A 71,912-nucleotide genomic window follows, 5' to 3' on the forward strand; every position below is an offset into this window, starting at 1 on the left:
AGCGGGGCGACTCGAAAATCCCGCCACGAAGACAGTAGGGGCGGAGGGAGGAGTCCCAGCTCGTCACGCGGGAGACGGTGCCCAGCCAGCAGCCGCCACGTCATCGGCGGAGGCGGGTCGCGGTGGCAGCCTATCAGGGGTTGAAACGTCACCACCAGCTGACGCCAGCACCGACCATACAGTACGGGGACGCGCTACGGATGCTGCAAGAGACGCTGCAAGAGGATCGGAGACGGAGCCGACATTCCAGCAACGCCTGCCGGCCCTGCAGGTATTTGTTGCAAGCGACGGCGATTGGGGGGGGTTCCAGCGCCGGTTCTTGGCCCACCAAGAGATGGCAGGCTGGTCGGACAACGAGGCGCTGTGTGCTCTCCCGGCGTTATTGGACGGCGACGCCCTGGGCACCCTCACTGCTGCACCCAAGTCGGCACGCTCCACCATTCAGTCGGCGCTGCAGCTGCTGGCCACCGTTTATGGGCCGCCCTCCGATTGTCGCCAGCTCTTCTATGAACGGCAGAAGGGTGATAAGGAATCGCCACTCGCTTATCGCACGGCCCTGCTGTCATTGGCGAAAGACGCTTTCCCGCGTATGGATGAAGAGGGGATCGATGCGATGGTGGCCGAGAAAATTTTGCTGCTGGCTGACGATCTGGACTTCACCATCTTAGCGCAGGACGATGCGGATATGTCATCACTGCGGGCTGCAAGGCACATTCACGCCAATCTCATCTCCCAGCGGAGGAAGGCGAACAAAGCTGCTGCACGACACACCGTGGCGGCAACCTCTTCTGGAATGGAGGGAGCCTTCGCTGCGGATCGTTCTGCAGGATGGCGATCTGCCGAGCGACCGGCTCGGGACGTTCCAAGCCACCGAGACCAGCCCAAGTCCTCTGGAACGCTCGTCGTCTGCTATAATTGTGGCCTCCGGGGCCACGTGGCGTCCGGATGCCGGGCTCCTCGACAGCGCGGTGCGAGACCTGGAGCTGCGGACGGCCCTCCTCACAAGCCTTCGCAACATCCTCGGGCAAGTCATGGCACCCCACATGTTCGGCCTGCACACACACCCACTTTCCTATCACATGGTCCGATACACAATTCTCGGGGGTTGGGTGCTGGTGCGTCGGGTCGCGGCATGTCGGGGAGGGCGCTCCAACCGGGCCAATGGTCCGAGTTGGCTCACCGAGTTGTGGCTGCATCAGCGGGGTCGTCCGTTGTCGCGGGGCATATTGACGGGGTGGAGGTACGGCTATTGGTCGATACGGGAGCTTCGGCAACTATCATTTCAGATTTGATTTATAATATCCTGCCCGTTCAGAGTCGCCCGTTGCTCCCTGTCGATATACCGTTTTACGCTGCGAATGGGGGCTCGTTGGGTATTATCGGTCAAATTCGAGCGCAAATTTCGATAGGGGACATTAAACTATCTGGCCCGGTGTTCGTCTCCTCCTCGCTGGCTATTCCGTGCCTGTTGGGGACAGACTTTTTGGCCAAATTGCCCATCAAAATTCTGATTGACCAGCAATGCATCGAGCTTCCATCGGGCCGACGTATGACGTTCCTACCTGCCACCCCTGCCGTGCGTGTTGCCTGTGCTACGGTACAGGCGCTTGTTGCTCGGACGGTGCGTGTACCCCCGGGGGCACAGATGTTGGTACCCCTGCGCTTGCGTCGACCGTTCGATAAAGGAGTCTCTGACCGGGGCGTTATTTTGGGACCATCTAGAGCCGGGGTGAGTGGGCCAGATCTGGTGACGGCCCAGACTATTGTTAAAGGGGATGGGGACCCGTTTATCGCGGTCCTCAATGTCGGGACACGGACGGCAGTGGTTTCGCAAGGTACCGTGTTCGCACATGCGGTTCCGGTACCTGCGGAAACGCCGATCATTGGCCAGGTGGCCACCGATTCTCAAACGCGATTAGCCTCAGACGCTGACGAGGTTTGGCTGGATGCGTTGTGTGCTGAGTCACCTGACCTGTCTGACGCACAACGTGCTAGATTACGCGCCTTATTGCGAGAATTTTCCGACGTCTTCAGTAAACACAAATACGATATCGGATGTACCAAATTGCTACGCCACCATATTGACACCGGTGACAACGCTCCTATCCGCCAAAATCCTTTTCGGTTAAGTCCCGCCGAAAAGGATCATGTCAAATCGGCTGTAGATGACATGTTGAAATCGGACATCATTTCTCCCTCGACCAGCCCTTGGGGTGCACCCATAGTGTTGGTCAAAAAGCACGACGGGTCCCTAAGGTTCTGCGTTGATTTCCGGCGATTAAATAAGATCTCGGTGGCCGATGCTTATCCGCTTCCTCGAATGGACGAATCGCTGGATGCCCTCGCGGGATCGCGATTCTTTTCCACTTTGGATTTGCTCTCAGGATTTTGGCAACTTCCCTTGGACGACGAATCCAGGCCCAAAACAGCTTTCCGAACGCCGCACGGCCTCTTCCAATTCAATCGCTTACCCATGGGATTACACTCTGCTCCCGCGACGTTCCAGCGCCTGATGGAATTGGTCCTCGCTGGCTTGCAATGGGAGGTGTGTTTGATTTACCTGGATGACGTTATCGTATTCAGTAAGACGTTCGAGGAACACCTTGATAGGCTTCGGGCCGTCTTTCTCAAAATGCGCGCTGCTAATTTGAAATTCAAGCCACAAAAGTGCCATTTGCTGCGCGAATCTGTTAAATATTTGGGTCACATTGTCGGCCGGTCAGGTATCTCAACCGATCCCGCCAAAACGCGTTGTGTCAGCTCCTGGCCTATTCCCACCTCGGTGGGGGAGGTTAGAAGCTTCATCGGCTTTGCTTCATATTACCGCCGGTTTGTTGCGGACTTTGCTTCCATCGCTAAGCCACTACATGCCTTGACGTCAAAAGGGGTCAAATTTCATTGGGGGCCGGTGGAGAACGCCGCTTTTGTCTCTCTTCGGGATGCCCTGGTGGGGGCCCCGCCGTTAAGCTACCCCGATTTTTCCATGCCGTTCGTGCTCGACACGGACGCAAGCAATACCGGGATTGGAGGCGTGCTGTCACAAATTGTGGGTGGCGTGGAGCGCGTTGTGGCTTATGGTAGTAGAGTACTGTCCCCGGCCGAGCAGCGGTACTGCGTCACCCGCCGCGAACTGTTGGCTATCGTGTTCTTTATCCAACAGTACCGGCCATATCTGTACGGCCGGCATTTCACCGTCCGTACAGATCATGCAGCGTTGCAGTATGCCCTACGAATTAACCAGCCATCGGGGCAGTTGTCCCGATGGCTCGAGATCATGCAGGATTTCGATTTTGAGACAACTTACCGGAAGGGGATTCGCCACACCAACGCCGATGCCCTATCACGCCTGCCGATCGCCCCGGATTGCACTTGTTTCTTGGGTTCGGGCCGTTGCAAATCGGCAAGTGACGGCCGGGATCGGGTTCTTGCGGCCGCAGTTGATACTCCTTCGGACGCTGGTCCTATTTCGGAGGGTGGGAGTGATTCCCTACTTGGCTTGTCAAGTACTGAGTGGGGTCGCCTCCAAATGGAGGATGCGACCCTCCTGGCGCTACGACGTCGCGCGGAAGGATCAGGTCAAGGGAAGTCGGGCGTTGACTCATGGGGGTGGTGCCAGGGCTTACTCATGCATTGGGACGGGACGATCCGCCGTCACAGGCTGGTGGTGCCTTCCACGTTGAGGGGTAGGGCTGTATGGGCTGCTCATGAACGGCTCCTGCACCTGGGTACCCTCAAAACACTTGCCATGCTCCAGCTTAATTACTTTTGGCCGGGCATGGCAAGAGACGTGGACGATCTGCTGCGGTCCTGTACCCAGTGTGCACAACGGAAGCCGCCGGCGAAGGGAGCCAGTCCACCGCTCCAGTCCATTTCGGTCACCCGGGTTAACGAGCTGGTCGCCCTTGATATTTTGGGACCGTTTCCTTCCACGCCGAGGGGTAATAAGTACCTGCTGGTTGGCGTGGAATATTTCACGCGATGGCCTATGGCTTGGCCCCTCGCCAACCAGTCCGCAGCGGCCGTTGCGGAGGCTTTTGTTCAGGGCTACGTCCTCGACAAAGGCGCTCCGGAACGGTTGTTGACCGATCAGGGAAAGAATTTCACTAGTACCCTTTTACACGAGGTATGTGGCCTTCTGGGTACAAAGAAAGTTCGTACCTCGCCTTACCATCCACAAACGGATGGGATGGTGGAACGCTTGCATAGGACTCTTACGTCCATGCTATCCCACCAGGTATCTGAGTCCCAAAACGATTGGGATCTACGGATCGGGGGAGTCCTGGCGGCATACAGGATGGCTCCTCACGCGGCGACCGGGTTCTCGCCATTTTTTTTGATGTATGGTCGCGAGGTTGACCCGCCTGTCGCGACTCAGCTGACGATTGCCGCGCCTCATGCTAAGTCGAAAATCGCCGACCATGTTAAATTTAACATCCTTCGCTTGGCGGAGGCACGGCAGGCGGCCATGCAAAACTCTGACTCTCGCCAGAAACAAAACGAGAGATTGCGGTCGCGCCGGACTCACACGCACGAATGGCACCCGGGCGACCGAGCATGGTTGCACTGCCCTCAGGTGCCATTGGCCACCTCGGCTAAGTTGTTGCGACCATGGAGGGGCCCCGTTGAAATTGTGCAGGTTGTGCGGCCTCAATGTGTGCGCATTAAGTGGGGGAAGCGTCGGTGGTTTGTGCACCCTTCACGGTTAAAGCCATTTTTTGCTCCGCACGCTTCCTCCCACGTAAATGGCCGAACATGTGGGGAGTCCTCTGACTCCGGGGGGGCGGGATCGATGCCAGCCTCTGATCCACTAATGACTGTCCCGTCTTCAGGAGCCCCAGGACTGAAGCCCTCTGGGCTGCCAGCCTCCCCCGTGGGGGGCGGCGCTGGCACGTCCGGGAAACCGGACGACCAGGCACCTGCTGATGCGACACCTGCCACTGACTCTACCAAGCCGGCCCCTTGTGACGGGCCCGCTGCACGGACTCGCGCCAAAACGCGCCGGTTGTTATGATTAGCTTTCCGCGCGTGTTCCGTTGCTGCGGAACCCGCTCATTGTATATATGTTTTTTTAATGGTTGTATGTGTGTGTAATAACGATGACCACGCTATCTGCTTGTTGCTTGCTGTCCATGTAAGTGTGTGCGTGTGTTGGGAATGGACGGAGAGTCTGCTGTGGTTGCTGAGTTTCAAAGGGAGTGTGTGCGCTGCTGCGTGGAGTTGTTATCTTGATGGTAAAGTTAATTATTAACGTGGGAGCGTCGGGTATCCTGTGCTGTACCATCTCGTGGGTCACCGTGCGCGATGGGCTTAATTGAAAAAAAAAAAATGTTTTTTTTGGGCTGTATTATGCTGCGAGGTGCTGTGTGCGATGCGGTCGTTGCATGAGAGGGAATAACTGTGTTGTGGTTGAAAAGTTACGACGGGATTGATGGTGTGTTGGTCGCCTGCAGATTTGCTTGCTATTGTGCTTCAATGTACGCGTGTGATCGCGATATGCTGATTGCATGTGCTGTTATACCGTTCTGTATATGTGTTGCGGTTCCGGGTGGGGGGTTTTTTTTTTTTTAGGGAACCATCGGTTGATGTTACGCTTGTTCTTGTTATTGTTACTGTTACGAGGCACACGTGTATTGACGGTGTTAATCTTTATTCTTGGGGGTTGAGGGATTGTTGCAGCCGGGACGGCTGCGAGCTGTACAGGGGGGGGTGATGTAGGGGTTATTACGGGAGAAACGGCGGACAACAAACACAGGGCTGTCGGCACTCACATACACGGGGGGTCACACCGACGTCCGCATCAGTTATTGCCCACGCCCCCAGCCCTCGGAGGCGATCCCTATAAAAGGTGGAACCCAAAGAGCTCGAGGCAGTTCGACACGAAGCTGACCAGTGAAGATCCAAGACTCGGAGATTAGGCCCTGGGACTCCCCGGTCTCGCCGTCCTTATAAGGGCCGAGCCGGGTAAGCCAGTGGCGCGGCCCAAGAGCTTCCAGACCGCTGCCCTTATCAGGGCAAGGCTGGTTAGCTGGTGCCGAGATCTGTGCTTGCCAGGGCCAGATCAGTCAGCCTCCCGTAGCCCAGTAGAGGAGGACTGGGGGACAGGACAGAGGGCTTAGTACTAGGGTGGGTTTCCCATAGTACGGGTGAAGGGGCCGATACCCCTTCAACTATTGTATCTGTCCCGGAGTTAATAAACAGTGTGTCTCAACTTCCTCATCGTCTCCTCATCAACTTACTACATATACTATATACCTACACACGAAGCGGGCAACAGCTCCCTGTACATGCTGGAAAGTACGTGCGGTTTGCGAGCACCTATTAATAAAAAAGGCACAGCGTGATAGCGTGGTCAGCATCCACGCCCGGTCCGTCTTCGTCTCCCCGACTGCTCGTGTTGTTGTTGTTGTTGCATATTCGAGCAAGTTATTATTTAAGGCCGAGTAGACTTAAGGGAAGGCTTCAAGTACCGCTTCGGATAATCGTCATTGAACTTTCGCCATCGCCAGGAATCGAACTCGGACTGTCGGGCTCGAAGCGCAGTGCGCTAACCACTGCGCCGCCGCTCCTGCCGCCGCCACCACCGCTCGCCGCAACCGCTCGCACGAAGAAGCTCATTTCAGGCCGCCTCGACAACGCGGTCGCGAAGCGCAATTTGTGACTAAACAGTGCCCTCTGCTGGCTCGTTGTGGCATCGCATCAATGCGCCAAGTTTGGAAAAACCAAAAGCTCCTCCCGGGTGTAGCCTTTAGACAATTCCTCGTCGGGGCAATTGCTCGTCGGGGCAATTGCTCGTCGGGGCAATTGCTCGTCGGGGCAATTGCTCGTCGGGGCAATTGCTCGTCGGGGCAATTGCTCGTCGGGGCAATTGCTCGTCGGGGCAATTGCTCGTCGGGGCAATTGCTCGCCGGGGCAATTGCTCGCCGGGGCAATTGCTCGCCGGGGCAATTGCTCGCCGGGGCAATTGCTCGTCGGGGCAATTGCTCGTCGGGGCAATTGCTCGTCGGGGCAATTGCTCGTCGGGGCAATTGCTCGTCGGGGCAATTGCTCATCGGGGCAATTGCTCTTCGGGGCAATTGCTCGTCGGGGCAATTGCTCGTCGGGGCAATTGCTCGTCGGGGCAATTGCTCGTCGGGGCAATTGCTCGTCGGGGCAATTGCTCGTCGGGGCAATTGCTCGTCGGGGCAATTGCTCGTCGGGGCAATTGCTCGTCGGGGCAATTGCTCGTCGGGGCAATTGCTCGTCGGGGCAATTGCTCGTCGGGGCAATTGCTCGTCGGGGCAATTGCTCGTCGGGGCAATTGCTCGTCGGGGCAATTGCTCGTCGGGGCAATTGCTCGTCGGGGCAATTGCTCGTCGGGGCAATTGCTCGTCGGGGCAATTGCTGCTCTTGAGCGCCCACTGATAAGGCACACGTGGTGACGTTCATATGGGCAACACGACGCACGGACGCCTTCATCTTCCCAGTGCTAGTTGAGGTGGCGGTTACGCAACATACCGCCCCAGACACTCGTTTCAGACGGAGTCGGCTTAGGATGAAACATCCAGGAGGACATTTCTGCTCGGATAAAACGTGCAAACCAATGGCCAATGTATAACACTGGTTAGCACGTTTTTTTTTAAATCGACGATGGCCGGGAACCCAGGCACGCACACAGAGACCCCCTTCATCGGCCACGATCTATCCACTGCTCTGCACGCGCGACTCCTCCGATCCCTCGTCGGTTCTCAGCGTCTCGCGATGCAACAATCCACGCAGCGGCGACCGGCGCGGGAGCCAACTCCATCGCTCCATCTCCGCGGCAGAGGTGCTTTTCGGCGTGCTGCGACACCGTTGAAGCAGGCGCTGTTAGCGAGCACCTATTAAGTCATGCGTGGCGCACGGGGGGGTCGGGGGGGTCAGCGCCACGCCCGGACCGCCTTTGCCCCCCCCCCCCCTCGGCCATACATTAGCACGAGGTGCTAATGTATGGCCGAGACCAACTAGAGGCGGTCCGTGACCGCCTCCGATCAAATATTCGTCACCAATGCGAGCCGTGGCTGGGAATCGAACTCTGGAAAGTCGGTTTCGTAACGCAGTGCCAACAAGGGTCACCGCATCGCCTTGAACAGATTATGGGGGCACAGGAGGAGGGGGTGGGTGGCTGCATTTGTCTCCCCAGTGCAGATGGTGACACACCGCACCAGCCACTTATTTAAGGCTGAGCCGACCTAGGGGCCGTCCATAAATGACGTCATGCACCTGGGGAGGGGGGGGATGTGTGACGAGGGGGGGGGGGGGTTGAGAAATGTGACGTCACATAAAAATGCGCAACTTTAAATAAATATAGACGACACGTTTTACTTAATTAAATAGACTTTTTAATAAATGTTTTCTCCTACAACATCAGAGTGCAGCGCCACATGACATACGCACTCCAATGACAATAGTTTAAGGCGATTTGAAGCATGTTTAATTTTATTTTGGGGGGGGGGGGGCAGAGCTTTGGGACGTCATATTTCGAGGGGGGGGGTCTGACTTTTTGTGACGTCGTGTGACGAAGGGGGCAGGGGGTCAAAAATCGTCCAAAATCGCGTGACGTCATTTATGGACGGCCCCTTATTTAAGGCTGAGTCGACCTAAGAGAGGCCGAGGATATTTATTCACCCCCGATATTTGGCTGCGGACGGTGAGTCGAACTCGTGGCGCTGGTTTAGGAGTATGGTGCTCACAAGGCCCGCCTGAGTTTCCCCTCCATTGCGTCAGCGCTCGGCTGCTGGCGCTGTTGATTTTCAATTGGCTATTACAATCAACTCTCAGTACACCACGTGGTGTTGATTAGAGGCGAGTTCACGAGGTTGTGTGTCGATGCGTGTTCGTGGTCCAGATGTCTTGTGACCCGCAAATAATTGACCCCTCACAAGTTTTTTCTTTGCAAATTAATACAACATAAATAAACCTTTACTTAAACAAATATTACTTGTTACATAATTAAATTGGTGGAGGGGGGGGGGGTCACAAGACATTTGGACCAGGCTGTAGGTGAAGCACAAAGAATAGCCTTTTTACACCTTGCATAATAACACAGGCGGCTTTACGACGTTCAAACACCCAAATAGGCACCCCCCATTGATAGGCATCACGTCCGCATTAACCACACATGCCTACGGCAAAACATGCAAACAAATACGCTTCGATAATGATTACATATGCATTGTGTTTGTAACTGAGTTGGCCTACATCAGAGACAGCCTCCCTTATGGTCTTGTTTCACCAGTGAAAACTGGTGCCATTGAAATACCTATTCACCCGGGGCTATCGATGCTCTGATACGTGAATTGCTTTTGTGCTGTTCGCCTTTTGGGGTTCTCTGGTCTGACACTGGTGGTGGTGAGACGAGGCAACAACAAAGGCGGCTGTCTCGGGTGGAGGCCGATCACTTTAAGGACAATGGGAACATTTGTATTACCAAATACACGTTAATGTGCATATTTGAGCACAAGCACGCGTAGACACGATGCATTGAAATAGGTGCGTCGATTTGGTGTTTGTCATCCTAACACCTCCTGTGTTATTGACGTCACGCACCTAGGAGGAGGGGGGGGGGTCAGACATTTGTGACGATGTGTGACGAGGGGGGGGAGGGTTTGAAAAATGTGACGTCACATCAAAATGCGTAAATTTAAATAAATATAAACAACACGTTCTACTTAATTAAATAGACGTTTTAATTAATGTTTTCTCCTACAACATCAGAGTGTAGCGCCACATTAAATACGCACTACAATGACAATAGTTTAAAGCGATATGAAGCATGTTTTATTTGGGGGGGGCAGTAGCTTTGTGACGTCATATTTGAGGGGGGGGTCTGACTTTTTGTGACGCAGTGTGACGAGGGGGAGGGGGGAGGGGGTCAAAAATCGTCCAAAATCGCGTGACGTCATTTATGGACGGCCCCTTATTTAAGGCTGAGTCGACCTAAGAGAGGCCGAGGAGGTCTAATTTGGTAAATAAATATCACAGCAACGGATGTATTGTATTCAATCCACGCAGTCACAGCCGGCTACACAAATTGATCATTGTAATCATAATAAGTGGATAACAGACACGAATTCTAACGAGCAGCACGCAATCGGACTCAGCTTGTTTGGGGGGGACAGATGATTACCGTGCAGGCGTGCGTGTACCCAGGGTCTCGATGCACGCGGTGCAAATCCATCTCATTAGGTGGTGGATGCGTGACTATAATTGTTAAATTGCATAGGCCCCCCTCTTCAAGGTCACATTTCTCTATAAATTAGTTGGGGTGCAGGAGAGGGGGGGGGGCTTTGACAGGTTTTTGTGGGTGGTCGGGTGTGTGGTGGATGTGGGGAGCGGTAGTGTAGCGGTTAGCGATTCCCGCTCACGGAAAACACCAGTGACGATTATTTGATCCGGTTCTGGGCTTCCCCTAGGTCGACTCAGCCTCAAATGAGTACCTCGTGCGGTGTAAAAATCGCCATTGGGGAGACAAAGGCGGCCGGGCGTGGTGTTGGCCACCCACCCCCTCGTGCCGTATTTACTAGGTGCTCGCTAACAACACTTGCCCCTACAGTCTGTTAAGGCTATACGGGTTTTTTTTTGTCTTTGGAGGATGTGTGTGGCACAGGTGCTGCATCGGCAAGTCATCTGTCAGTCGACCCATGGCACCTGCTGGGTCTGTCCCGTGACCTCCTGCCAGTGGGCGTTCGACACTTCATGTGAATGTGTGGTTGGACACTGCTTTGCTTCTTCTTGACATGTGAAAAAAATAGCTTTGTAGATCATAAAATTCCTCCAATATAAATATACTGATTCCGATGCTTTCTGATCAGGTCGGGAAAAAATGATCTTACAGGAAAACCCCCTGGAAGCCGGATTGATTGGTGCGGATAGCATTTTCGCTTATATTAATGTGCGGCGTACTATAATTAAATGTCTACGTTTATACGCACTATAACAATATGACAAATAACGAAATATCACTTATTGGTGACATGGCCTTATTGCAGAGGTCCGCGGTTGTAATCCAGCGACAAGCCCGGATTAATCTTATATAGAAATAGGCTGTCTATGTTACCCGCGAATTACAAAATTGGAATCCTGTGCAGAGCAAACATTGCCCCCCCTCCCGCCCTATTGTGAAATATTGGCAGGACACCTTAATATATGACACGAGATTCGACAAGACTTGTGGGAAAACAAGCGTGATAATTAGTCATTATTATCGGACATTATCAATCCACTGCTGGATGAAGGCTTCTCCAATCCACCGCCACCTCTCATGATTCTGTTGAAATTCTCTTGCACAGCAAATAGCCAACCGCGCGGACAAGGACGACAACACGTATACATTAAGACATGTATGATATGCCAGACGTGGACAGATCCGGAAACGCTATCCGCCTCACTCGGTCCGCCTTCAAGAAGTTTTCCTGTATTAAAAATAAATCAGCCAGATCAGAAAGAAGCAATGCTGTGATCGTGTCTATTTAAAATTTCACCAGAAAACCGTATCGTTAAACTCAAGAAACAAGAGATTATCAAGTCAAGTTAATTTATTTTAATGAACCAGGTAATAACCCAAGAGGACCAGGGTATTCTAGTCTCATTTGGGAGTGTGACTTGGGTCTTCACAAATGACAAATAAAACTAATTAAGAGTAGAGCAATGAAGCAAATAGAAAACAGGGCAAGCACAATTGCGTCATCGCCACATGAGAAATCAAAATTATTTGGAAACGTTCAATAATTCCCCCAGACCGCAAGTCGGCGCGGGCAAATAACTTCGAGGGATCAAGGCAAATTGCTTTTTAAAAATAAAGTTGTGCTTTATTTTAAACTTGATTTGGCGCATACATTAGTTGTCCTCCCATGCTTTGTTGTCCTGAGCCCACACCTCCGATTCGCACTATTGGCTACGTACGGTGCCAATGAAGTTCAACATACATACACAAACACATTCCTGCGGAGGGAGCTGGTAGGAACGTTGGGTTGCTCGCTCAATGGCCAGGGTCAACGGCGGTGTGGTGTATTTTGCAAATATGCCCGACTGAGGGTGGGCACAAGCCGGCGTGAGTAGGTTAAACGTTGAGTTTTATAAGGGCACCACGGGGTGACCAGCCCCTCCCCACCCAGCCCCACCCCTCCCACCCAACCCCACCCCTCCCCACCCAGCCCCTCACTGCACGACGGACGGACACAATAATCCCGTGGGCTGGTGGAACCAGTGGGTTCCTACCAGTAAAAGCTTCTCAGACTTGTTCAGAAACCCACTTGCTGTACCTCTACCTCCGAGCCACCCTGCAAGTCCCATCGAGTTTGTGAGTTTTCGCAAATCTGCGTGCTCTCAAACCAACCAACACCTTGCGTTTCAAAACACTGCATCGCAAAGCGGCGCGCGCATGTGTTACAGCAAGCATATCAAGGAACGCACACGACTTTGGGTTGTCATGGGTAATGTTCAGTTACGTGTTTATTGAGAAAGAAAGAAAAACCATCTTGTTTTCCATCACAGTGTGAACAAAAGAAAAACCATGGGCACGATGGAGCATATACAATTGGGCTCAATCGGATACAGACCACGCACGATGCTACAAGGCTTCACTGTCAAAAATAGGAGTTCCCGTGACCATACTCATTACCTGTGGGGAAACCGTCCTGGGCAGGGAAAGAATGGCAAAACAATATATACTATAGCATAAACGTATTAGAGAACTACATGAAAATATTGCAACTGCCAATCAGACTTTAACGACTGTAGATGAGATACAACAGGAATAAACCTTTGGGTTAGTGGCAGGAAACTTGAATTTGTTTTGACACTGTTGTGACATTCACGAGGGGGTGGGGGCTTTTATTTTGACAGGGTGCCACCCTAAATGAAATGGGTCCGTCTTAGAGGTGCAGCCAAACGCATACCGTGCGAGTTAAATAGGCACGACACAATGTATTTATGATTAGACGTTAAACGCAAAGCATTGGCGACAGAAACGGGGTGGGGGGTAGAGAGGACAGAGGTGGCCCCCTTGCCACCAATACCATTGTCATCACATCAGTGTCAAACTCTCACACATCACCAACCCAAACGACACCACAAGGCCCGGATGCATTGGTCAGGTTTTCTTCACGATCCGTCGTTCGCTGGTACAGAACATCCCGGGCGCTGGCACGCGATAGCAAGCACAGCTGTTCGCCAAGCCAAATTGCTGACCGGTTACACTCCAAAATAAATGTGGCGCAGAAAATGCTGGGGGGGGGGGGGGGGGGGAGGACCCGAAGCGGCGTTGCCTATTCATGTTAGCCGAGATACAGTAATAAATTAGAACTGATTAGGGGTTACACGCACTTTGGGGGGTATGGGTAATATTCGTGGCACTATTTAAACCCCACCGGTGCTTGCCGCGCGACTGTACGTGTGGGTCTCGTTACCGCCAAAGCACACTTGCCTATACTCAACGTTTTGTTTTTACACCACTTACGCAACTTTGCGTGAAATAATTAAATTATTAACATGCGATTACACGATGATAAAAGCAATAAACTAGTAAGCAGTGGAGAGGGAGGCCAACTATTTGCTATCCCCATGGGTTCAAGCAAGCATGATAAATTACGACAAGTTGCTGACCAATGACTAACAAATAAAACGACCGCGAGTGCACGAAGCATCTCCTCCACTTGCAATTTTGTACAATTTAGTTTCTGCTTCCATCACGCGTGCTCCCAATTGATCGGCGTTGGACAAACGTCCGTACAAGCTGCTCCCGCGCGCCACCCCTACCCACCCCTAGAGTGATCCCGTTTCCACGCCGCATCACACGCGCAAACCGCGGGGGGGGGGGGGGGGTGGCAGGTTACCACCTTTCAACGTACTGACGGCACAGTGAGGTGCAAAGTGACGCCAACCACCTTTCTCAACAGTTCTTCTGCGCACGGGAGTTTTTCCCCCGGTCCGCTCGTCCGTTAATCTTTAACCCACAGCAAGTATACAAACGACAAGGCTGCGCCAACAACTAAATCACAGCGGAGCCAAATCAACGCGAACAAGCCCAACACACAACACACAAAAACAGGCGTGTGGCGAAACAGAAACAATTTGCACCAAAGACAGGCAAGGATAAACACTGCCGCCACAAGATAACGGGTGTTGAATGTACTCGCGTTGAGACCATCTCTGAAGATGACAGACCTGAACGGTCGCTTGCGGTGGCGTCCCATGGAGAGTGACGCACCCAACTTAGTTTACCAATCGTGCAAGCCGCGGGGGGCTGGTTAAGCAAGGCTCCTTAACACTGTACATATCACTGCAACGAACACGCGTGCGCAAGCACACATACAGAATCAAACGAAAGGGGAATTGGCCTAGTCGAACAAAACAATGCAGAGAAAACTGGGCTGCGACGATGCTTTTAGGGATTTAACAAAATTAATAACAAGCAAGTGTACTTATTGAGGAAGAGGGTGTGGGGTGAAGAGGGGGGTGGGGGAGCATTAGCTACACGCGCGGGTCGATATTTCAACCCTACCGCACTTGCGTGCGCGTGCGTGCGCGCTTCGCGGTTAGAAGGGCTCCCCCGAGCGCCATTGCCCGGACAAAACAGAAAAAAAACTTCACACGAGACAACGAAAAAAAACCCGGCTCAAACGCGCGCGTGCCTGCGCGTACCTCCACGTCCATGCGCGACAGAATGCGGTGGGCCCGAGCGACAAAATGCACATGGGCCTAGCAGTAGGAACGCACCAACAAAGCTATGCACGCGTGTGCAACCGCGCGCACACACACGCGCGGGGCAACGAGCGCCAAAGCATTCACGCACGCACATGGGTGACAATCATCAAAGCGCACGCAACCGCTCATGGCGCGCGCACGCGTGGCCCGTCACTGGTGCGCGCACTGCACGCCGGGGCCCTGCTGGTAGCCGCCCTCGTCGTCCGAGCCGTCCTCGTAGGCCTCCCGCCGGCCGCCGGGACCCCCGGCGCCGGCCCCTCCGCGCGTCGCCTCCAGCTCGTGGAGGTCCACCTCCTCGAAGTCGCCACTCGTGGGGCGCGGCAGCGTGGGTCGCTCGGGCAGCAGCTTCTCCAGGAGCTGGTGGTGGGAGAGCGAGAAGGCAAGGGGGGGGGGAGGGAGGGCAAAGCGAGAGAGGGTGATGGAGAAAGGGTGGGCAAGGGAGGGTGAGAGGGAGTGAGAATGGCGGTGCATGGTTACACTTTGCAACCGCTTAAATGCATTCCGTTTGAATTTTACATTCCAATAAAAAAAATGGGCACTGCAATTTTTGGAAAAAAAATCTAAAAGAATTTAACTGCCCGAGATACACAATGCCAGATGATGGTTACAAAATATTTTTTGATTAATCCAAAAACATTTATTTTAGGTAAACATCGTCTATCCTAGTTGGCACAGCACCAGTGAATTCGCCAATCCGACCCAACAGCCTCACCTCCAGTTTTTCGCCATCGATCCAATTCTTGTCGGGGAACTCCACGTCAAACTTTATGTAGAGGTTTCCCTTCTCGAAAGGGTTGCGGTAGTGGGGCATTCCCTCCCCAACGATTCCACGAATGCAGCCTGCACACACACACAAGTCACCACCAAAACCAGTGTCATCGGCCACCATCCCATGCACTGCTGGAAGAACGCATGAGAGTTGCCACATCTCTCGTTATGCTGCGATGTGTTAATGATCCATCCAGCACTTGAACGCTAGCCAATGTCTTCCCTCCATCTCATCTGCAGAACGTCCTCTCGCAATCCATTCCTTCGTGGCATTTTTTCTTGATTGTCGTCCATTAATCCTTGCGGTGACATGTCCCCGCCAAGCCCATTTAATAATCTTAAACCAAGTCGATTACAATTAGCCAACGCAAACACGCTCGGTTTCACATTAACGCGTTCATTTATGCACAAATATTATATTTTACCTTCATTTAGATTATCTTTAAGAAGGGATTAATTACATTCCGGCACTCACTCATTCAACAGTCTCATCAGCCGACAGTTGCCTCCATGGCACTGTCCCATCACTGCTACCGCCGTTACTGTTCCAATGAGCACAGTTGGCCACGTACCGTGCGAAAGAAGTTCAACGTGCATACACACACACACACACACCCTCCTAAAAACAAACCTACAAGTCTTGCGAGGCTCTTGCTGGGTGAACAAGTGAACGGTGAGCGACAGCTATGCACTATCACCAGGTGCCTCACCTGGCTGGATGACGTTCCCCGGGGGGTAGGTGACGAGGATCTGCCGCCCGTCGAGGTGCGCCAGCGTGAAGCGCACCCCGCACAGCGCCTCTGCCAGACCGATCTTCTTCATCATGTGCAGGTCGTTGCCGTCTCTCTGGAACACCTTTGCGAGGCGACAGAACATCATCGTCGTTGTCAAAACAAGCATAAAAAAATACGAAAAATATAAGTTGGGAAAGATATTTTACACGCGTTCACGCTCTCCCGACACTCGTCCCGTCTTCCGATTATTTTAATTAAGGACACGCAAGCCGATGCGGGTAGCGGTTTGGGTTAAAACACCGTTGCATATTTGCAAATAGTTATTTTATCTCCATGTAGAGTGAGGGGGGGGGGGCGTCTCCAAAATTTTGGGCAACGCCTTCATCAATTCGCCTAGTTTTCAAATCGGGCAAGTACCTAATATCTACACAATTGTAAACTAAACATTGGTTCTTGTTGGGTCATCTTTTCAAGATGGGCAGAAGTAATGGATTGGCAACCTTGGTTAGAAAGCGTTAAAAACAGGCGGCTAATGATTCATCATGGCATCTACGAATGACACACCGCCGGCCATGTAAGAGTTGCAGGAGTGAACGGAGGTTTATAAGAGGTGGTACGATTTAATTCCCAAATCTAACGCGATGAAAGAGATTCCTCAATGAGGGAACAGCCACCGATAAATACTTTTTCTTTACCATAGACCGAATCAAACCTTGGGAATTTTAGAGTTTAATCATTGATATAATACAGGGTGACCATTTGATAAATACTCCACCTGATTTCTAATGACCCTCTTTATATCTTAACAAGTGACTGAATTTCGATTTAAAGCTTTCGTGACTGCAGGGATTCATCTTCTTGGTTCTTTCGGTAAAGTCACGTAGAAGGGAAGTAATAAAATAATAAAAATAAAACATAATAAAACAATTCTCACGACGTTTCGGCCACAACGCAAGCAGCCGTCCTCAAACCAGGTCGACGGACCTGGTTTTCACCTGAGGACGGCTGCTTGCGTTGTGGCCGAAACGTCGTGAGAATTGTTTTATTATGTTTTATTTTTATTATTTTATTACTTCCCTTCTACGTGACTTTACCGAAAGAACCAAGAAGAAGTGACTGAATATTGTGAAAGTGATAGCTCCACGTTTCAGAGGAGTGTTAACTTATTTCATGAAGTTAACACATAGTAAGGCTTTCACAGCCAATACCATGATTCGGAATACATTTTTGGGTTAGGCCAAGCAATGATCTGGCCAGATTTTTGTCGCAAGATCCTCCACCAACTGACACAGGCGAACAGATCAAACTGTCACCCATTCAATCGTATAACGTGCCCTAGTGTCATTGCTTAAAGTTGACCGGTAAGTTGAAGATCAATACTGACAACCATATTTATAGAGGCCTTGAAATAAAACGGTGCTTTCTCCGAATGTCTCGCAGTAATGCCGATTGCCTTCCCTGTTCACACCCATGTGCAATACCTTCCTGTTCTGCTCTCTGATAGGGGTGGGTAACCAAAGGCCCACAGGGCCAGGTACGACCCGTGACTTGACTTCACACGGCCCAAGACCCACAAACTATTTGTATCCATCGCTAAGCATCTTAGCGGCACTAATCGGGCACTCGTTTCTAATTTTAACGCGCTAAAGTCACTTTGCTCGTTGCAAGGGCCTCCCTCTAGTAACCTCCGATTAGCACGGTTGGCTACGTACGGTGCGAAAGAAGTTCAACGTGCATACATGAATACAGAAATGACTGGGTATGTGCGAGTTACAATGTGTGGTTGTAGGCCAAAAGTTTCTCCAAGTCCTCTTCTTGCCCCTTAGGTTCCCGACCACTGACATACAACCCTCCCCCCCAAACCCACTAAAGATGGCCCACTCTTTTTATACACTCCCGCAAGGTTTTACTCTGGGCATGAACGGTAATTTTTGTTCACAAACATCTTCCATCAGCACACTTTCACCACCACCGGTAACTGCTAGCCCAGGAGTCGGAAACCTACGGCTCTGGAGCCGCATGCGGCTCTTCGAGAACTGCTTCATGACGTTACGCACACGCATTGCGGCACTTGAAATAAGTTTTTTTTACACCGAATTGTTATTCTGGTTGCCAACCCCTGTTGCTAGCCTGACGGTAACACAGTTGAGGATGGTGACGTGGTTGCCACGGCAGCAGGGTCGCCCCACGGCAACACCGTTGCCCCTGGCAGCCTGTGCGCCCTTTCACCTCATGGTCCTTCTCCTGCAGCACCAGCACGATGTCGCCGGGCTCCAGGTCCGGCGCCTGGTCACCCTCGCCCCGGAAGGCGATCTTCTGGCCGTGCCGCATGCCCTTGTCCACGTGCACCTCGAGGATCTTCACCTCCTTCACCACCTTTTTGCCCTCGCACGCCTTGCACCGGTCGCGTTCGTTTATTACCTGGCCTGTAAGGGGATGGCGACGTACGGTCAGGAAGAACACGCGCAACGAGTGCCCCCGTGCACAAATGCACGCGACGAAGATCCCTCATTTATATAAGCACACAACCCCCAGCCGGTGTGGCTGGTTTTCCACTGGCTATTTACCGGGCCAAGCAGAGTCAGAACCAAAACCAATATTACGGAACCACTGGTGCTATGCACTTTAAATTTGGATTGAAAACACGTTTCTTTAGAACTGATTTTTGTGTCTAGTTTGTTGTCCTTCCCCCAAACGTGCGATAAGCACAGTTGGCTCCATACGGTGCAAAAGTAGTTCAACATAAATACATACATGCTGACCCACCCATAATGGACATCTGTGGAAAAAGAGCTTCATAGCTCAGATTCCTCCAGTCTAAATACAAATTCTGATACATTTCAAACCGTGTCCTATCGTGTATATGTGTGTGTCATGTCAGCATGCACGGCTCGGCTTCTGCAGGTGGATAAACCCGACACGTCCCGCAGCCGTGCGGGGGATGGCTCGGCGCGGCTCTGTTGCGGTAGTGGAAAAAAAGAGCGCCAAGAGTGTGCCGGGTAGTGGAGGTCTCACCCTCCCCGTGGCAGTCGTGGCACATGGTCTGCATTTGCTGCACCATCCCGGGCGCCAGCTGCCGCACCATCACGCGGATCCCTCGGCCCTTGCAGCTGGAGCAGACCTCCACAGCACCAGCCTTGCCGCCTTTGCTGTATGTGCGTGCGTAAGATGGTGGAGGTGGTAGGGAGACGGTGATGAGAAATGGAGGTTAAGATAAAAAAGATAAGTTGGGGGAAAAAAATCGTGCATGCACATGGATTATGTAACACTTTCAAATAAGCATTTTTTCTGCAGTTGCTGCCAGGGAAAATTGTGTATTAGACAACTGCAAATATTTTTTTTTTTATTTTACTTTGGTTCGTCTCTCCAATATTTTTCGGCAAAACTGACGGATCAATTTGGCAGGTTTTCTATAGGTTACGTCCCGAATAGCAACACACTATACTGCAGGTTCACTCATATTGCATCATCATTACCAGCAGTAACCACCCCATTACGGAATAGACGGACAGACAATATAGAAATGAATTTCAACCTCCGTTGCAAAGTGTAAAAAAACAAGCTCACGAGCCTATGGTCAAATCTCCAGCACAGTTGTGCTTGGTCACTACTTGGGATGAGAAACTGCCTGGAAATAACAGGAGTAGTATGTCTGTGTTGCAGGGTGGCCACATGATGGCAAGATAGCAGTGGATTATTCAGTCTATTGCAGTAGTTTACATAACAGGTTCTCTCTCTGGTTTCACGCGGAATTGGCCAAATGTCATATGTAGCAGGATCCTCCTGAAAAAGTCTTGAGACTGAATTAGACTTTCCTGGATAAGTACTGAAAATTATTTTGTCTAATCATATTTAACCTGCTCGTTATGGAAGTCTCCATGTAGAATGGAAACAAATCACCATTAAAATAATGCACCCATTAGGCGCACAAGCTTCACACCCACACACTTGCGTTGTAACGGCAGTCACGCTGGTACGCAGCGTGACATTTTGTTCTTGAACACTTTCAATTCACAACCTTGCCCAAGAACTACGCAGATTTGTACAACGTTATTGGAGAAAGGTAAAATAAATTTTGTAGCCGTTTTATTTAGGTGTTTGGTATGTCAAGGGCTCTCGGATAGACAGAAAGATGGAGGAATGAATGCTACAATTCCTAAGTACAGCAATAATAGTCGTGAATAAACAAATTAAAGCATCAGAGATGTATAGGCGGATACGGTTTCCTACATGCAGTGACCTTCACAGCTTGCATCATCACCAGTCATGATCAATAACAACGGCGTAACAAAGGCCTCCCAAAACCGTAGCAATCTCCCGTGGTACCGCGATGCATCAGTCCATCGCTCACTCTTCTCATACTGCCTACGTCAAACAGTACTCCTAACAATCGCGTATATATTGACTGCGAGGCGAGGACTACGAAACGCTTGATAATACTGCGCCTCGGGTCTTTTAACGGCCTCGTGTTGATACCCCCTGCCAACCCCAAACGCTCACTCGCTACATCGTGATCAGTGTAAGGAGAGAGCACGTCAAGTCATGTCAACCTATGTACGTGCTGCGGCTTAACCTGCCACCCATTCTGGTGACAAGGGTACCGCGTGTCAAATACCAGCGCGCGAGTTAGCTTCGGAACAGTTGTGACACAAACAAATCTGTCCCGTTAGAAGCAAGCCAAAAATGGTTTAACCGGCTGCGGGATGAAGGCCTCCATGCAGTGCGGGTCGTGGAGGTTTGTCGACCACACTTAACCAGGACGATGATGAGCGAGAGCTGAAGGTGGTGAGAGTAGCCTACACCACCTTGATGCATGATAGCAGCCCACCCAAGCACTTTGCAGGGCTCAGCCGCGATTAGCTTCCGAGATCTGATGAGAGCAGGCTTCGTTCCGGATGATTTGGCCATCAGCATAACTTTACACTGCACTGTGACACGTTAACCAGTGCACAAATTCTACATGAGAATTACAACGCTTTGGAAATTTACCCAAACAAATGGTTAGGTAGAGGTATGTGAAAAAACTGGTGGAAATTTTGTTTGACATTCATCCGTGTACAATATATCTGCTACCTCGAACCAGCCGAACTGACCCCCTCAGCAAACACCATCTGCGTTGGTTCATGTTAATAACTATGACTGGATATAATATATATGGGAGGCACACACACCGTAAGCGCTACTAGCACAGTAATACAATAGTTTGTCTCGCAGAAATCATGTACTCTCAGAAGGATGGGTTGTATTAGAAACAATTTATTATGCAAACAGATTTGCAAGGGAGACTTTGCTTATTTATTTTATACATATGCGCCGCAACGATAAATATTATTTGGTGTTAGGTTTCACATAACGGAGCGTCAAACAAACTGAGACCTTATATCGTAAGGAGAGGGGTGCTTGTCTGTACGATCTGCAGTTGACGAGCACCGATTACGTTTGCTTGACTTCAGACAAAGCTGCTTAAATTATGTACTGCCATAAGTCTTACACGGCTGATGGGTTTGGTAAACCAACGTTTATGTTTTCGTCTACTTATTTCTTGCCATTTATATTCTCTAAATGACAAAAGTTATTAAATTCAGTAATCCCACCGAACACTTTCCAAATGTGCAGGTTGTAGATAAATGTTTCCTTTAACCAAGGACGGTAGATGCACTCACGGGCGAGTGCGTGACAAGTGGTGGGAACGCCAAAATATTTCCCTGGTTTATAAATAATGTACTATACTTGGCATGGCCTGGATGTTTTCAAGTGCGCAGATTTGTGCAGTCTGAGATAGCGGTGTGGAGTGTAACTCCATAGTTCTTGGCAATACTGTACTAGTAGTAACTGGTAAGTTCAGGTCCAACAATAGCCGAGTACACAATAAAAAAACCCATCAACTTGTAGTGCGCACAGTATTTACTCGCTGTCCCAAGACAGAACGACTCGGAGGCACCAGCAACCACAGCAGCCAAGCGGTGAGCCGACAAAACAATGACCCAAGCTCTACAGTCCTCTATACATTCAGATGTTTCAGCCAATTAATGAGTATTTATATACGCAAGAGAAAATCGGGAGCACTCGGCAAAAATCCACGCATAGTAAGGGGGTAACAACATCTCGTATAGAGTGAACAGATGGAGATTAGTCCACACTTGCTGGACCGCCTGGCAGGCTAGGGTATGGGACCTTGAAGCCCATCGAAAGGGAATTTCACAACATTAGTGTGATGGCACTAACTCTCGCTCTCACAGTTGGCTACGTACGGTGCGAAAGAAGTTCAACATACATACATAGTGCCGAATTACAGGCATGTGCCACCACCGTCCGATATACGTTGAGGCCTTTGCCCAATACACGCAAAAGGCGTCCAATCTCACCAGATCGCAGAAGCCAAGCAGCTTGAACCCTGGTAATGCACGGATGGGCAACCACTGTGCCGAGTGGGGGTTAAACGCCACGGGGCTTCATCGTGAGCAAGCGGTGGGCACTGCCGCACAAATCTATCTGTCCAATCCTTATCTGTACAATTCTAAAAAAACACTCACACACCCATGCGCCACAGCCAGACCTCCATAGCACAGTGTTATTCGCACACGAGACCAGTGCTCGCTGAGCTGCATTGGCTTCAGGTTACCGAACAAATACATTGTAACGTCGTACTCATTACAAACAAAGTGCTTGCAGCAAATGAACCGCAATACCTTGCTGATCTCATCAAGGAGCATAAACTATCACGCAAACTCCGGTCACCCTCGCAGCGGCTTTTGGCTAACCATCGAACAAAGACAGTCACCGAATCGTGCCCTTTCAGATGCGCTTCTGCGGCCGTCTGGAACGCTCTTCCTTCCCATATTAGGACGCCACTGGGGCTATGCACTTTTAAATCATCTTCATTAAAAAAACATTTCTTTAGAACTGCTATTTGTGTTTAGTTCAATGTCCTTCCCCCCCACCCCTGACGAAGCACGGTTGGCTACGTACGGCGGTGCGAAAGTTCAACGTACATACATACGCAGGCATGTGGCTCGCTGCCACGTAGCGCAAAGCTCTACGCGGCACCGCGAAATCAAAACCTCACAGCGTGGGGCACAAACTTACCCGCTGCAGCCGCTGCAGATGACGTTTTTGCTCAGCTGGAGTTTGGTTGTCTTCCCATTGTAGAGATCCTCCAGGGACACCCTGTGTGGATACCAGGGGGAAGGGAAGAAAAGATACGAGAAGCTTAACACAAACAAATGGGTGGCGACTGAATCTTACTGACCGCTGTTTTTTTTTTTCAAATGAACGTAGCCAACTCGCCAGTGCCCTAGAATTTCCATGGCGTGTAATTACGGTACAATGACACGTGTCCGAAAAGGTTGGACGTGTGAATTTTTATTGAAAATAGCAACCATGTACAAATAGTGCACTGGGTGTGGGCAGTGTAGTATTCAAATTTCCTAACTTTATGCATGGCGCGCCGAGATCCCTGGATGAATTGTACTTCATAAATGTCAGTTATTGTTGTTCATGGTGAATAGGTGATGTACTGTACAAATTAAGCCTTCCACTGTGTGAAATGGGATGTAATAGAACCTGTGACGTACTTTGCAAGATAAGGGAGTGTTTTGCCAGGTGGCCGAGTGGCTCGGAGCGCTGAGCTCACACCACTGAGTGGGTAGGCGAGTGCTGCGCTCTATGCTGAGCAGAGGTGGTCAATTGAAGGTATTAATAGGTATCTATCGGATATCCGTTTCCACGGATCGTTCTCTAACACGAAGGGTTCAACTGCTCTGCGAGAGATCCGGATAACTTTCGCTTGTCAGAGAACAGAATTCAGTAAATTCTACCCGGCACGATTAAACTAATTATAAAGCACAGCTGGTTAAAATTACTTGCGCGCATTGAACTACAACGTGTTTAAATAACAGGATGCCGCGCGCCGCATTTTTTTAAACACCTGAGAATGTTCAACACCGCGCGGTTAAACAAACGACACGGCGGCGGCGGCGCAGGTGAAACGTTACTCGGAAACGTATTAACCACGACGTCGTTAGTTGAACGGGAAACACACTCCTCGCGCATTGGCATCGAGGATTACTTGAGCGGGTGCATCATGTCTTCCCCACGCCTCCTGCGACCCGCGCCCGGGTGGCCCCCGCGGCCGCCGCCACCCCCCATGAATCCGCCGAAGAGGCCGCCGCCGAATATGTGCGAGAAAATGTCGTCCATGCCAGGGCCCCCGCCACCCTCGCGCAGTCCCTTCTCGCCATGCCGGTCGTACAGGTCCCGCTTCTCCGGGTTCGAGAGCACCTCGTATGCGAAGCTGATTTCCTTGAACTGGTTTACGTAGGGGAACGATGCCCGGTGGGCAAGACACACGGGGAGGGATGAAAAGATTAAGTGACAAATTAGTGAGGAAGAACGTGAACATTAAGAAACGCAAACCGGGAAGACGATGGCCTGAGTGCTAGCACGTGTTTGCGGCGCGTTGTAGAGCTTTGTGGTTCGAGCCGTATGGCCGACCAGGTTAATTCTGGGCGTGTATTAAGCGTGAGTATTTTCTTTGTGATGGATGTTAAATAACCCATGGGGAAAAAACTAGTTGGCTCCAAGCCGTTTTGGTGTTATGGTTACACTTTTCCACGTGTAGAGAATTAACCACCAAATCATTATTTTGGAAAAATGACTTTGTAACATCACCCCCTACTGGCAGGTTACACCTGTCTGTGAAAGTGCCTTGTGCAAAAGAATGTTGCGAATATGGAACACACTAAATGATTAATTGTTAAGCATGTATCATAATAATTAATCATCAGCCATAATCTATCCACTGCTGTCAGGATGCAAAGCCTAGGGTGTCCAGCTACAAGATAAGCCTTAGTGTTTTTGTATGTTGCATTTTAATATAAGCAAGGTAAACAATTCGACAGCCTAGAAGCTACAAACTGAACACAAGATGAATAACTTTCTTCCTCAAATTACCATTGACTTAAGATACAATCTAAAAGGCAAACGGCTCCCACTGTTTGTTCTGGACTGTCAGTGAGCTTGCTGCTTCATTAATGATCAAATGAGAACTCAAAGTCAACATCACATGACTCTGGATAGTGTCCTCTAGTTGAAACAATGAAGGTATGACCCGGTGTTTATTTTTATACAAAGCTGAGAAAGGAGGTGGGGGGGTCCTGGAAAAACTGGATAGGTGATTTACCTAAATTAAGGGTTATAATTAATCTCTTGTTGGCCCAGCTGGGAGAAATTATTCAACAAAATTGTGGACTGTCAAGTGAAGCCAGCACCAATTACAAAGTATTTATTTTTCAGGGCACCACTCAACTTGGCAACACTGCTATGTCATCATGACACGCGGAGAGTGTGTTTTGGTTTGGCCATTTAATCAAAACTTTCATTCGAATTATTTTGCTGTTCTCATGTGTCCCAGGTCACTGGCAAGCTGCAATACTTGATGTTTCGTCGGTATTATTTGATGAAAAAAATATCGTTGTTGTTGGACAAAGTCCAGAGAGCTTATAGTCTTAAGTTACACAAATCCAAATTATTCTCATGATTGTGGGAGCCGGTACAACAGCGATGCCGCGACTCAGTGTATTATGAGAGCCAGCCATACGAAGCAAACCCAAATCGGAGCGACACTAGGAATTTTAGACGTCACAACCGTCAGGTTTTTTTGATTTGCAGTTTAATTTACAGGAGCAGATGTACAGGCGCAGTGATGAGGGTCAACGCTGCTTTGATATTGAAATAACCAAGCAAGAAAATGCAAGTATGCGCATGGCTTCTGTCACACTTTCAAACATGGGGTAATTCTCAGAAGTGTTCAATTAGCGATAACGTACGAACCAAGCTTAACAATGAGATGTCACATGGCAAAATGACATGTCATGTCATCACCCTGGTCAATGAGGCTTATATTTTTTGCGCTCGTTTAAATAGCCAAATTCCGGCCAACATTTTCATCAATTTGAGCAGCTCTTTGTCTAGTCAAACCCTTACAGCAACACAACTGTAACCTCAAGTTTATCGTATAATGGATCATCTTTACAAAAACTATCACGACCCCTGCTATGGACAAATAGAGTTTGTATATGTTTTATGCTTTAAATCAGAGTTTGAAAGCATTATGAAAGCGCTTCTTTGCTTTTTAGGTTCCTTCCAAGAAGTAAAAAAAAAAATCTTACCTTGTCTCCAGCTTCAGGATTCTTGTCCGGGTGGTATTCTTTGGCGAGCTTTCTGTACGCCTGTCAGAATTACAAGCAGAGACCAGTGAGACATGCCGATCTGCAAATATGCATTGCGCAAGGATCTAAACACAAGGAAACTTGTTTTGCTATTTGAAGCAGTGTTTAACACGTTAAACAAAGCAGACATTTTAGGTGCCTTGGTTACGTACGTCCACACTGTTAATTAAGCTTTGTGAGTTTAATACTGTGCTTTTAAATCTGCCACGGTTTAGGTTTATTTGCCAACGAAACAAAGAAGCACACAGCGGTCGGAACTCGTGATTTTATTTTTTTATACAGAAAAATCCAGCTACCTCATCTGTGGCTTCACACAAACACACACCTGCACTACTATACAGTGCTGTCAAGGGCAGGATTGGTGGACAATCCAATTCTTACAATCTGCAAAGGATGGGAAACACGTCCCATAGAAAAGTGTGCAGGACAAGTCCTCCCATCATGCCTTGCGTTGCCACGTGACAATTGCCTCACTGCATTTATAACCACCCACACAAAAACGAGTACAAGTTGTGGCCTCTTAAAACAGAAGCGTCCATATAAAAATAGAACTGTACACCAATTTCATGCTTGTTTGTAATCATTAGTACAAAATAGTCATCGTTGCCTACTGCTGTATTGTGTCTCAGGCACTTTATTTGGACAAGTCCTACCTAATCCCTGCGAGGACACCCTGGCTCTGGCCTAAGGGCAACAGTAAACCAACTGACACTTTCTCCTACAAGTGAAGAGCACTTAAAAGTGCGTGCAGCACATGGGTCGTGAAGGCGTCACATGCGTGGCACGTTTTCATCAAGGTAGTCCAGTTTCCTCCCTCAAGCATCAACTCCTTTAAAATGGGGGTGAATTTGGCCAAACATTCCAATGCAGGATCCTTCTAAAGGGTCTTGAGGCTCAAGGATAACTTCCTGGATTTATAAAGGACTGAGGAACATGGACTAACATGTCCACAATCAAGCAATGGCAAAGCTTCCCATTAACACCAGTTCTCAATCTAGAGATACTTACATTTCTGATTACTGATCCAAGAGCCAGAACTGGCTTAAAATGTGGGTTAGTGTTCACATCATAGTGATTCAAACAAAGACTATCTTATTGACATAATTAGAATCAATAGTGTCCAGTGAATGTTGTGAAAAGGATATACGTTGTCTATTCAACCAAGCTACCAATGTAAATAAGAATAAGTCAAATTAACCACTGCACTGAAGAATTAGCCACCAGGACCTAACAATAAAGATTGTTTACCCTCTCAACTGTGTCGGTTTACTCTGGAAAACCTGGTTTCTTACAAAAGAATTGGCCAAATAACCAAATGCAGGACCCTCAAAGAGTCTTTAGACTCGGTATGTTTCGCATTATGCTAAACATATGCACGCAACATGAGCTTCACTGGACGCTCGAAACAAGTTTTCAATAACATGTGGTAAGGCAATGGAAAGGGAAATGGTTAGACTATGAATAGATTCCACCACTGGATCAGCAATGTAAACAAATGAGCACTGTTCCATTCTCATTTGCGTGGGAAACCGAATTGATACCTCTTTACATTCAGCCTGTGGCTCCACATTTCCTCACCTCTTGCATTCTTAACAAAACATTCACCCTAACAAAGTGTTCTTCATTGCAAACCCCGCGGGCAACTGGCAGGCTCTGGTATTACTTTAGTGTGGCACCTGACGTGCAGTTCCCAAAAATACGAAATGCTGTCAAACCCAATGGTTTAAAGTGTGATGGCCCTCACACATGTGTTATTGGCGAAAATTAATGAAGACCACTGCCCTAACACATCTCCTGTTCATCCAACCCTTGACGACATTCTCCTGTTTGAGGACAAAACCTACCTTTTTTATGGTGAGGTATGTGCTGTGGCCTCTGCTCAAGTTAAGGTAACCTGAGGTGGCTCAAATTCAATTCCATGTAATGAGCTTAGAACACTTGGTTAAAATCCAGGAAGAAACCGATGATTAATCTGGGCTCCTTAGTGCAAGTGATTTTATTATCTCAGCCAAGTCTCGCAGAGACAGACTCGCGTGGACTGAATTATGGTTAAACTAGGTTATGAATTGAAAGCGAATTGATGTTCACTGCCCAGTCACCAACTTCACAAGTTTGGTTTCAGTGATATGAAATTAACATTTTCCGCCAGGGCATATACAAAACATGACTTGACGAGGCCAAGTTAAAAGTGATCTTAAAACTACGTTTGTAACATCATCTTCCGGGGCCATTATATGACACAGGGCAATGGAGAAATCTCCATCTCATGACATACCACAACTGAAATGTACTCGGGGGTGGGTGATTTAAAAAAGAAAAACACGTTACTTTAGATAAAATGCAAGCATTGTATCCAGGAAGCCGTCAGTCACCCACGCTGAAATAATACAACCACGCCAACAAAACTATGCCACGGCCCTTCATCAAACCACGGCAACAGTAAGGGCAGGTCTAGGCCAAACAAAGAGCGCATTTCACTTGCCGTGGAACGCAGAGCACACGGGGAATGCAAACGCATTGCAACACCGACAGAGGTGCACATGTGCTGTTCAGACCCCATAAACTGGTGGGAGACTGAGAAATATAATGATACCTTATTTCATCTTTAACCCGGTTTTACCCCCCCCACTACCCATCCTTGAGATGATATACTGTGCTCTTTACATACATTATGAATACATTGCTTATGTATCGCAAAATCACATGAGATTCACCCGATCTCATTGTGCAGGTACGATGCTGCATAACAACAGGTTTCTAAGGGGTACTGCAGAACAATGGGGGTGGGCAGCAGAGAGTAGTGAATCACATTCTATTGTCTTTGGTTCTTTCGGTAAAGTCACGTAGGTATAAAATTAAATCACGACGTTTCGTGAAATTCCATTGTTTGACCTTTACTGTGATCCCACGTCGATGTTTTCTCCACCTTCACCACAAAGTACGGTCCCCCTCCCAACCCGACCCAGTGTGGGGGAGGCCCTCTCATCCAGCAGTGGATTACAAAATGGTTGTACACGTATATCGCAAGGACACGTGTCCTTTCAGTCTTCAGATACTGCCGTATAATCTCAAATAAATATGGTAAGGTTATTAAGTATCCCTTTGGCAATGGACCGAAAACTGTGTTGCAATACCATCCGTATTCTTCACCAGTTCTAAACGGTATCGTTTCATCAAGTGACTACCGCCCCTAAATATATATTTATCCAAACATCGACCATACATTCGACCATTCGCAGACCTTACTCTGGTTTTAGTCGATGGAAATACAAAAGAAAGCCTAGTATTTAAATTTCAAGTATGGTTAAGGGATTCTGGTTTAAGTGGTCCGGGCTTCGGAGTGAATGTTCAGTGAGGGTTTTTTTTTACGGTTCGTCTTAAGGTTGTATGGGTTTTAGGCTTCAGGGTTAGGAGTTTGGGCTAATCGTCTTAGGGTTCAAGGTTAGGTGATTGGGTTTAAGTGTTGGGTTATGGTTCAGCTTTATGGAGTTGGATACATAAGACTGTTTCTAAAAACAACAAATATGCGGGGCACGACAGTCTTATCCATTATTTTATTGGAGGAATGATCTGCATTTAGCATTTGTATTCTGTGCTCTCAGCTTCCTTATGAGTCATCGTTGGCTATGGTTGTCTTGCGGTTACGTATATGCCACACAGAGAACGCGGTGTGCCTGGAGATGATTAGAACATTACAATAGCCGGAACAAGAGACATGCGGCTACAGAAATTAAGGCAGGGGTATATCTTAATGTCTAATTTTCAATCACTCAATTCAAGGGACACCATGTACCATGACAGATACACATTTTTGGTTTAACGCGAGTTTGTTATTCTGGAAAACTAGATAACCCCCCCCATTGCCTCAAGAGATGGTGAAAATTGAACTTGCGTCACAATACACACGCTTTCATTTCCCGTTTAAGCACCCTATACAAATCACCATGGTATTGCAAAAGCAACCTACTATAAAATAAAATATTATACATGTGTTGTGAATTATATCGTGATGGTGCCGTCCAGTGGCGAGTGATTTCTGAACCGGTTCTGCATCCCCTCCCCCCCAACCACATTGACCAGTCGGGTGAAGTATGGTCAAACAATCACCATTACCAACCACGGCGCTTGGATGCCTTCATCCAGCAGTGGATTGACAAAGTGTGGTCTTGCGTTACTCTGAAAATCCTTCAAGAGCGTGCGATTCTAAATACATTGTCGAGACACTATATACATGTAACACTACATTAATTAAACATTACGTTGGACACTAGACATATTTGAAAACGGAATACGTTACAAGTCGTTTTTTTTAAATACCGTACCACAAATTCTCGGTATTTTACACAAAGACCGCATTGGATGGGCGAGGAAAACCCCCCTAATTCTGGCACAAGACAACACTAACAGCGACAAACTCAAAGTCTTACACTCGTATCTCAATTAATCACCTCAATCATTTCTCGATTAAATAAAAATCCGTAATTTTAAAACCACCCGCGCGGCGAGGCCTAATCTCCTCGCAAGCGCCTGCCCTCGCCTAGTTTCCCTGTCGTCAAATGCCGGGCATTCGCCATGTTGAAAAGGGGGGAGGGGGGGGGGGGAATGCCTCCCAACCCCCACCTCGCCGTCACGTGACGCGGCGCGGCCAATAGCGAACAGGCATATCGCCCTCGTGACGCGCGCTGACCAATGGCAACGCGCCGATTTCCCTCACCGACGGGAGAGCGACAAGGGTTGGGGGGGATGTGAAGGAAAGGACTTTTACTAGAACAGTCGGCGACTCGCATCGCTCGGGAGACAAAAAAAAGACGGCCGGGCGAGGGGAATCCAACGACGCCGCCCGGTCGAACGGACGTGGGGGTAACTGTAGTCCTCCTCACCTTCTTGAGGTCGCCTTCGTTGGCGGTAGGCGTCACGCCGAGCAGATCGTACAACCGAGTGTCCGCTACAGACGCCATGATCGCTCTCTCTCTCTCTCTCGGCGGCTGGGAGGAGGGAGGGGCCAGAGGGCGATTCCGTCCAACGGCTTAAGACACGCCCCATTTTAAAGACGTCATCGCGCCTCGCGCTTATTGGCCGAGAGCTCAGGTTTAGACCCCCACCCCACCTCGCCCGCTCTCGGTGACGTCATCGCGCCTATTGGCTGAGCGCTCAGGTTTAGTACCGCCCCCTTCGCCCGCTCTCGGTGACGTCATCGCGCCTATTGGCTGAGCGCTCAGGTTTAGACCTCCATCTCGCCCGCTCTCGGTGACGTCATCGCGCCTCGCGCTTATTGGCCGAGAGCTCAGGTTTAGACCCCCACCCCCACTCGCCCGCTCTCGACGACGTCATCGCAATGACGTCACCGCGCTCGGCACTTACCTTGAGGTTTTTTGTGTCGTGACGTAACTACGCCTTCGTGTATTTCCGAGAGACGGCGTGATCGAAGCCGCCCCGGCCTGGTGACGTCGTGTCACCATATCACCCCTCCCCCCACACACCCACGCGGGCAAGGACGTAATTACGTAACGAAGTTACGCTCGAATGCATAGCTACGTGGTGACGTCTTGACGCAAACATCGAGAACAAGGCCAAGAACAATGCATCCGCCCTTCTTTCACAACTCGACAACAGCAAGGCCAGAGACAGAGTGGAGAACAAGAGTTGGACATTGCATTTTACACCACAGGTCCCGATGAGAACATAAAAAAACATGTTTCGTGATGACCATTTTTTTTACTTGGCATATGAACTTAGGGGCCGTCCATATATGACGTCACGCGATTTTGGACGATTTTTGACCCCCCCCCTTGTCACAAAAATCAGACCCCCCCCCCTCAAATATGACGTCACAAAGCTCTGCCCCCCCCCCCCCGCCAAAAAAATAAAACATGCTTCAAATCGCTTTAAACTATTGTCATTGTAGTGCATATGTAATGTGGCGCTGCACTCTGATGTTGTAGGAGAAAACATTAAAAAGTCGATTTAATTAAGTAGAACGTGTTGTCTATATTTATTTAAAGTTGCGTATTTTGATGTGACGTCACATTTTTCATCCCCCCCCCCCGTCACACATCGTCACAAATGTCTGATGCCCCCCCCCCCCCCTAGGTGCGTGACGTCATTTATGGACAGCCCCTAAGACAATTTCCTGCGATGGCGAGATGTTAACTACCTCGCCTGGTATACAGGAGGTCGCGGGTTCCATCCCGATGTTGACGCATGCTGTATATTTGCACGCCTCTCTCGCCGTGGTCGCGTGGATTTTTCTCCGGGTCCTCCGGTTTTTCCATCCACATTTAGAATGAACATGCGTGTAGGGTATTTGACTGCTCTAAATTTCCACATAAGCCACTTATTTGGGCTCTCTTTTGTGGCCAGGTCGCTTCTGAAAAATAGTTGTATTGCTGTGGGCCTTACCTTGGTAAAGGAAAACAATTTATTCAGAATCAGAAGTTAATTTCCTGAGGAACGCCCATTGAGCCAAGAAGCCATTTTTCAAGGGCGACTCTGTGGCAGACATCACAGCATTACACACTTAAAGATAAACACCTAACAATAATTACGTAAAATTAAATTTCACTTAAACTTTTGTGAGTTTAATACAGTAGTTGGTATAAATGACAGAGATGGCAGAATGAAGATGCCAAGAGGCGAAAAGAGACTTGGTTCCAAAAGTTTGGGGCAGCGACATAAAAAATGCTTTCGATCAAACAAATTTGGATTGTCTTATGGTAGAAAATTTAAAGAAAATCAGCTATCCCTTGCAACAAAGATGGAAAGCATTATATATCTTGTTTTGATGCACTCAACACTGCTCGAGTACAATAACATGTCATCGAAAATGGGAAAGTTGTTTTTATTGGTATATAATTTACAAGGAATGCATAGGATATATATACAAAAATACAGTTTTACTGCCAAGTGTACATATTTTAAAAAGTTGGTAATGCTCGTGCGATTAATGACCCCAATCAACGACCAATAATTATCGTGTTTTTTGCTCCGTTGAAATGTCACGCGTCAAATGAAACATAAACACGTTTAGAAAAAATGGACCAACACAGTAACATTTTTAAATTCATTAAATATACAAGTTATAGACATTCATAACTTAACACTTTTTGGGGATGAAATGTATCAAAAGAAATGTGAAAATGGAAAATATTTGGCATTCTCAAGCTTAAATATAATTGCTGCTACATTTGAACAAAGTGCAAATCTGCAGTTGTATACTACAATGAAGCAAAACAATTACTGCTCCATCACGTAACCTCTGCCTACAGCCTTCATATCACCAGCCCTTGGGTTCCGGAGTAATTGTTATTGAAACGCCCTTTACACCGGGACATCTCGGTATTTTCAATGCAATGAGGCAACTTACATAACATCTAAAAAAATGTTTAATGAAATGTCCCGTTGAGTGGCAGTTGTCACCTGTGTGGCGCAATGTGTTTGGCATCTGGCCTGCAAGCAGGTATTACGTCTGCAAGTCGAGGGCGATGATTGCGGTGTAATGAGTAATTCGTAGAGGGGACATTACTCGAATCGGAATCGTCCCAGCGACATCACAAGTGCCATAAAAACACACTTGACCAACGTTAACATCTTGCTCTGTCATTAAGGAAGCTTTAAACTAATGTCCATAGCCCAGCAGACATTGTATAACGTGTATATAATATTTAATTACGTATTTTTTAAAATATCATTTTGCAATTCGTAGTCTTGCCAGGTGGCTTAGTGGCAGAGTGGCTCGCAAGAGAAATACTGCAAGTTATCATCCTGGTTGTGAGGGTTGACTTAGTACATCATCCCCCAAAGTTCAACAAAGTGGTTAATTGTGGGTAAGTAACCAGTGGTTGTGTAATGCACTTAAGACTCACCTCTTCCATAGAAATGTGAAATTTCTATCACTGGGTCAGGGATGTATTATTCAGCTGATAAGCCACCTTCTGAGTGATGTATTGAGCAGAAAATCGCCGACTACCAATTAGTGCCAAATTGAATCAATAGCGGACGTTATCATTGTCATGTTTCTTTTCTGGCCTCTCTATTTATGTGCTGTGAAGGGCTATTGCCCGAAACGTTGCTTTTTAAATATTTTTCCTTTAAAGGCCACACACAAAGTGTTATTGAATACTTTGTAATTTACACACACGACGAATGAATGAGACAGTGAGTCCGTCCGTCCCTCCCTCCTGCCAGCCAGCAAAACTGTTTTATAGTAAAACATGCATGTATGTTGAACTTCTTTTGCACCGTACGTAGCCTATCGTGCTAATCGGAGGTGTGGATCCAAAAAAACATGGACATTGGCGAATAAAAGAGAACAGCTGAGAAGTGCGCAATGCAGTGTAGGAAGACATGTGCGTGGAATTACACTGGAAGACAGAAAAAGGAGCGCGTGAATCAGGAAACAAATATTAGAAAGAATACATAGTGAAGAAATGTGAGCTTGGACAGGACATGCTGCTGTAAGGGATGATGGCCGATGGTCGAGACCGAGAATGGAATGGCAGCCAAAGAAGTGAGCAACACCCAAGCGAAGTCCCCCACGGAGATGGGAGTGATGGAATCAGGGCAAGCGCCGGTGCTGGATGGATTGTTGCATTGCGTGAGAACACAAGAGATGTCGACCTGAGAAAACCTTCATCCAGCGGAGGCTATATCATCGGTGATATTATGCACCCTGTGGTTGATATATATCCTAAATCCACCATAGTCGGAAAAAGAGATGCTTTTATTTCTTTAGCCGACAGATGAGTTGGGAACCATGAATTGTGACACCTTGTTTAATCGTGAGGGGGCGAACCATTACGTTCCTATAAGGCAAATCAGTATTAATATTTCACATAAATTCTTAGTTTGAAAGCCTCAGCGTAACACCCCTTGCCCCAACATACATTGGGGCCTAATTCGTACGTTTACAAAAAGGAACTGTCCACCAAATTCTTAACGGAACCATTTCCAAAAAGGTGCTACATATTCACGATCGTGACTCACTTTGCATGCTTCTCGTCAATTTTATCCCGATTGCGCTATTGGCATCACGTCACGAGACGAAGTAACCCATGTAGAGCTCTCGCAGAGCAGTGCACGAACGGCCCACAGAAGCAGACACCACCGAGGTACCTCCGAGATCCCTTCACTCCCCACCCCCACATAGTAGGGGGGGGAGTGGGGGCAGCACTTTCACACCTCTGGCCGAGCAATCGAAGCGGAAACAACCCTACACTGCCACCGCCGCTGCAGCGACGGCTTTCAGATTGTTTTTAGATCGTCGCCGTGCTCAGGCAGGCTTGAAAAAGTCGGTGCCTCGCAGCTCTTCTGGCAAGTACTCCTGCTGAACGGGCGCGTCGAAGGCCGGGTTGTACTTGTACCCGCGCCCGTAACCCAGGTTGCGCATGAGCCCCGTGGGGGCGTTGCGCAGGTGCAGAGGGACCGACGGTAGCGGGCCACGATGGCACCGCACGCTTGTCTTGGCCCGGTTGTAGGCCGCGTACACCTCCACCGATTTGGGAGCGCGGGCCAGGTACGTGGCGCACTGCGCGAGGATCACCTGTGGCAGGGATGAGAAGGGGGGGGTGGGGGGGCGTCACGGTTGGAGAGGAAATGTTATCTCGCCTCGCTTGGTGTACACGCGCAGGTCGTGGGTTTGATCCCGTGACCCCGACCGATGCCTGTTGTATATCTCCCCGTGGTCGTGTGGATTTTTCTCCGGGTCCTCCGGTTTTTCCCCTCCACATTTAGAACCGTGTGTTTAGAGTATTTTGCTGCTATAAATTTCCACAATAGCCACTACGTTGAGCTTTCATTTGCGGCCAGGTCACTTCTGAAACAGTGCTATATAGCTCAGTAGGCATTACCAGCTAAGATAAAAAGTTAGTTAATATATAGTGTGTTCTCTCTCTCCCTCTCCCTGTGATGGTTGTGTGGATTATTCTCCGGGTTCCTTCCGGTTTTGCCCCCCCTCCTCAACAATTAGAAACAATGCGCGTTTAGGTTATTCGGCTGCTACTATACTTTCCCACGTGTGAAAAGCCACTTCAATGTATGGCCAGGTCACCTCTGAACAAGAGCTAACCTGGTAAATAAAATAGTTCAGTTTCGGTTGGGAGGGTAGAGGTCAGGAGGGGAGGCAGTGAATACGTAAAAATATCCATGTTAGAATGCTCATTATATATTAATAACCTTTAACGTCATAATTCAAGCTTATGGACCATTGTGCTACTTATCCGCTCTACAATTTACAACAGTCTGCCGCGTGATGTGGCCCCATTTATTAATCATACCATTTTCCATCAATATGCTAAATTCCGGTGTTGATATGTAAACTCCTTTGTCAAGGCGCTCTCCTCCCCCCGACCCAGCTTAAATATACGCTGCCAAGCTTGGCGGTGTTCATTAGAACGCTGTCTTTCTGACAGCTGTTTCTTCACCTGAGGACGGCTGCTTGTTTTGTGGCCGAAACGTCGTGAGAATTTATATTTTATGATGTTAAATTTTTATTTTTTTATTATTTCCCTTCTACGCGACTTTACCGAAAGAACCAAGAAGAATCATACCATTGATAACCGCGTGCCATTGGGGAGGAATGTTGGAGGTGGACGGGGTGGGGGAGCATTGGCATCTCTAATTATGTGCTGCCAGAAAGCCGTGCGGCTGACGGGTTGCATAAGTTATACTTTTGATTTTCATGTAGAGACAGGAATATGTTCAGGATATGTATTGTCTGCTTATTTATTTTGTTATTTGAATCACAGTGGGCTTTCCATTATACTGTACAATCGCATAAATATTAAGTGGTTAATGCCAAAGGTCATGTGAGTCAGTGGCTGGCAAGTCATGTCAGTCGAGTGGTCAATGTAGGGTGATGGTGAGTTGAACGTAATGCGAGTGGCAAGCAAATTTAGTGGGCAGCCCCCTCCTACAAGTGGGATGTAGGGGAGGGCTGCCAACTAGAAGCATAAAAGTGGCCAGGTGGCACCGAGCCAGCAACACTGAGATGCTGGGTTTTATTCTGGATTATAACCCCAAACCCCCCGTGATGTAACTCGGTTCCCATTTGTAGTGGCGTTCACGGTCTCAGCCTGGTCACTCATGATTGTATATAAAAAAAAAAACACATCAAGTTTCGTTTTTAACTGAATTTGGCTAAATTGTAGCTTTTGCGATGTCGAATATTGGTTCGCCTGCCACGTGACAAACATTATTCTTTAGTAGGGCATTGCGTGGGCAAGGGGGCAGCACAAGAGTTTGAGCGACCTCCCACTGCGCAAAGGTTGAATTAAAATAACCACCTCACACTCGGGCATCCCGATGAAGTGGCAGGACTGGTAGGCAGCGACTGCCTGGGGGAGTGCAAGTGGGTCGGCCAGACCTAGGGGTTGGGAGGGGGCGCAGGGTGGGTGGAGGAGGGCGGAAGGGGTGGGGGGGCGCAGGGTGGGTGGAGGAGGGCAGAAGGGGTGGGGGTGCAGGGTGGGTGGAGGACACGATGCTGATTAGCAGTCAAGCAACATAAAGCAAAACCACACAGTCCAAAGAAATGTAATATTTAACCACGACAGTCAACAATGTCACGGTTCTTTTGGCGGAAAATAAAGTAACACCGTCGTGCCTAGGCGTTTGTTGATGGGAGTCCTGGAACGCGGGGCCCACAAGAATGTGATATCGCATGCCACATCACGACAACAAATTTATTCGAGTGCAGCACTCACCCCCAAGGTCTATTCAGGCTATACGGAGGATCTTTGTCTCGCGTGTACCCGTGCCCCATGCATACCCACGTCCTCGCTGGCGAAACGCACAAGCCTCCTGGCCACGTACAGCGGGTCCTCGCCGCCCTCCAGCATGCGCGCCAGCCAGTAGAGGCCGGCACTGGCGTCCGATCCGCGCAGTGACTTGTGCAGCGCCGAGACGCAGTTGTAGTGCTCCTCCCCTGGGGCGGGGGATGGGACAGATCGGATAGCGTGCAGACAGATGATGGCGAGGTGTTAACTACGTTGCCTGGTATACAGCAGGTCGTGGATTCGATCCCGACCCTGACATCTGTATATTTGGAGTTTGCATCTTCTTCGCGTGGTCATGTAGATTTTTTTCCTGGTCGTCTAGTTTTCCCTCCAAATTTAGAAACATGCTTTTCGAGTATGTGGCTGCTATAAATTTGTGGCCGGGTTGCTTCTGAAAATGAGCTATATAGCCGAGTTACCCCCCTCCCCCACCCCTTATCGCAATCATCATCATCGTCGCCGCCACCGCCATAATCACCAGCTCGGTCGTAGAGCAGGTGCGAGCGCTGTAGGCCTTCCTTGATGTGGGCCTCCGTGACGATCGGAAGGGGGCCTCCTGCAGTGTCCCCCTGCGACGACGACACTGCCGCCGACGATGCCAGCACCGCCTGCACGGCCATCTGCAGGCCGTTGAGCGCCGCACGAGCGTCACCGTCCACCAGCAAGGAGATAGTGTCCAGCGCCTTCTCCTCCACCATCACGGCCACCGGCCTAACAACGCAAACGCGTCAATACCCCACCCCCCCCCGGTTTACATCGGGGCGGGGGAGGATGCGTTCCTGAAAGCTGCACCGTCAAATATCGAAACGTCCATCGCAGCAATTTTCTCAAATAACCAAAATACCGTACGAAAATGATGTATTGTATGCAAAGTGGTTTGTGTAGAGGGTATGGTAGAGGCCGAGGCCAAGAGGCGATGGATACGAGTAAGGACAGATGATGCTGTCAGCGACGTGTGGGTTGAGGAGATGCAAATCAGGTAGTAGTAGTAGTAATAAAGTGTCGACGTATTTGCGAAACGACCCAAAAAGGGGGAGACTTAAATCGGGGTATTACTGTAATCATGATTTGTTTTTGATGTGGCGCCCTTTACGCCGGGGCGACTTGCATCACATCTCGTCTCCGATTAGAACTCTGTATAAAATGCTTGCTGCTGTAGACTAAGTAGCATGTTCAGCAACAGCAGCAGCGGCAGCTAGCATGCACAACGACGTTCATGACAACACTAGCAACGGCTGGCAGACTGTATGATGGCAGCAACGTTGAGAAGCCACCACTGGTTCACCAAAGGTCCGGTTTAGACACGTGCAGTCACACCCGAATGAAGTTGACATTATACATTTTAATCAAGGGGGCTGGATGATAATTCAAATCTAAGCCGTCAATATTAGCTGTGAAGCATTAACAATCCGCCTTACTGGGCGCCGTTGGGAAGACCGGGCTGCCCCACGTCCGCGAGCTGCTGCTGCTGTTGCTGCTGCTGCCCGTGCAGGATACTGGCCCCAAGTTGAGGCAGCGCACGAATCAAGATATGCCGCAGGTGCTCGGGCGAGAGCTTGCGCAGCACGACCACGCGGCAGCGGCTGAGCAGCGCCGCGTTCACCTGGAAGGACGGGTTCTCCGTGGTGGCGCCCAACAGGGTGATGACACCGCTCTCCACATGCGGCAGGAACGTGTCCTGGGCAGGGCGTGCGACGGACGACGATCAAGAGCCAACACCACCGTTTGAAGTCGTATACGTTAAACTAATACTGAACAAAATAAATGTTATTTTACCAGGTAAGGCCCACTGAGCTGAAGTTGTTTTTCAGAAGCGACCTGGGCATCACAGCAGCCTAATACTCTAAAACGTACGTTGATTCTAAATGTGGAGGGAAAAACCAGAGGACCCGGATAAAAATTCACAACCACTGGGAGAACATGCAAACTCCAAATATACAGCAGCCATCAGGGTAGGAAATTAACCCACGACCTCCTGTATACCAGGCGATGTAGTTAACATCTCGCCACCACAGCACCCCAATTCAACATTCCAGGCATTATAAATACACCAATGGAGTAAGGCCTTCCCCATTGCCATGTTGGTCATGGTTTTTGTTAATAATCATACTTCACCACGTTGGTCAGTGCGGGTTGGTCACGCCATACATCGCCTCCCCACCTGCTGGCTCTTGTTGAAGCGGTGGATCTCGTCGATGAAGAGGATGGTCCGTCTCTGCGCAAGCCGCAAGTCGTTCTGCGCCTGCCGGATGGCTTCCCGCACGTCCGCCGTGGAGGCGTTGGTGGCCGACAGCGTCACGAAGCGCGTGCGGCCGCTCCTGCGCGAAGAGGCCGCGATGACGTGCGCCAGTGACGTCTGCGTGTCGATGCGGGGCACGGTGAGGGGGGGGGCAATTAGGACGCCGTGGTGGCGAGATGTTAACTGCCTCGCCTGGTACACAAGAGGTCGTGAGTTCGATCCCGACCCTGACGCCTGTTGTATATTTGGAGTTTGCGTGTCTTTCTCTCTCCCCTTGGTCGTGTGGATTTTTCTCCGGGTCCTCCGGATTTTCCCTAAACATTTAGAATCATCGTGCGTTTAGAGTATTTGGCTGCTATACATTTCCACGTGATAAGCCACTTCGTTCAGCTATCATGTGGCCTGGTCGCTTCTGAAAAAGAGTTGTATAGCTAAGTGGGCCTCACCTGGTGGTAAAATGAAAAAGTTTTGTTTTGTTTTACAGTTGAGTACATTTGATATCCACTTACTACACCATCATAACGGAGACTTAATTTGCAAACGTAGAATGTAGATCGCAGTTACTCGTTACGTTTCACATCTCTTGAGAATGTATTTTTGAATGTGGCGGCCTGACTGTGGGTTGATCCCGGCCATGACATTTTGTTCAGTTTCATTTTGGTGAGAATTATTTTGTTATGTTTTATTTTTTTTATTTTATTATTTCCATTCTACGTGACTTTACCAAAAGAACCAAGAAGATTCAGTTTCATTGTTTACCCGGATGATGATAACTTAAGGGGCAACAACCGAGTGCCATTTGCAAAAGCGACCCAGGTCACGATAAACGTACAGCAATGAAGCGAATAGAAATCAGCGCAAAACCAACTGCTGAGTGAATATGAGCAATAGAAAACATTGAACTAAATCTAAACACTTTTAAGCAATGCATTCCATATAAGCCAAAATCGACTCGGGCAACATCATGTTAACACTGATAATAGTACAAGTACAATGTAAGTTACATTAAACAAATACGCGGTGACTATCGTGTAAAGAGATGTTACACACACACACACGCGCACAGTCCCCACTGAACACGTGTTGTCCACTCGCACCTCCAGAGCTGGCTGCCTACGTAGGGTGCTAAAGAAGTTCCACGCAGGTCAGACATCACAGTCTCTCTCGCACCGGGTCAACACGTTCGTGGTGCTTTTTTCTGGAAGACTTTGCAGTTTTTTCCTGGATTTTTCAGTTTGTGCATAATCACTTTAAGATGTTTTCTTGTTCATGTTGTTTGTTTGTTGCGCTTGCACCCGATTCAAGAGCCGAATGGCTCACAGGGCTCTACCAAATAAGTGAAACTGAAGGTGGAAGTGGGTGCTGGGGGGGGGGGCTCACCTTGCCGCAGCCGGGCGGACCCCACAGGATGATGGAGGGGACGTCGTTGGCCTCCAGCAGGGTCCGCATGAGCGTCTTCTCTCCGATCGCCTCGGCCTGCCCGACCAGATCCTCCAGCGTGTCGGGTCGCATCCTCTCCGCCAGAGGTCGGCAGTCGAGTCGGGTGGATTTGGGGGTCGTGGAGCCCGCGGTTAACGAGGCTGCAGGCTTCGCGAACCACGAGGGTGACGCCGGTGGTCGTGGGTTGAACTTTGACGGTGATGGTGTTGGTGGTGATGACGGTGGCGATGAAGCAAACGCATGTCCTGACGGATTAATAATATCCGATTGCAGTGATGGCGATGCTAGTGTTTTAACATTTGCTGCTGCTGATCCTGATGATGTTATCGCAGCGAATGCTGCTGCCGATGACGAACGCATCACAGAAGCCCTGGCCGGCTTCGTCGTCCCAAACGCAGCCGACCCCACCGCGTGCCCTGCCCGGGTCGCACCACCGCTGCTCCGACCACCACGTCCCAGCGTCTCCTGAGATCTTTGCTTCTGACTGAAGAGTGGAAATGAGGCCACGGGACCAGCACCAGCACCACCAGCACCAGCATCGCCCCCGGTAGCTCTCAACTGAGAGGAGGGTGAGGTCCAGGACCCGGGGCGAGGACTCACCGTTCGAAGTCTTTTGGACTGTGGGGTCAGTGACGAGGATGGTGTAGACTGTGGTGTTGGTGGTGTTGGTGGTAGATCGTCAACATTGGCGTCATCGTCGTTGTCTTCGGGAGGGAGCGCAAGGCAGCTGTCGAGGTGGTTGTTGATGAGATCTGGAGCGATGGGGACGCCACACACGGGACACTGCAAGGCCATTTCGTAGCTGCCAGCTCTGCCACCGACTTTTTGCATGACACGGAATCGATTCCCGTAGAATCGTTATTTTGGAATCGATTCTTCACGGTAATGTGGACAGTTGGCGAAATATTCTAACGATCCGTACTTTCGCGATTCTTCAATTCAAAGCTTGGAATCGATTATCTTACTTTGAATAACAAGCGTATGACGATTTATATAAATTAATATTTGTTTTTAATCGTTAGATTTTTTTCTACTTCTACATTTGGTGGATTGTTTTTTTTTGCATGTATGTTTAACTTCTTTCGTACCGTACGTAGCCAACCATGCTAATAGGAGGTGCGAATAACTGGTAACAGAGATTCATATTCTTGGTTCTTTCGGTAAAGTCACGTAGAAGGGAATTAATAAAATAATACAAATATAAAACAATAAAAAACAATAAAAAGTTTTAGTAAAAAAATTATAACAGAGAGTTAAACAATTGATGTTTACACTGTGAACAGTGCCAATCGATACCAGCATCGCAAGTTCGTCTCTCGTATTGCGAATCGTCACTTCACCACCGTTATGACGTCACTGAATTTCCGGACATGTTCAACGTCACTGTGTTAATGACGTCATGTAACTAGCGAATGGCCAGAGTGCGATCAGCAATGACGTTCACCATTTGAAAAACGTCATCATACAAACCAGCAGCATGTCCGTGCGTAAACTGTGACGTCCTGAAACAAATATAAAACTAAGCGGTCAATAACGCTGCCTTAACAAAAAAAATAGCTGACGTTTGAGGCAATGACCCTTCTTCAGAGCACCGCTAAAGCCACACCGTGTTCACTTTTTAATGACGTTTTGTGCTTTCGCCGCACATCTCATGAGCACGATTGTCCCACGTACAGGTGCGAAAGTTCAACAAAAACACGCAATGACGTCATCATTCTCATGACCCCCTCCCCCCCACGTTCAACGCTCACAAATGACGTCATGTAAACGCTGACGTCACGACTCAACGCACGGTGGGGGGGGTCCTAGCTCATAGCTGCCCCTGGCAATCGCGGCCTGCTCGCTTTGACACTAGTTTTTTAGAATCTCTCTTTACTTTCGCTTTCAGCAGCTTCATCATCATTAACGACCACGCCGTTGTACCCTGGATTATAAGACGCACGTTCCTCCTCTATTCTCTCTCACCGACGTCTGGTGCGGTGCGTCAATGTCCTCGGGCCACGTGCGCGTTTGACACGAAGCAGCAGATATCGATCCGTGCTTGTTCGAGATTCGAAGTTCCCGTGCTTGTGGATAACTTTTGACGGCGACGAGGATGACCGCCGACGCGCAGTTCTTGATCACGTACCTCACGGAGGTGGAGACCTTGGCCGAGGATTTGCTGGCGGATAAACACCAGGTCCGTATGATAATCATGTACTGTACTGCAGCATTACACTGGTCAACAAACAAACATTTTTTTCTGGCCTGGACTTTTGCAGCTGTTCTAGACTAATTGCAGGGTGCTTATTCCAAATCTGATCTCAGATTTGCTCTATCACATCTCATTTTTATGCTATCGGCATGTCCCATTTTCATTGATTTTACCCGAAATTAACTCTGTCACTTATGATTGCAAGTTGTTGCGAGTCAGTGACTGCTTTAGTGTTAAAATATGGTGCTGTATTTTTAGGATAGTGTGTTTATAATATCATTTTATGTAGATATCCGCATTTATTTAATATTTTTCTTCTGCAGTTTTTATTGGAAATGCAATATTTTATATCTCAAAAACCTGATGTGATAGACAAAAACTGATGCCAGATTTGGAATCAGCACCCCAAAATTACCTTAAAACCGTTGGAATACCTTATGCCAGAAAAATGTGTTGACCAGTGTTATAAACGCACGTGTGTTGTGAAGGGTAATTGCCCGAAACGTCGCCCACACGTAGTTCCATCTCAAGGCCGCAGCGAACATGCTGCGTTTTAATTTTACAAACGCGAAGCCTCTCATCCAGCAATGGATTGAACACGGCTAATGATGGTGATGATGGTGATCGTGGTGGTGGTTCCACAAAACGTCACCTAGACATTGCCAAAGGGCGCGCTACGATGTTTAAATGCGACAGGCGTGTTACGTTCATAGCAAAGAGGGGAAGAAAATAAACAATGGCAAGGAACTCTGTTCGATTTGTGATGTGGCAGGAGGGCTGCCTTAAAAGTGTTCGGCCTCACGTGGTCCACATTAGGGTCCGTCCATAAATGACGTCACGCGATTTTGGACGATTTTTGACCCCCCCCCTTGTCACACGGCGTCACAAAAAGTCAGGCCCCCCCCCCTCAAATATGACGTCACAAAGCTCTCCCCCCCCCCCCCCCCCAAATATATATATAAAACATGCTTCAAATCGCTTTCAACTATTATCATTGTAGTGCGTATTTAATGTGGCGCTGCACTCTGATGGGAGGGGTGGGGCTGGGTGGGGAGGGGCTGGTCACCCCGTGGTGCCCTTATAAAACTCAACGTTTAACCTACTCACGCCGGCTTGTGCCCGCCCTCACAGTCTGGCATATTTGCGGAATACACCACGCCACCGTTGACCCTGGCCATTGACCGAGCAACCCAACGTTCCTACCAGCTCCCTCCGCAGGAATGTGTTTGTGTATGTATAAGGGGTTGACAGGTATGATGCATCCGCGAGCGGGTTGATTTGTCTACTCCTTAGTGGTGCTATTAACATTCACAGGCAGCAGCACAAGTCGGGAGTCTCATGCCTGCAATTCCCCGGTGTGGTGTCCACCTCCCTTTGGCATGTAGCCTGTCAATTTCTTTATGGATAAGGATTGTATCTTGAGTTGAAGCTTTCGTGACTGCAGGAATCCATACCCTTTGGTTCTTTCGGTAAAGTCGCGTAGAGTAGAAAATAAAAATAAATCACGACGTTTCGTGCGCGCAACACAAGCGTCCGTCATGTTTTCTCACCCGATGACGGACACTTGTGTTGCGCCAGAAACGTCGTGATTTGTTTTATTCTATACCTACGTGACTTTACCGATAAGGATTGCGTTTCACTATACGTCTTCGTGTACAAAAACACATTCTCGAGCAGTGGATTTTAACCTTTACTGCAGCCTTGTAGCCCTTTGGTTCTCAATGGTTAAAAAAATGTATGGTAATTCAATACATAGGTTTGATGAAACAAAGTAGTTGTACTCATGTGTCCGTGCTTAATTTGTGTTTTGATTATTTACCTTCTAATAAAAATCTGGCCATGTCTCGCACCCCCAGGGGGAGCGTGCACCCCAGGTTAAGAACAACCACTGCTTTAGAGTGTAAATAACCTATTAAAATAAAAAATAATCTTTAAAAAAACGGCCGCCCGCCCGCAAGGGGGCAGCCAAAGAGCCGTATGCGGCTCTGGAGGTGCAGGGTTGATAGTTGGAGGTGTTTGGTGGTGTGACTGAGTTGGATCTCAGTTGTAACGCCGATCTCGTCCCCTCGTTCCCTGCAGATGGTCGACTTGGACAGGAAGAGGAACAGCAACAGAGAGGCTCTTCGTGCCGTGCAAGGGGGCGCAGCTGCGGGTACAGAGACTCCAAAATGTTGTTTTTCAGAATTAGAATATTGATTTAAACTGAAGGAATCCGATGCGCTATGAAGCTCTTTTTCACAGATGTCCAGTCGGGGCATGGGTCAGAACGTTGCAACAACAAATAGTACAAACACACGATTGGAGTGCAAAGTATAGAAGCAGTAAACAAATCGCTTAAGAAAATATACGAATAAAACTAAACTATTTTATCTTATTCTTTGGATCTTTCGGTAAAGTCACGTAGATAGGTTCAAATTAATATAAAATAAAAACTACGACGTTTTGATCACAACATAAGTGATCGTCATCAGGTAAAGCCCGCTTAAGTATTAGCTTATTATTTAGAAGGGAATAATAAAACTCCGACCATGAGTAGCGTTGGAATGACTGTCCAAACACGTCTCATTTTTCCTATTAAATGAATGGGTAAATCCATTCCTCTTCATGAAATGTTGTTTTACCCGTGTTTATTTGAAGAATTCATCCCTTTTGTAAGCCGACACCTTTCCACGTCTCCTCCGTCAAAATACGAACTCGCGTATTCATTGTCTGAAGACTTTTTTGAGTTGTGAAATTTGAAAATGGTTGTGTTTGATTTTTTTTTTTTTTAGAAAAAACCTGGGTCTGTTTTGGAAATATGTTCATCAAAATACCCCGATCGAAAACAAGACAGATGATAAAAAATGGTAAATATTTTGCCGCACAATCGCACTCCACACAATTACACGCGTCGTCGCGTTTGAGTTTTAAATCACCGATCGGAGGAGGCCGGGTGTCTCGTAGGTCAGAGCGCTGAGCCGGTGCTGCTGAGAATCTGGGTTCGAATCCAGGCAGCTGCCTGTTATTAAACCGGGTTCTCAAGTGTGCAGTGATTCATGAGCCACATCCCAGTCGCCAATGACTGCATGACAAAAAAAATCACCATGGGAAATTCGGTTCCACGCTTCTTGTTTCGTATGGCTGCCGATGTAGATGCGGAGCAACGACTACAAATTCACATTCAGGTGGTCAAGCCAGACAACGGCTTCAGGAGCAGCGGAGTTGGTATCATCACAGTGATGTCTCCTTCGTATTTGTGGATCGGGAATTGCGTCGTTATACGTTGTACGGTCTAAATTTCGATTTAAAGCTTTCGTGACTGCAGGGATTCATATTCTTGGTTCTTTCGGTAAAGTCACGTAGAAGGGAAATAATAAAATAATAAAAATTAAACAATAAAATTATCACGACGTTTCGATTGCAACACAAGCAATCATCATCAGGTGGGAAAACCACAGCAAGAAATTTTGGTTCTATGTGACTTTACCGAAAGAACCAAGAATATGTTGTACAATCTATTCTGGAAGACCAAAATCGCAAACTGGAGATTAAAAAATGTGTCCTTTGTGCATCATGCCATGGTTTGTGCGGATGTACTTTAGGGTGGACCATGAGAGATCTTCTTCAGGAGTATTTTTATGAAAATGCTTTCCCACTTCCATGTAAAACAAAGGTGATTTGAAAGCGATCTCAGAGGTAGCTCTCTAATATCAGCTTCTGTGGACCGTTCCCTGACACGAAAGTTCTCGCTGCTTTCCGAGAGATATATGTATGTTGAACTTCTTTTGCACTGTACGTAGCCAACCGTGTTAATGGAATATTTGTCTTGAGGCATGATACCGATATCACGATCAGCGGTGGGGTGGGGGAATATCTTTGGGAATCCTTTAGCTTGACAAAAATAAACGAACCAACACCGCTTGCTGTACCCTCGTACACTGGATGCTTGAAGAGATCCTGTCGACCCCGTGTCTGAACTTCAGATCAAGAGCAGCTGGAGACGGAGATGACAAGGATCCGCAGGGAGCTGAAGGTGAAGATGAATCGTCTGAACGAGGCACAAGGTGAGAAGGTCACGGGCCCACTTGTTCGGGTAGCCGCGATGTTATTTTAATGAAACGATGTTCATTTCCGCGTTATTGGTTTCCCATATAGCTGTTGTGAAAGAGTAGGCCAAGTATATCCTCTGTACAGTCCGTTGAGCCCAGACCAGATAATTTACATGTCAGTTACCATCACTTCAGTGGTTACAATTTCTCGTGGTCGCCACAAACGGTGAATTATAACCAATCGAAATGGGTGGGCTATGAAATAATAGTTGACTCGTAAAAGCCGTATAAATCATTCGGTACTATTAACGTTTTGCTCCCTTGGGTGGTACCAACTTCGTGGGGCTCTAGTGGAGGCCCTTCCGCCAGCAACAGCGCGAGAAAGACTTTACAGGGCTGCGCCTTTAACCTTTGCAGTATCGTACGATAGATATATCTTGGTATAATCCCCCATCATGGCAACCACCGCATCTCTCAATTGACCAAAGCGCGGAGCGTTTGTCGCATGAGCGTTGATTCTCATTAAAAGAGGCCGCAATATAAGCGCCGCGTCTGACCTTTTTCCTCGCTCCTCCACGCACCTCGCGTCTTCACGGTTGGACTGAGCTGCCATCAGGCGACCGGGCGTCTGATCAGGATAATGGTCCCCGGGAGTTTGAGTCACCGTGCAAAATGTACAACCCGTTGCCAATCCACTGCCGGACGAAAGCCCTGTCCCAGGCTTTTCTGTGTTGGTCGCGCACGGGCGTCGAGGACAATTTTGTCCGCGTAGGTCGGTACGAGTTGACCGACGGCGGGAGGCTCGGGGGACCAGTTCGAATATTAATATTTATATTGGAGGAATCCGATAAGCTATAAAGCTCCTTTTCACAAGATGTCTAGTAGGGGCATCTGACCACTGCCATCAGCCGTGGTGAAAAATATCAAACTTGGGGTCACCAAGTTTTTAGCGCAATTTTACTCAACACCGCACCGCCTCTCCAACATTTTTATTAAGCATGTCTTGATTTATTCTATTGTTACAGTTGTTTTATTCAGAACATGGATTGTAAATAATAGTTTTTTTACCCTTTTATCTGGCAACAAAACTGACACCTTTTTTACAAGGAGTCATTGACCACAATACCTGCAGTCGGAATGCCAACAAAAAACATAACTCTGATAATGTATGCACTGTCCTTGAAATTGATTGGTCCACACCCGAGACAGCTTTCTTTAGAGCCTATTCTCACATGGTGTTGGACCAAATGACACCATATTTTTCTACTGGCAAATAAGGTTCCAATGATGGATTGTAAATGTTTTACATTCTGACTAAACGACTGTTTTACCCCCCCTCTCCCCCCACCAATACATTTTTGCACGTGGACACAATGTATGAAGGCCTCCACACACCGTGTTGGGCGTGTGGGTTGTTATTTTACCATACTTCACGCTGGTCAGTGCAGGTTGGACGGATGCATTGTTTTTCTTTTTTACTTTGAAGGGTGTCTACTTGGCACGTGCTCCAGATTTACAGATTAATTCCAAAAGCATCGAGCCTAGATACGAGGTTTCGAACGATCCAATTTTTTTTTTCGTTGAAGATCAACCTCAAAGTATGACGTCACGGGAGATTGTCACTTGCATTACGTCTCTTCCGCGCTTTTCCGGCGAAAAGTGGTGTCACGTGACACCGGGTCACTTTTGTCAGGATGTAAGACACGTTAAGTTCAAATTTATATCATATAAAGAGTTGAGGATTTAGTCTAATTTTCAAGAGTGGCTCACGGCTTTGGTCTGCACGTAGTGGGTGGTAGTTTGCTGCCTGTATTTCCCAGTTCGTTTAACACGTAGGCTTTCGCAACCAATAATCCCAGTTGAGTAATTTACGAGTAATTTTTTGAGTTTGCCAAATTTGGACCAACTTAAATTAGTGCATAATGTCAATGATTATTACGCAGTGTAATTCTCTTTTTAAAATAAAAACCCAAAATTGTTCTTTTTTTTTAATTGAAACCATCCCTTATTGTCTACAAATGTTCGATGTGCCTGGCTGTCATAGACTAACCGGCCCAGTGGCTCAACAGAAGAGTTACTTGCTTACCTTTTCCCTATCCTTGCACTCATATCGTGTCTGGAGAGCTGTGAAAACAGAGCTTAATGGCTCATCGGATTCCTCCACGACAAATAAAGATTCTGATTCTATAGGCACGATTGCAGCCGATCCACCGATTCTGGGCAAGCCTGGTAGAGGTGGCGGTGTTGGTGGGGGGTGGGGGGGGCGGTACCCTTTATGACGAGTCGTTGCAAGCGGGGTAATCACGGCGGAAGAGATGTAAGTTGCGGTCATGAACCACGCAACTCCATCCCCACCTGCAATAACACGCGGGGGATGAGTAACGGGAAATCGACAATTGCGGCACGCGAAGCGCACGCCACAAAGCCTCGGCGTGCCGCGCTTTTTCGGTCAAACGCAAATCCATTCCGCTGTCACTGCGATGAGCGTCCTGCGATTGTGTGCGCCCGGCTTGTTTATATATATATATGTTTTTTTTCCTCTGCTCCGTTATTCTGCAGGAAAACCGGAGCTAAAGGGCTTCGATCTCGCCCCGCTGTCGCGGGAGGAAATGCTCGCGATCAATAAAGTAATTAAAGAGTGACGAAGAAGCTGTTCCCGTGCGTTTGCCCCGCGAACATCGGCGCCGCGCGCGCTGGCTGTGATTCCTTCCGCCAAGCCGCTCGCTATTTTGGATGAAACTTTTTTTCATCATCACCACCACAGTCGCCCAGCACGGGCCCAAAGACCCCCGAAACGCCGAGCGACCAGCAACAAACGACACGACCGAAGGGCGCGATCTCGGGTCAGCGTTGTCGGATGTGCCAGTGTGTACATCGGTGTGGGGACAGCCGTTTGGTCAGTACACTGCCGGATGAAGGCCTCCCTCCACTGTGTCGGCCACGGTTGTTTGACCATACTTCACCACGCTTGTCAGTGCATTTTGGTGAACGGTGAACGGAGCACATTTCTTCTGCTGAGAATCGCTATTCGGGTGAACGGAGCACATTTCTTCTGCTGAGAATCGCTATTCGGATTGTGCCATTGGCATCACGAGATGAAGCGCTCATTCGAAACTCCTCGCAGAGCAGGGCAACCCCTTGGTGTTAAGAGATTGAATGTCGCTTGGAAGCGGATATCACTGAGCTACCTCCGAATTCCCTTTGAGTTGTATAATCCACACGTCTAAGGAGTATGTTTTTGTATTCGCTGATTTATGCCCGAGTTCAAAAACGCATACAAATTTTTGTTTTAAATAGTTAAACGGTGATTATAGTGAAGTCACAATGAGTGTTGGCTAATGTATTGTTGCACAGTGATTAGCGCGCTGCGCTGAGAACCCGGCGACCCGAGTTCGATTCCCGCTCACGGCCATTGTACACTGTACAAGCTACATTTGACACATGCAGAAAACATCAATCATATTTTACATTATTGACAAAAAAGCCTCCCGTGTGTTTAGAAATTTACTTTGCATTCTGTGTTCTCGAATGACAATAAAAATTGATGTTAACAAAGCATATATATACTTCCTGTGTAATGTTTGAGTTGATGCAGGGTCACAAAACAAAAGGAGGGGGGGCTGGGTTTTGGTATTTCGAACCCTGAACATAACCTTGCCTTGCGACTTTGCGTGTCACGGACTTGCCGACTGCGGATATTTTATTTAAAGAACGTAACCCCCGCGATGGGCAAGGGTTTGCTGTGTATTTAAAAATGCCGGGGTGCGGGGTGATGGGCTGGGGGGGGGATGACGATCGTTGACAATGCCATCCCTGTGAAGTAACAGCATGGCGATAATTGGAGTGGGAAATTTCCCTCTCGCTCGCCCAGCGAGCTGCAACAGTTGTTGGACAATGGGTCCCTCTGTTCAAACGCCGTGCGGGAACACGCGGAGGTGTTTACGAGAGTAAGCCGGGCATGGCTGCGCGCATCCACCAGATATTTATTTTAGAAGATGTATCCACAAACAAGCCCGGACATGTCAATCTCAAGGAGTAGTAGTGGTGGGGAGTTGCCACCTGTTCAGTCCCCCCCCCCCCCCCCCCCAAGGAGTCGAGGGAATTCTGTAAACCAAGGGTGGCACAGTCGGGTTTTTTACAATCGGGTTTCATTGTCTTTTTATATTAAACCCGATCATCTGAGATTGGGAGAAATCCGGTTTAATTGGTTCTAATTGCAGAACCGCACTTCGCCAACTTCTCAACGATGAGCTTCATCCATTCCAAGCTAAGGAACTCACTGGCGCCCACGATTGTGGAGAAGCTCGTGTTCATCAAGACCAACCTGCCCACCGCATTCTACGACTACCCCGTGCCCGACGGCCCCGAGTACGATAGCAGCACCGACGAGGAACCAGCCTAAGCTTTGGATCAGAGTTTCGTATTCATTAAACCAGGTTTTAATTCCCCGAAATCGGGTTTAATTGTATTAAAGAAAAAACCCGATGCCTGCTGCTGGAAAAATCGGGTTTTTTTCCACCCATGCTGTAAACAGAATGAAGTCACATGGCAAGACTTTCCCGTCTTCAAGGTGGCGCTGCGATGGTGATACACGTGCCTCAGCAAGTTGGGGACCCTGCCGGGTTCGATTCCAGACTCGGGCACTTGCATGCGGACACGGAACGGAGTTCTGGCTGCATCTTCTGTTAGCCGTAGAGTCATCTCGTACAGTATCGTATTATTGCCAGAAAGGGTAAAGCATATTGTCTGTTCTAAACTTTTTATTTTACCAGGTAAGGCACACTAACTATATAGCTCTTTTGGAAGCGACTTGGTCAAATTGTATAGCAGACAAATACTCTAAATGCATGATGTTGATTCTAAATGTGGGGCGGGGGGGGGGGGACCAGACGACACGGATACAATCCACGTGACCACGGGGAGAAGAGATGCACACTCTAAATACACAACAGGCGTCAGGGTCGGGATCGAACCCATGACCTCGCGCATACCTGGCGAGGTTGTTAACATCTCGCCACCATGGCGCCACTAATCATCGTCATCTTGACACCGACACAAAATGGTCCCGTAGATATAACTGCTCAACCCGAGCTAATAACTCTTCGATATCTGCGTTGTCTTCGTGCTGTTCGACGTTTGGCGTGAGACCAGGTGTAGGCCAATGAGTTACAAGGACAATGCACACATTATTATCAAAGCGCGCTTGCTTGCATGTGATATCACGAGCATGATGTGTGTTGATTGCAGACTTGATAATGCCCTGCAATAGGTGGGGTCTATTTGGTGTTTGAACATGTTAACATATCATTATTGCTGCCGGGATGGCTAAAGCCAATTATTGACCATCTTGATACCTACTCTTAGGTATTTTCGGTAAAGTCACGTCGGTTAAAAAATGAAAATAAAATTAATAAAAGTACAATAACAAATCACGACGTTTCAGAGGCAACACAAGCTTCCGTCTTCAGGTGGAACCGTCACAGCACGATTGCTGTATCAAGTAAAGAAAAAACCTAATAGTATGATTCCTTGCAGTCACGAAAGCTTCAAATCTAAAATCATATTGATACCGACAAGAGAAAATGGTCTCGTAGACACATCGCGACTCCTCTAGCCACTAACGTTCAACTCCGAACCTCCAAGCTCTCTCCCCTATCCAGCACCTTCCCCCACCCCCCCCGTGCCATCACCTCGAATTCCTTGCTACGAACGCGCGCGCCCCGCTCTCCGTCGACTCGTGCGTGTGGCGCGCGCATTCCTCCCGCGCCTCTCGTGTCCCCACATGCCTGACGGCGGCCGGGAGAGTTTGAGTCTTCGCGTACCCACGCTGTCTAGAGAGTTAGATAGGTGGGGGTGGGGAGGGTGGCAAGGGCAGGGCACAGAGAGAGAGAGAACGAGAGAGACACGCACGCTGAGTCAATAACTCAAATTTACTCTCCCGAGAGCTTCGTGAGTGACATCACCTCTCAGACTCGCTCCGAAGTTACTCCGGTGCGCGTGGCCTGACGAGTCGGACGTTCGCGCAAGCCGACTTCATAAAGATCTACCTGGATGTGTTTGTTTAGAATTTTCAGAGGACCCGAGCCGTGTTACGTGGTCGGAAACCTCGTGTTGTGCTCGGTTTGGTACATTGCTTTTACTTAAACCAACGTCTTTTTTTTCGTACACGTTCCATAGGATCACCGAACTCGTGAATTAATTCATTGATTGCTTAATTAAAGAGTCGGTTGCTAGAACAGCTTTGCCAACTGTTGGCCTCATTGCTTGACAACAGGCGAGGTAATCTCTTTCTCTCGAAGCGGCCGCGTCATTATTTTGTCCGCCAAAACTTGGCCGGCCAATTTTTATCTCAAAATTTTCGACAAGGGGACCTCTCCTCTCAAACCGAACGCTCAATTTTGATAGCCCCCTCCCTCCCCCCCTTGGGCCAATACTTGGTGGCACCTTTTTGTTTTATATATCACGGAAGGACATTTCATCAAACCACCCCAGGCTCAGCCAATCAGCCATGGCCGCACAGTCTCAGCAGCTGGAGGACTGGGGGACTCAGCACATGAGCGTCCTTCGTCGGGAAGCCGAGGACTCGTACAGGGAAGACCAGCGACTGGCACTGGAGGCCCTCCTCAGCGGAGGCATCCTCGCGTACCGCTCGCTGGTGGAGCGGGAAGGTGCAGAGGACTTCCTCGACGACGACGAGATGGAGGCCATCCTGGCCAGCGTGGAGGTGTCACCAATGCAGCATTGCCAGGATGAGGACGAGGAACAGCAGCAGGAGAGAGGAGTGGGACGTCCCGGTTACGTTGGTCACGAAGACAAGGCGGGCAGGACATTGGAAGACGCGCGGTCGCTCACCTACTTCCCGCAAATGTCCGATCTGGAGCCGCCAATGCTCGACCTCGGATGGCCGGATGAAAGAGACCTCATCAATCATCATCAGCTGCTGCTGCAGCCGCAGAAGCAGCTGCAACATCTACAGCTGCAGCAGCAGCATCAGCAGCTGATGCAGGCGAGGTCGTGGAGGCGGCTGGGCATTCCAGTCGACGAAGCGATGGCGATGGCCGGGGTGATGGACGGCGCGGTGGGCCCGGGTCTCGGCGTCAGAGGCCCTGCGGGTCCGCGAGTGGAGGTGCGATTCACGCCCAGAGCTCGCGACGAGGAGCCCAACTGCAGAGAAGCTGTGCTCAGGCTCATCAGGGCAGCTCGCACGGTGAGGTGGAGCGTGACACGACATCGCGTTGTTCCACCAGGGGGGGGGGGGGCGCTTTCAAACCGGCCACTCGATTTCGATTAGGGGTTCAGCTCGACCAAATTGTTGGAGTCATTGTCAAACGGTGGGACCAGACACGGTAGCGTGTGCACACCAACACCACCACTACCAACACGAACACCAGCAGCACTTTCCCGTTGTTACGCACCACTAACACGACCGCAATCAACACGACAGCACTTTCCCATTGTCACGCACCACCAACACCACCACCACCACAACTACCACCTCCAGTACCACCACCACCCCTTTCCAATCTTCAGGCACAACCACCACCAGCACCAACACTAATGTGTCGTGGTGTCAATGATGGTGCTGTTGTTCATTAATGATGATGATGATCATTTTGATGATGGTGATAATTTATGATGTGGGTGGTAGTGGTGATGATTCTGATGATGGTGATGATGACAAATGTGTATGACGTATGATGATGATGAGGAGGAGGGTTATAATGATGGTGGTAATGACGGTGGGGTTGATGTTGGTAGTAGTAACGACGATGATTAATATATGATGATTGACGATGCTTTATTATTATTATGGTCGATGCCGTTTCATGATGATGACGATGTTGGCGATCATGATGCTAATAATGACTTTGAGGATAACGGTCATGTGCATGAGACGTTTAAGTAAGTGTGACGGACATCGCTTTGACATGCCGTACACAACGTGACGAATCACATCGCGTTCCCGAGGCGACACGGCGCGGCAAGGGGGAGTCGAGAGAGTCGGGGATGCGATGCGTGGTGGGGGGGGGAGACGAGGAGTAGGAGATGAGAGGTAGAGGACGGAGAAGGCGCGCAGAAACGGGGGCACGGGGATCAGGGGAGACCAGGAGAGACTTGACTTTTAAACAACTTTTACTGCCGCCAGCAGCAAAAGCACTGGAGGCGATTTCAATATGAAATACACAAAGTCACCAGCAAACAAAAGAAAACAAACGCTACAAATCCACGCGCCGTGGCGCTGAAAGCACCGCGCACAATACAAAAGAAAAGTCACGTGGTGGTGGTGGTCATCGCGCACGCCACGGTGACGAGCGAGCGCTTCAGAAGGTGAACACCACGAGGGTGCCGTCCACGCTGGTGCAGAGGGCCTTTCCGGCTCCCCAGCGTTCTAAGAAGACGTGCACATCACGAACATGTGTGAGAGAGAGGAGGGAGATGCTGCGTCAGGGTCTTCACGCTGCCGCTGCTGTTTTCACAGCGGGAGAGGGGTTCAGAGTGGGGGTGGCCAAGCACAGAAGTCACGCTGTGCACGGGAGGCTTGAGCTGATTTCGATCGGGAGATGTATGGATGAGAGGGGAGGGATTCAAAGTGGGGCTGGCCACACACACCAGTCACGTGATTTACTAGAGGCTTGGGCTGATTTCAGATATACGCAGGATGACCCAAACGTCACGGCACAGAGGCTTATTTTATTATTGTTAATACTGACATGAAAACATTTGAACTGTTTATTCTTTAAGTTAATATTTGTTCTGTTATTATCGTTATTTATATATTCTTCTTCTTGCCGGGTCACCTAAAAGTCGTCGTTTCGACAAAACTCTACCAAGAACCCTGAATGCATTGAGGCAAAACATAATTGATGAATGTTCAAATATTACACCTGTAACCTTTTCTATTATATGAGTCCTAAATTAATTTCTAAAGAGAGTTAATACATCATATGTTATAGTCAATGCAATCCCGTTTTAGTATTTGTTAAAATAAATTAAGTAACCCTATGTGAATTTCGATTTAAAGCTTTCGTGATTGCAGGGATTCATCTTCTTGGTTCCTTCGGTAAAGTCACGTAGAAGGGAAGTAATACAATAATAAAAATAAAACATAATAAAAACCCTATGTGAATATACAATTCCTCCCATGTGTCCTGACTTTTGGGCCATGCTGTATAACAATAACTCTGTGTGTCCTGACTTTTGGGCCATGTGCACATTTCTAGATGCGCGTGTCGAGAACGCATCACGTTTACACGTCTCCCCCCCCCCCCCCCAACTCTCGATTCCCCCCCCCCTTCCCCCGTGGGACTACACAGGTACTGGCTCTCGTGTGCCGGGCGCCATCTGACCCCACGATCCTGCGCGAGCTCCTGGACGCGGCGCGTCGGCGCGTGCCCGTGTACGCGCTCGTGGAGGGCGCGTCGCTCCCCGCCTTCCTGCGCGCGTGCACGCGGGCGCGAGCGCCGCTCCTCGCGCAAAAGGTGATCATCAGCGAGGCGTAGCCGTGTCTGTGTGTGTGTGTGTACACCTGCGTGGAAGAGTAGCAGTTAGCGCGCCGCGCTACGAACCTTGCGACCCGAGTTCGATTCCCGTTCACGGCTAGCACCAGTGACGATTATCTGAACCGGAACTGGACCTCGCCTAGGTCGACTCAGCCCCAAATGAGTACCTGGTGCGATGTTTAAACATCGCCACTCGGGAGACAAAAGCGGTCGGGCGTGGTGCTGGCTACCCACCCCCTCGTGCGCCATTCCGGCCTGCATAGGTGCTCGCTAACAGCACTTGCCCCAACAGTCTGTTAAGGCTATACGAGGGATCTTTGCATTTGTCTATAATGTGTCTGAGCGACGGCATAGGTTGACTCAGTCTCAAATGAGTCGCCGTTGCGGTGTGTAAACATCGCCAGATGATGATTGAATGATGAAGACGAGGATGATTGGATGTTGATAATAAAGACAACGATGTTGATTGACAACGACAATGCTAAACGATTCCGCCGATTGACGAATCCCTCTCCACGCCTCTTAACTCTCCCTTCCCCTCTCCATAATTTTCGGCACGTATGTTGAACTTCTTTCGCACCGTACGTATCCAACCGTGCTAATCGGAGCTGTCTCATTTCCCATACCAACCTCTCCCTCCCCCTCCCCCCCCTCCAGTTCGTCCGAGTCCGCACCCTGAGCGGCCTCCGCTTCGTCACGCGCTCGGGGGCGCGCGCCACGGGCCGCGGGCGCGAGAGCTTCCTCGTGGCGGACTGCGCGCTCGTGGCCACGGGCACATACGGGTGGGTGTGCGGCTACGTCATCGTGATCATTGTGACGATCATGATGACGATGATAATGACGACGAGTATGATGATGATGATGATGATAAGGATCAGGACGACGATGATGAAAATTATTATAACGATGGTTCTGATGATGATGACGATGATCATATAACGACGATCGTATTCTTTCGCACCGTATGCAGTCAACCGCGTCCGTGGTCACGGGCACATAGGAGTGTGCACTACGTCATCGTGATCATTGTGACGATCATGATGACGATTGTAACGATGATGACAACGATCATGATGATACCTATCATGATGACGATGATACCTATCATGATGACGATGATATCGATGATGATAACGATTACAATTATGGTGCTGACGATGGTGATTACGATATTGGTGACGATGGTGATGATGACTTCAACAATGACGATAACGGGATAGTGATGACGCCGCCGACGAAGATGGCGATGGTGGTAAGAATGATGGCGTAATGACGATGATGATTATGATGACAATTCTCTAGCGATGCTAAGGATATTAATAAATGTGCTTGCCGTCTATAGGGCACCACAACGCCTCGGCGATTCCAATCCCCTCGATGTAGTCTCGCCGAGGGGACCCACCCCCCCCCCCCCGGTGGTTGATGTCTCTGTGCGGCGCAGAGTGAAGGCAACACGGGGCCCGCGAGTCAATGTCCAGCTGTAGTGCGTAGGTCAACTGTGCACGTGGCGACTACGTGATGTGCGGAGCGGTGGGCATTGTGGTTAGCGCACTGCGCTACGAACTCGACGGAGTCCCGATTTCGATTCCCGTAATAAAGTCGGCAGCTAATATCTGAACCGGTCCTGGCCCTGCCCTAGTTATACTCAACCTCAAAATGTGCACGGTGCCTGGTGAGGCGTGCACACATCGCCGCTAGAGAGACAAAGGCGGCCAAGCGCGGTGTTGGCCACCCACCACCTCGTGTGCCGTGCCGGCCTTCATAGGTGCTACTCGAAATCAGCACTTGCCCTAACAAGTGCGTGTCCATTTGCACATTATAAGCCATTTTGTTGAGCTATCATTTGTGACCAGGTCGCTTCTGAAAACTAAGTTAATAGATCGGTGGGCTTTACCTGCTAAGATAAAAAAAAGTTAGTTACGTTTTTTTTGTCGTATATATTTGTAAGTGATTCGTTTTCCCTTTCCTATACTTTGCACACCTGTCGTGTTGTTTCCTATTGTTTGTCGTTGTGACCTTTTGACCCCGTGCCCCGACTGGACAACCTGTGACCCAAAGAAAGCTTTATAGCTCATCGGATTCCCCCAGTACAAATACATCTGATTCTAATTAAGGCTATATGGCGGGTGGATGGTGGTGGTCGGGGGGGGGGCGTTGTCTTTGCAGCTACACGTGGAGCGACGGCTCGCTGAACCGCTGCTCGCTCGTCGTGCTGGCGGGCGAGGCGTGCGCCATCTACTCGGACGAGTTCCGCCACCTCTACGCGCAGTCGGAGGCGGTGGCGTCTCTCGCCGAGGAGGGGCACGAGGCCCTGTCGCCATCCCCGCCGCCCGCCTACTCGCTGCTGCCGCAGGTGCGTCGTCGTCGTTGTCGTTGACATCATCAACGTCAGCATTTGTCGTTATCGTCATGATCATCATCGTGACCATTAGCATCATCTTGACCATCATCATCATTGTGTGTCATCATCATGACCATCATCATCTTGACCATCATCATCATTGTGGTCATCATCATGACCATCATCATCATGACCATCATCATTATGACCATTAGCATCATCTTGACCATCATCATGACCATGATCATTATGACCATTAGCATCATCTTGACCATCATCATCATCATGACCATCATCATTATGACCATTAGCATCATCTTGACCATCATCATCATCATGACCATGATCATTATGACCATTAGCATCATCTTGACCATCATCATCATCATGACCATCATCATTATGACCATTAGCATCATCTTGACCATCATCATCATCATGACCATCATCATTATGACCATTAGCATCATCTTGACCATCATCATCGTCATCATCAAAATCATCATCGTGGTCACCATCATGACCATCATCATCGTCATCATCAATATAATAACCGTGCTCACCATCCTGACCATCATCATTACCATCATCATCATAGTCATAATTGTCAGCGTTGTCATCACCATCATTGCTGTTGCCAGCATCATCATCATGATCACAATTTATCACCACCAACACCGCCACCAACAGGTGCCAGGCCATGACCTCGCAGTCGAGCCCGCGGGAGTTCGACTCCCGACTCCCGAGCGGACCGACCGCCTCGGTCACGCGGGCTTTGTGGACGCGGTCATCGCGGGCGAACGCTGGCCGCGTCTCATGGCGCAGCGTGGACTCCGTCTCGACAGGAACTCCCTGCAGCCGCAGCTTCACCTCCTCAACCACCGACACAGCCTCACGGACCTCCACCTGAGACTGGCCGACGGGGCGGGAGGAGCCCTCGACGGGCGCAGCGTCACTGCCCCTCCGCGCCGAGTCACCGACGAGTGGCTCGCCGAAGCGTACGCGCACGCACATGAGGAGGAGCCAAGCGGCTCCGTGTGTCGCTTCTGCGGCAACCGCGACCCGCTGCAGGAGGGGTCGAGTCGGGGCGCGGGCGACGTCGTGACGGCAGAGAAAGTCACCGGATCGCAAAGTTCAACAGCGATGTCATCGCCGCCGCCGCCGGCGGCTGCAGCAGCAGCATCGCCGTCGTCGTCATCACCAGCAGGGGCACAATTCATAACAATAGAAAGGTCAGCAGCGATCGCAAGAGCGGTTGTAGCAGCAGCAGCAGCTACGGCAACAGCAGCAGCAGCATCATCACCAGCAGCTGTATCATCATCATCATCACCACCACCATCAGCGGCAGTGGCAGAAGTGTTGGGCAGCAGAGCCGTTGCCAAGCGCGACGCGGGCACGCAGACCGAGGCGCAGCGACGCCAAAGCCCCGACGACCTCCGCTCGCCGCTGCCTCTGCCCCTGCACGGGCTGCCCTCCGCCGCGGCTGGAACGAAGTTCATCCGCTACCAGAGCCTCGTGGACTTGAGGTCGGATTGCGAGGGCAGCAGCGGTGGCGGGGGCAGCCGGGGCAGCACGAATTCCCAGCTGCAGCAGCAGCAGCGGCTGCAGCAGCAGCAGCAGCGGCAGGGCGTGACTCGAGCTCTCAACGCCGCAGCCGGCAGCGATGATCCGACGAGACCGGCGAACGGCCGCAAGGCGAATTACACCTCGATCCGCGCCACGCTGGAGAGTCTGCTCAACAGTCTGTCCGGCACGCCGGGCAAGAGGTCGTGATCGCCTCCGCCGTCTCTCCGCACACTGCTCGGCTTGCGCCGCCACGAAGCGGGGGACCCCTGCGGTGCTGTGTAAACATCAGTACTGGGGGTGGGGCGTAGGGGAGACAAAGGCGGCCGGGCGTGGTTGCGGGAAACAATACCGGCTTCTCCGTGTGGGGTGAGCAGTGGTGTTCGCGAACGGACTGTGGTAGGCTGCGCTACGAACCTGGCGACCCGAGTTCGATTTCCGCTCACGGCCAACGTCAGTGACCATAATATCTGAACCGGTCCTGAGGCCGACTCAATCTCAAATGAGCGCCTGGTGCGCTGTGCAAACATCGCCACTAGGGAGACAAAGGCGGCCGGGCGTGGTGTGACCACACACCCCCTCGTGTATCTGTGTGTTTGGCGCAGTGGTTAGTGCGCTGCGCTACGGACCCGGCAACCTAAGTTCGATTTCCGCTCACGGCCACCAACACCGGTGACGATTATCTGAACCGGTCCTGGGTCTCCCCTAGGTCGATTCAGCCTCAAATGAGTACCTGGTACGGTGTGTGAACATCGTTTATAGCGAACAAAGGCGGCCGTGCGTGGTGTTGGCTACCCCTTCGTGTGCCGTGCCGGCCTTCATAAGTGCGACTCGCTATCAGCACTTGCTCCAACATTCTGTTCAGGCTATCGAAGAGATCTGTGTCTCGGTTAGAGCACTGCGCTACGCACCCCACTCAATTCCCGACCCACCTCCTGGGCTCGCGCTGCCGCTGCTGTACGAACAGAGGAGACGACCGAGTGGAGACAGCGCGGACATCCAGAGCGAACTCCTCATTCGAGACCCCAAACATCCTCCTCGCTTCGACAACATGCCTCCTCCTCCTCCTCCTCGAAGACACGGCTGGTGTAACTCCCAACCGCATCACAACATCAACAGGGCGATGCGCACCACATCTCCCGTTGCTGACTGGACAATTAAAGGCGCGAGCCACGGTAGTGCGACTTTGGCCATGCAACCCAAACTATGGACTATATATAGAAAGTTCACCCATAGAGACGCGTAGAGACCCATAGAGACCCATAGACATACTTAGAGAGCCACAGAGATACAAGGACACATATAGATACGTAGAGACTCAGAGGGATGCTTTTAAGACAAGCAACAGCAGTGTAATTTTGGCCATGAAATCAAAACTTTGGGCCGTATCGTAAACCCATAGAGACCCATAGAGACTCCGAGATACATAGATGAAGAAATACGTTAAAGACAAGCCACAGTGGTGCGACTGTGTCCATGCAACCCAAACTATTTAAGCATGTAGTAAACCACTCTAGTTAGTTGTGATCATGCTGGTTGCAAGTCCTGGCGAGACGTCGTACTCAGATTGTAAATGTTGTCGCTTGGTTCTCCAACACACCGGTAGTGCTGTACTAGTAGCCAAATTGGCATTTTCTGTTTCCGTGACAAACCTATCGAGTTGGCTGTGTCGGGTGGTGGTGGCGGTTTTAGCGACACATTTATATTAACGCGTTGTAACCCCCAAAAAAACTATGTTATAAACCAATGTAGTCTACGCTCATTCAATATAGGAGGAGGAACAGCAAAACGACACGAACTCGCTCTCTGCCGAAGCCCTCCCATCGTGGCAAGCAGCAAGGACCTCGACATTGGCACGGATAGCCCCTGAAGCACGCATCAGGGGACATCCATTTAGTAGGTACGCAAAAATCTGTCAAAACTTGACCTCTTCCCCCATCTCCCTGTACGCACGCGGACTTTTTACACCCTCCCCCCCCCACCTGCGTACCCACGCTTGACGCACCCCCCCCCCCCCCCCCATAGAACGGCCGATATTTAATCCACGCAAGAAACGATCAAGGATCAAGGATTAATAATATTCACGTGTTTAAGCAAACAGACAGTCCACCGCCGGACTATCTAACTCACTTGAAGGCCAATGTAGACAAATTGTTATCGAGGCTTCACCCCCCCCCCCCCCCGTGTCCTATGCGTACGTTGTCAGTAGACCGCCCATACGCAAGCGTACACATTTGGGTGAACCCCCCCCCGCTCCCCCCTCCATGCGTATGGTCTAAATGGATGGCCCTTCACTCACTGCTGCTGCTGCTGCCACAATTGTCCGCCATGATATACTATAAATAACCCTCGCGGCTCAAGAATCTACTACCGTGCGTATTTTTCCTACTCCGATTGGCACGACGGGCGATGTACGGTGCGAAAGAAGTTCAACGTACTGTGTAGGGTACGCACAAACTCGCCCCACGTATGAATTTGATCGACGCGGCCAACTGTTGTAGCCTATAGAGGCGCTACAATGCGCAGCGATACAAAAAAAATAACTTGACTTCGTTTCATAACGGCGTAGAATTGTAATGTTACTTCAGTCACAATCAGTCCCGGATTATCCTAGCAGTAAAAGTAGCTACATATGTAGTAGCTACCGGCCCCGCACTTTCAAGGGCCCCGCGCTAAATGCTTTCAAGCTATCGATTCCGGTTCAGTGATTCTGCACTTGCTCTATTACTATAGTACTATACTGCCTTCAACTTTTATGAACGACTGGGTGTTTAAGGTTAGCGATTTGTCGTATTATCTGGCTGTATAGCAAATAACAAAATACAATTACTTTACTATGCAAGTTAAAAATTGTGTTTTAATATTTATGTATTTTTTAGGGCCCCTTTATAACATATGCTACAGGACCCGCACTAGCTTCATCCATCACTGATCATAATTAAATATATAATGACTCAACACATTCGATAATAACACCGTGTGTGGCCTTAACAGAAGTATGTATATTTATATAAACAGGCGACGTTTCGGGCACTGGTCCTTTATATATATATATTTCTTGAAAGCCACTGTGTTATTGACAGATGCGTTGAGTTGTTGTTAATTGTGCTTGTGCACCAAGTGTTAACGCAGCTGCAGGATGACCAAATATAGGATTTAATAGTTCTCTAGATTATAATAAATATAGTATCGTGAATGAGTGGGTTATGTAAATCCTAATGATGTTCTGTAGGATGGCTTAGGAAGCTGCAATTTGGCCCGCATATAGTCGACTGGAATTTATTTATTTTTTTAAACATATTTTTTCGGGGGGTGGAGGTTGCCAAACGTTTTAAAAACGTTGTTTTTTCGTTGAATCGAGACGTATGGAACTTGACATCGAGATGTTTGGACGGGTTGTGAATCAAAATGCGAAATCAGATTTAAAACCTCTCCACCACATTTTACGATATTGTCCCACCTACCCCTCCACCTCCAAATTAAAGAAAAACATCCGCAGGAAAAAAAGGTAAAAATTGTACATCGTGAATAAAGACCCACGGAACTTTGCATGTTCTCAATGTTGAGCGATCTAAATGTTAAATTTAGGTTCAAAATCATAACATTCCTGCATTTTAATGTTCGCATTTGTGAGCCTCCACACGCGAAGAAAATCATTTAGGAGCACATTTGAGTGTTACTCTTGAGATTTTGCACATTGAATTACGAATGTTTTACCTGGGGGGCTTGGAAGTGTGTGAAATCTAAACATGAAATCAAATCATAACATCCAACAACAACAACAACAACACCAAAATACACTTTTACCAATTTGAGCCGCTCAAAATTTCCGACCAAACTCTCGAAATGTTATTTCTATTCTTGGTTCTTTCGGTAAAGTCACGTAAAAGGGAAATAATAAAATAATATAAACATAAAACAATAAAAATAAATTATACGTGACTTTACCGAAAGAACCAAGAATATGAATCCCTGCAGTCACGAAAGCTTTAAATCAAAATTGTATTTGTAGTTTAACGTTTTATATTTTTTAAGCCTAGCTTCCGAGCAAAGGCGTACCCCGATGTTTGTGAAGGCTGCTGAGTCCAAATATGAAATCGTATGTTTCGCAGATACTTTGTTATTTCTTCTTATGTTCGGATACTTTCCTAAAGAGTGTGGCGTTAAAGCCGATAACTCGTAAATCACAGAGTGATCCATTTATAGATACACAACGCCACGACATAGTTAAAGGCGCAGCCCTGCAATTGCTTTGCACGCGTCACTGCTGGAAGAGGGGCCCTCCATTGGGCGAGACCTTCAGAAAGCTAAACAAATTAATAATATGGAGAAATATCGAGAGGAGTGAAATATAACATCGTTATTTAAAGTTTTCGTGACTGCAGGAATTCATATTCTGGGTTCTTTCGGTAAAGTCACGTAGAAGGGAAACAATAAAAAATATATAAAACGATAAAATTTTCACGACGTTTCGATTGCAACACAAGCAATCATCATCAGGTGTGAAAACTACTTTTTTAAATGTTCTTGCTGTGGTTTTGACACCTGATGATGATTGCTTGTGTTGCAATCGAAACGTCGTGAGAATTTTATCGTTTTATATTTGTATGATTTAATTGTTTCCCTTCTACGTGACTTTACCGAAAGAACCAATAATGTATAACATCGTCTTTCGAATTCAATACGTGTCTGCCCACAATCCCGACACAGTGCATGCATTAAAGTTGTTCAGAAACTTTGGTAGGAAAGTATTTGACTAAATCAATGGGGTATCGATAAATGGGTCACTATGCTTATCCGTGTCCAGATAATCGATAAAATATCTGTTACATTGATGATGTCGCGGTCCGTGCAATTTAACGATACCGGCTGTTTCGTAACCGTAAGCATGTTGATTATACAACGTCTTTTACAAAGACACGCAAAATAAAAATGCAATTCATATGCTTAAACACATATGGAAATATATTGTTTTCATTCTTCGCGCTGGTAGAATTGCCAAGTTGCTTGGTGTTTCAGGAGGGTCCTGCCATCGAATGTCTGACCAATTGGATTTGATTGAGCGACTAAATGGCATTTATCATCTCCGCCTTCGCTTGTTCCCTCCCATAGCGACAAACAGAATCAACTCTGATCGTATTTCACATTTGTAGAGCGCCTTAGCTCAAGGCGCTCCACAACAGAGTTTTTAAAGCGGTAACAACAAGAGAGTGATTTAGATGGCAGGGGTGGTGCAAGGGGCCGAGGAATGAGAGTAAGCGTAACAGAGGTCACCATGGGGGGTCACACGCGAGAGAGCTACAGGGGAGGAACGGGTCGTAGTGGAGAGGGGCGATGGGGGGAGAGGAAGCGAATGAAATGTATTAGTTAATTCGTTCATTCACCACGCATAGTTAGCGAAGGACCGCTGCGCCAAACTTGTGACCTCTTGCGACAACATTCGCATCGACTGCTCTCAGCCGGAATCCAGTCCCGGCGTTTCGAGTGATTCGTTTGATCCACAGATCACGTGGGGTGGGGGGTATGGTTAGGGGGTGACCAGGGGCACGGCAACATTCCTTTGAGTGGCCGCAGTCCTCGCTTCGAACGTCGACCGCCAACCGAGGCCGCTGCTGCTCAGATTTGCTGCTCGAATTCGGGGATCGAGAAGAGGCCGCAAGCCGACGTCTCTCCTCTCCAACTGAGAGCTCTCGATCGCTGCAGGGGACCGCCGTGGCAGAAGCCAACGGTGGCATTTCTGACAGAGTGAACCCGTCCATTGGGCGAGATGGCGTCTTTGGCATTGCATGTTGGAGGGACTGCAGCCGATTCAAATCCGCTGGAAGCAATGTAAATGGTATTGGGCAAGCGCATCGCAATAATACGAATACAAGTAATAATACTGGTAGGAACCTCCTGGGTACACCAGCCCACAGGGGATTATTGTGTCCGTCGTGCAGGCAGGGGCTGGGTGGGGAGGGTGGGGCTGGGTGAGGAGGGGAGGGTGGGGAGGGGCTGGGTGGGGAGGGTGGGCAGGGGCTGGGTGGGGAGGGTGGGGAGGGGCTGGGTGGAGAGGGTGGAGAGGGGCTGGGTGGGGAGGATGGGACTGGGTGGGGGGTGGGAGGGGTGGGGCTGGGTGGGGAGGGGCTGGTCACCCCGTGGTGTCCTTATAAAACTCAACGTTTAACCTACTCACGCCGGCTTGTGCTGCCCTCACAGTCGGGCATATTTGCGGAATACACCACGCCGCCGTTGACCCTGCAGGCCATTGACCGAGCAACCCAACGTTCCTACCATCTCCCTCCGCAGGAATGTGTTATATATTTGCAAACAACTCAATTTGAATTACACAAATTAGCAGCATCTTGGCAGCGGAACTTGGCAGGACCCTCCTGAACGAGAGTTTTGAGACTCAGTGAGGCCTCTCTGGCTAAACAAGTGAAACAATCGAATGATAACAATCATCATCATCATCAGTCATGATCAATCCACTACTGTATTTTAGGTCCCCTTCAAAAGTCCGTTCGATGGCGACGGCCTTGGGAGAGAGGAGCCTTTCATCCAGCAGCGGATAGATCACGACTACTGATGATGACGCTCGTGGTGGTTGATGATGATGCTGCTGCTGATGATGACATTGAAGATGCTGAATCTTGCCGAGTGAATTCACGGCTGCTGCTGCTGCTGCTGCTGTGCAGCGCGTGCCCACGAGGGGGCGACGGTCCCCCAGGAATCATCCCGACACGCGCAGAGCGAGGCGATCGGCGCCACGCGGAGGAGAAGAGGCGCGCCAACGGTTCGACGACTCCCGTCGACCGCGTGCAATGGAGACGTGCGCGTGACGTCACAATCGACTATCGATGACGAGCATCAGGCGACTTAATCTACAGGAGGGGTTGTTGTGCCCGCTGGCCTGGACCATAGCCTACATCGCATCCGTAGACTAACATTGCCCGGAGACTAACATTGCCCAGAGAAAACATTTCCCATAGACTAACATTGCCCATACACTAACATTGCCAATAGCCTAACATTGCCAATACACTAACATTGCCCATAGACTAACATTGCCCATACACTAACATTGCCCATAGCATAACATTGCCAATAGACTAACATTGTCCATAGACTAACCTTGTCCATAGACTAACATTGCCCATAGACTAACATTGCCCATAGACTAACATTGCCCATACGCTAACATTGCCCATGAACTAACATTACCTATATAATAGCATTGCCCATAGACGTGCATTGCTCCTGCAGCAGTGACCTCGCTCACTTCAAGGCGCGTGTAAACTTCTTACCGAATTCTACTGTAATCGTGCTGTTAGTTGCTGGCCGCTTAACGTTTGCACATTTGTGTCTGTACTCAGCCGTCGTGGGGTTACAAAATAAATAGTTGTGGACCCACCACGGTGAGTTATGATTTGTGTTGTTGTAGACCTTCCACCTTACCCCCCCCCCCTTCTCCTCCTCACCTCCTCCACCTCCTCCCCCCCTCCACCCTCTCCTCCTCCCCCTCCTCCTCCCCCTTCCTCCTCACCCCTCCTCCTCACCCCCTCCTCCTCCTTACCCCCCCCACCACCTCCTCCTTACCCCCCCTTCTCCTCCTCACCCCCTCCCCCTCCTCCCCCTCCTCCTCCACCCTCTCCTCCCCTCCCCATCCTCCTCCCCCTTCCCCTTCCTCCTCCTCCTTACCCCCCTCCTCCTCCTTACCCCCCTCCTCCCTCCTTCCCTGCCCCCTCCCCCTCCTCCCCATCCTCCTCCTGCTCCCCCCTCCTCCTCCCCCCTCTCCCCCTCCTCCACTCCCCCCTCCTCCCCTCCTCCTACCCCCTCCTTCCCCTCCTCCACATCTTCATCCCCCCTCCTCCGCCTTACCCCCCTCCTCCTCCTCACCCCCCTCCTCCTCCTCTTCCCCCCTCCTCCCCTCCCCTTCTCTCCCCCCACCCTCCCTCCCTCTCCTCCTCCTCTCGTCTCTCTCCGTCTCCATAATCACCGATCAGAGATCTGCAGAGGCCACAGTGGCCTAATTAAGCTCGACGAAAGCGAGCGAATTCGATATCGGAGCCGGTGACCCGGCGCTGCGAGTCAAACAATTGGCGCTCCCTTTCAGGGGAAGACGCTTTGAATACAATTTATTACGTTTGCGCAACCGGGTCGCGCGGATCAAATAACCCTCGTTCAATGACTCACGCAAACAAATTGGCTAAACTTTGCTAAATAGTGTTTGAGTTGAATGGGAGGGGAGCGAGCGAGAGAGAGAGAGTGCGTGTGTGTGCGCAGTGACAGATTTATCCGTGTACATGTTAACATCGCTTCCATGGGCTTGAGCGGTGGCGCGGTGGTTAGCGCACCTCTGCCGTCGAATCTTAATCTCCCAAGCGTCTCGCGCAGAGTTCGATTCCAAGCCACGGCGAACGTCAGTGGCGACCGCTCAGTGAACCGATCCTGATTCATATCCTGGTTCAGATGTAACAGCGGTCACTTTGATCCAACGGGTTCATGGACGAAGGGCTGCCAATGCATTGCTTGAAGTCGCCTGCTAATGAAATACAACGACCGATTCCAGCACTTTATAAACACTAAACAAATCATGCTTAGCTTCCAACATCTGATTTGGTTATCGGCTGAGAGAGAGAGAGGGGGATATACAGATGCAGACGACAGCAGAGAGACACACAAAAACAAAGACTGACAGACACAGAGACAGACACGCAGAAACAGGCAGACACAGAGAGACACACGGAGACAGACACACAGACAGACACACAGACACAGAGAGACACACAGGCAGAAACAGATACACGGACACAAAGTCAGACACAGAGAGACACACACAAAACATAGACAGACACACAGACACAGAGACAGACACACAGACACAGGCAGACACAGAGAGACACACGAGACGCACAGACACACAGACAGATACAGACACACACAGAGACAAACAAAAACATAGACAGACACACAGACACAAGCACACAGACAGACACAGAGAGATACACGGTGACAGACACACAGACAGAAACACAGACAGACACACATGCAGACACAGACACACAGACACAGAAAGATACAGAGCGAGATACACAGACAGACACAGATACAGAGAGACACACACACACAGAGGCAGACACAGAGACGGAGAAAGACACATAGACACAGAGACAGACACACATATACAGGCAGACATACAGACGCAAAGAAACACACAAAGACAGACACACAGACAGACACAAAGAGACACACAGAGACAGACGCAGAGAGACGAGACGAGACACAGACATACAAAGAGACACATAGACACAGAGAGACACACACACACAGAGACACACATACACAGAGAGACACACAGACACACACAGAGAAACACAGACACACAGAGAGAGACACGTATACACAGAGAGACACACACAGAGAGACACACACACACAGAGACACACAGACACAGAGAGACACACAGACACACAGAGAGACACACAGACACACAGAGAGAGACACATAGACACAGAGAGACACACAGACACAGACAGACACAGAGAGACACACAGACACAGAGAGAGACGAGACAGAGAAACACACAGAGAGAGACAAACAGACGCACAGAGACAGACGCAGAGAGAGACGAAACGAGAGGCAGAGAGACGAGACAGAGACACACACAGACACAGAGACACAGAGAGACACAGAGACACACAGAGAGAGACCAGACACAAACACAGAGAGAGACCGAGACACAGAGAGACGCACAGAGAGAGACAGAGACACATAGAGACAGAGAAACGCAGAGAGACAGAGACACAGAGAGACGCACAGAGTGAGACAGAGACACAGAGAGACACACACACGCAGAGAGACACACAGAGAGAGACAAGACGAGACACACACACACACAGAGACACACCACACAGAGAGAGAGAGAGAGAGACGAGACAGAGACACAGAGAGACAGAGAGAGACACAGAGAGAGACAGAGACACAGAGAGACACACAGAGAGAGACAGAGACACAGCGAGACAGAGACACACAGAGACACACAGAGATACGAGACGAGACAGAGACACGGAGAGACAGAGACACAGAGAGACACACAGAGAGAGACAGACACACAGAGACACACACACAGAGAGAGACGAGACAGTGACAAGGGTGTCCGACTTGGCACGTGCGTGGCGCGCTTCGCTGCCCCACGAAACGCCCGAAGCGCCCCGCTAATTAACAGGCGTCGGGGGGGGGCGCCTCCTCGCCAGGCCCCCGCGCGCCCGCCTCGGTCTCTCGGCGCCGGGGATGTCGGATTCTCGCGGTGACACCGCGGCCACTCGGCGCCTCACGCTTGGAAAAACACGTCGGGGTGTCCGGTTGGAAGAAGAAGAAGAAGCCGACGTCGAGTCGTGCGAGCGCC

The 71,912-nt window shown here is 49.3% G+C and overlaps 3 protein-coding genes across 6 annotated transcripts; 1 reads left to right on the top strand and 2 right to left on the bottom strand.

Moving 5' to 3' along the window:
* Positions 1–12,450: 12,450 nt before the first annotated feature.
* Positions 12,451–31,493, bottom strand: DNAJA2 (DnaJ heat shock protein family (Hsp40) member A2). Its single transcript, XM_061565774.1, has 9 exons — positions 31,333–31,493; positions 26,393–26,452; positions 24,292–24,530; positions 23,310–23,390; positions 19,239–19,372; positions 18,453–18,649; positions 16,200–16,344; positions 15,434–15,561; positions 12,451–15,078 (listed from the first exon to the last, which is right to left on the bottom strand). Exons 1-9 carry the CDS (start codon positions 31,408–31,410, stop codon positions 14,872–14,874), a joined length of 1,269 nt encoding a protein of 422 aa, XP_061421758.1. The 5' UTR covers positions 31,411–31,493; the 3' UTR covers positions 12,451–14,871.
* Positions 31,494–33,124: 1,631 nt separating this feature from the next.
* WRNIP1 (WRN helicase interacting protein 1) lies at positions 33,125–42,743 on the bottom strand. Of its 4 annotated transcripts, none has more exons than XM_061565777.1 (7): positions 41,840–42,743; positions 40,382–40,576; positions 39,639–39,898; positions 38,699–38,931; positions 38,218–38,369; positions 37,737–37,811; positions 33,125–35,990 (listed from the first exon to the last, which is right to left on the bottom strand). In XM_061565777.1, exons 1-7 carry the CDS (start codon positions 42,728–42,730, stop codon positions 35,721–35,723), a joined length of 2,076 nt encoding a protein of 691 aa, XP_061421761.1. In that variant the 5' UTR covers positions 42,731–42,743; the 3' UTR covers positions 33,125–35,720. The 4 variants fall into 4 exon arrangements, with proteins under 4 accessions (XP_061421761.1, XP_061421759.1, XP_061421760.1 ...); XM_061565775.1 differs by having other exon boundaries at positions 38,214–38,369; XM_061565776.1 differs by having other exon boundaries at positions 37,732–37,811; positions 38,214–38,369.
* A 923-nt stretch (positions 42,744–43,666) lies between these two features.
* PDRG1 (p53 and DNA damage regulated 1) lies at positions 43,667–51,677 on the top strand. Its single transcript, XM_061565779.1, has 5 exons — positions 43,667–44,078; positions 46,173–46,245; positions 46,865–46,939; positions 48,056–48,136; positions 50,681–51,677. The coding sequence occupies exons 1-5, from the start codon at positions 43,995–43,997 to the stop codon at positions 50,761–50,763; spliced, it is 396 nt and encodes a 131-aa protein (XP_061421763.1). The 5' UTR covers positions 43,667–43,994; the 3' UTR covers positions 50,764–51,677.
* Positions 51,678–71,912: the final 20,235 nt, after the last annotated feature.

The sequence above is a fragment of the Lethenteron reissneri genome, chromosome 35 (assembly GCF_015708825.2).
Source record: "Lethenteron reissneri isolate LAM-NWPU_2019-01 chromosome 35, ASM1570882v1, whole genome shotgun sequence".
Classification (NCBI taxonomy): Eukaryota; Metazoa; Chordata; class Hyperoartia; order Petromyzontiformes; family Petromyzontidae; genus Lethenteron; species Lethenteron reissneri.

Coding starts and splice junctions, on each gene's coding strand:
- WRNIP1 (XM_061565775.1), bottom strand. CDS start 42,730: ATGCAAAAAGTCGGTGGCAGAGCTGGCAGCTACGAAATGGCCTTGCAG. Junction 40,577..41,839: donor GTCCGCCCGGCTGCGGCAAG/GTGAGCCCCCCC, acceptor ATCGACACGCAG/ACGTCACTGGCGCACGTCAT. Junction 39,899..40,381: donor GCTTCAACAAGAGCCAGCAG/GTGGGGAGGCGA, acceptor CGCCCTGCCCAG/GACACGTTCCTGCCGCATGT.
- PDRG1 (XM_061565779.1), top strand. CDS start 43,995: ATGACCGCCGACGCGCAGTTCTTGATCACGTACCTCACGGAGGTGGAG. Junction 44,079..46,172: donor TGCTGGCGGATAAACACCAG/GTCCGTATGATA, acceptor CGTTCCCTGCAG/ATGGTCGACTTGGACAGGAA. Junction 46,940..48,055: donor AAGACAGATGATAAAAAATG/GTAAATATTTTG, acceptor TCTGAACTTCAG/ATCAAGAGCAGCTGGAGACG.
- DNAJA2 (XM_061565774.1), bottom strand. CDS start 31,410: ATGGCGTCTGTAGCGGACACTCGGTTGTACGATCTGCTCGGCGTGACG. Junction 23,391..24,291: donor GACATGATGCACCCGCTCAA/GTAATCCTCGAT, acceptor GTATCCACACAG/GGTGTCCCTGGAGGATCTCT. Junction 16,345..18,452: donor TGCAGGAGAAGGACCATGAG/GTGAAAGGGCGC, acceptor CGCCTCGCAAAG/GTGTTCCAGAGAGACGGCAA.